Source organism: Haemaphysalis longicornis, unplaced genomic scaffold (genome assembly GCF_048455015.1).
Source record: "Haemaphysalis longicornis isolate Haplotype H1 unplaced genomic scaffold, Haemaphysalis longicornis Haplotype H1 scaffold_5, whole genome shotgun sequence".
NCBI lineage: Eukaryota > Metazoa > Arthropoda > Arachnida > Ixodida > Ixodidae > Haemaphysalis > Haemaphysalis longicornis.
In genome coordinates, this window is record NW_027526385.1 from 44,581,703 (window position 1) to 44,653,024 (window position 71,322).

Genomic DNA, 71,322 nt, shown 5'->3' on the forward strand with positions numbered 1-71,322 from the left:
TTGCGAGAGCATGCGCTCTCCTTCGACAAACGTCCGCGACCGCCTTTGCCCTCACACTGCCACACGTGCTGCTGTCAGCCGGTGTTTGAGGAAACTGATATTGTTACCAAGCACCCGAAGCATTTACGCCAAGATATAGTTGAAACCTGTCACATTAGCAAGAGGGGCGAAAAGTCGTGGGCCACCCTTCAGTGGTGCTTACTGATAAAGGGGTCCAGTTCATGGATAACGACAAATAAGTCATGTTCTCTTTTTTTTTCGTTTTTCTGCTTTTCTTTGTTTTTTTTTATGCTAATTTCACACGTGTGGCGTTGTTTGCCTTCGGTATAAATGTTAATGGCGGGTTTTCAATAACAGCGCCTGTCCTGTCTTTCGCGCTGTGATTAAGCATGAACACCTACCAACTCGCCCAATTTACAACTGCCCTACATAGTTGTAAAGTTTAGGCATCATAGCCTTGATGTAAATAAAACGTTTATCTGCATTCATTCCAGGTATTGCGCCGAAGCCCTGGAACAGGTCTCCTGCCATCCAGCGTTGCTCGAAGAAATCGTCGAACTCGAGTCTGTGGACGCGGCGTCGGCGACCGTCATGATTCGACGTAGGCTCAGAAGCATCGAAAGCGTGCACGATTTCCTGCGCATCACAGGTGTCGTGCGAAAACGAGCGACTTGCTACAGGCGTAAAGACGGCCGTGTACAGCTGTGCGACTTGAATGCGGACTCCTGGCGTGCCATCAGGCGCTACCTCAAGCTAGAAGACGTGAAAGAGTGAACCGTGTCCCGCGTGAAAAATTCATCCCTATGATAGTCTGTGACCACTAACTATGGCTCTGCCGAAGGCTATTGGGGACATTACTTGTTTTTGCGTGTTTATTTTTAGTTTTTATGTACTTTGACACGTCCCATCGCAATGTAGGAAGCGTTTAGTGGGAATTGCTTTGATGTATGTGCCTTTGGTTCCCAGCTGCAGGGTGACTATCCCGAGCGATTCTAAGTGACGTGACCGTTTTAAGCTCGAACAGCACCTCCGAGGAAACTGCGTTGTTGTCTGGTGTGGGTGGCTCGTTTTTTTAGCAATTTTAGCACACGCAATGATATCAGGATGAGTTGTCGGATATTATTGCGTGCTTTAGCTGCTTGTATTTTATGTGGAGGAATTACTGCAGCAGATAATAAAGACTGGAATGGTCAATTTCGAACTCTTTATATAATAAAAAAACTGGTTGACTCCTCTGTCATAGGAATCAGTAAAACACAAAAGGGAAATGCGCAGCGAAATCTGGAGCGAAAGGACTATAATTTGCGGGTCGGCGGCTGTCGTGTGAGTGTGATTGGAGAGCGACGTCCTCCTGGCAGATCGCTTCGGCAAAGGTTAGGCCACTTAGGTCCTGCTTCGTGGCGTGTACGGCAGACGGTTGCATTGCGACGAGCTCAGCTTGTGGAACGTGAGAGGCAGAGTTCGTAGCTTGGACCATGAACGCACGAAAGCATTCAGCTTCCCGCTGGCGTTTCTCTTCGCACCAAATCAGTCACGGCCATGGTATTCGCCTCTCGGCGTCGTTGCCTTTTTTGCGGCGCCATCGCGCTGAACAGCGACGCAGCTTGCGCTACCCGACCGAGGCGCCAACTGTCGGCACTCGTTAGTGTCATGATGCACTACTTCGCTTCCCCTCTCCTGGACGGCACCACCATCCGCGTCAATAAAACGTTTTCTGCGGGTTCTCCTGTGTTCGTTCTAGCATCATTGCCGTGACAGATATGACGTCGGTAAAATGTTGGTGTATCCCGGCATAAAACTTTCGCGTTAAAATGGTATCAGGATGGAAGTTTGAAGCATACGATACCCCTTGCTGTGGGTGGCGTGCAAAACGCCAGAGATTTTCAAACTGCTCGCAGATGTGGTGTGTTTGCATAGCAGGCATATAGTACTCGGTGAGACAGCTACTTCGAGAGGCCGCTTTTTATATTGCGGTACAAACTCATTAATGCGTAACATAGAAGACACCTGTGACCCACCGTGGGGGCTCAGTGGCTAAGGCGTTGTGCTGCTGGGCCCCAAGACGCGGGTTCGATTCCCGGCCGCGGCGGGCGCTTTTCTGATGGAGGTGAAAAGCAAAAACACGTGTGTGTACGAGATTTCGGTGCACGTTAAATATCCCGAGGTGGTCGAAATAAACCCCGAGCCCTGCACTACGGAGCACTTCATCGCCTGTGCAACGTTGGCGCTAGTGGCTCTAGTCGGCGCGTTAGAACTCATGATCAATGACAGTCAACAAGATTGACCCGTGCAGACTGTCGTCTTTAAGAGCGGTTTTACCTGGCTGCGGACAAGGGCCCCAGTCTCAAAATTCATTGATATTACTGGTGTCGTAGCGCACCGTTACCGTTCTTCCGGGTGCTTTTCACCGAATAGGCGCTGCGCAGAGGGTGAGACAAGCGGCGAGGCATCAAAGCCCCTAGAAGACGACAGCCACGTTCGTTTTGGGAAGGGAGAAGTTCGGAAAGGTTGCAGCCTGTCGTGTGAGTGTGATGCGCGTTCACAAATAGCATTTGCGGCTCGTAGAGAAGACGATCTGAACGCCCGCCGGATATTCCTTTTTGCTGCGCGTACCGTGTGCACATGACCACCTCAACTACATCCTAGCTCTGTAATATATGACACCGTCAGCTCTGCGTCCATGAGGATGGGTCGGAGATTATGGGCCTCTAATGAGCCGGAAAGCCTTCGTGGCTCGTTGCCAAACGGGAAATTTAGAACCAGCATGACGTTAGGAGCATCACCTGCAACACTCGCGACCGAAGAAGCTACAACAACCGGATGAGTACCGGCTTCCGTAACAACTGGGGCGGAATTCGGAGTTGTGTCCGTTTCGAAAATGCCCATTGCATGTCCGTTTCAGTCGTAAAATAGTTGCATTTGCGAGGCTTCTGACCAATGGATGCACTTCGTCACTCGTGGTTGTCTTCTTTCAGCCAATCAGGGCTCGCTCGAAACGGAGTTTGAAACGGACATGAAATGAACAAAACTGAGGGTGCCTTCCAATTTGCACTTTAGACGGCTTCGTTGCCGTCTTCGAGGACAGTCCGCCATGTTAAGCTCCGTACCAAATCGAACGAAGCTTCGAAGAGTCATCATCGAAGTCAGCAACGATGCACACTACCTTCCCGTCTGAATTACTAAGCTACGCCAGCGCCACCCTTTTGTGTACTAAAGTTCTGACAAATGAACTTGTCTTTTTATTGAAATATTTAGTATAGTTTACTAGTGGTGAAGATGCTTTTGTTTAGATTTTAAATTACATAATGTTTGCAATAATAATGGTAATATTATTTACGAAACCTGCGGCTTCCTTTACTCAACATGTCTGCTACAAAGTTGTCGTCTGCGTTGATGACTGCTGCGCCGTTCCTATTCTGCTTCCATGCTGCTTCCTTTAGACGTTTAATTTGACTTTTTTTGTAACCTGTCTACCAAGCTCTCCCCGAATTGGAACGCAGCCTGAGAATCCGCCCCTGCGGGAAGACAGTTACCGCAGCGACTGGAGTACAAGCGTTGCAGGGACCTGACAACTGTAGCAGGCGAAACGAGAGGAAACGCACTCTGCAACGGCACTGGAATCCCACGTACTCGCTGCCAAGGTTGCCACGTCTGTCGATTTGTCGCCAAACTGGCGAATTTTTGGGACTTGTGACGACTTAGCTACTTTCTGGCTCCTTTGAGAATTGGTGATTTTATATATTTCTGGGCCCTACCGGCGCCCCACTTTCCACGAAAAACGTCCTATGTCACCTTTCAGTGCTTTTCAGCCGTCGAGACAAACTGAACAAACAGAACAGAACAAACTTTCAGGCAGATGACGGTGATCTGGAAAAGTTTAAAATAGGTACCAACGAATCAGTCACTGAAACACACCACCGTACAGCTCTACTTTCCGGCAAAAATCAAAATTTGTTTCTCTTTTTAATATCCAGCACGTGATGCTGTATGAATAGCGTCAAAGCCTTCAAGAAAGACCGCTTTAAAGTGTATTGCTTCAGTATTTTACAGAAGCTTGACATTTCGTGCAGAGTGGTGGGAAGTGTGTATGACGATGTATAATATGCACGGGAATGTAGAGGCATCGAAAGTGGTAAAACACGGTGTGCAGCGAACAGCCGTTCTGAGTCATTCATATTCCTTGAATTCTTTGCCTAAACCTGCATATTTCAGCCTTTTCGGGGACAGTAGTCAACCACTGTTGCTCTCCCGCACGACAGAAAACGAATAAAATTTGGGAGGTGGATTTTACTCCTCTCTGAATTTCTGCATTTTTCTAGCGAAGGTAATCAAAAAGTACTTATATCATCGCCTTGCTGAAAATGGAGCCTTCTCGCCCATTTTTCAGACATTCACGTTAAGGTGGCGACTTTTTTGGCCGCTGTCGTCAATTTCCCGGCAACTTTTTCTTTTCAGAACCCAGCAACACTGCAGTCGCTGCGCCATGGAGGACAGGGCAGCGCGAATGCGCTACAGATTATTCGAAATGCGAAAGCGCTCGAATGAATTTAGGCGATTCGCCGCCATTTCTCGTTTTCTCTCGATATGGGTTCGAAGGGCGCTGAGAATTCGCCCGTTTGCTGCCATAAATAGCGCATGCCTTGCAACCAAGGATCAAAGAAGAAGCCCCCAATCCCCCCTCATGTGCATTTTCACAGCTACAATATTCTAGTAGGCCTACACTATATCACAGCAGTGCACGCCCAGCCAGGAGCATCCAGTTCTCCCCCGCAGGTATGTTGATCTCCCAAAACGGTTCGTATTGCACGTGCAGCAGTGCCTTACTTTCTTTTGGCACAGCGTTACCCTTTCCTGGCGCGAACTTCTCCGCTCTTTCTCAGATCCCTCCGCTGACCCTCCTCCCGCACCACTGTTTTCCTTTTCTGGCGTATGATCCGGGCTCACGCTCCGCGGCTCGCGCTACTTTGCGCAAATAATCATTGTGGTGATCGGCGATTGAAATTCGATACTCGGAGCGCGTGGCTGCCGGCGCTTGTTGCGCCACAGGTGAGCACTTTCGAAAGCGAGCCGACGCATTGTGGTATACCTCCATGGTGGTATACCATACGGTGATGGTGAGAGCGTTCGCGACGCTTGGTATCTGGCAGACAGGCCTTCAGTGTGTGGCTATGGGCGGCAACATAGGAGCGCTGCATGCCATGGCTTCAAAACTCCGAGCTTGCGAGGTGTGGCGCGCCATGATAACACATCGCGATAAATGCGTACTGAAATTCTTTACTACGCGTGCGGTGCCAGCTCCCACAGCTTCGCGCGGCGCGACACGACTCGCAGGCGCAGAGTTTTGAAGCCATGGCATACAGCGCCCCCTATGGTGCCGCCAAGAACCACACACTGATGGGCTGTCTGCCGGATGCAGTCAGCATGCGTCGCGTACTCTCTCACCCTCACCGTATGGCACAAAAGCTTAGGAGAGGCCCTGACGTCACACCCAGCGCAGCCGGAAACGCCATTTCTGTAAGTCGAATGGCGGACCATTGGCCCTCCATGCCATTGGCGGACTCTTTTTGCCTCTCCCTCTCGGTGCACCTTCTCCGCCTCCTCCGTCCTGTATCGCCTCTCTTGTCGTCTGCATCTGCCAGCGCCGAGCCGGCGGAAATCAGCTGATAGGCAGGTAGGAGGCCGTTTTGCAGCGCGTGACCATGAACCTAAACGCGCGGTTACACTGTTACACGTCTTCAGTGTGGCCGCAGCAGTTTTGCGAAGAGGCTCGCTCTAACAATGCCGCAATGCTCGGTGCCAGGCTGCAAGTCGCGATCGGTACCCAAGGAATTGGGCGTCACTTTCCACCGGTTAGTGCATCATTCCGCTGACAAGTATTGCTGTACATTGGTGTGCATTCATCCTTTGTTTGCAATCGCCGCCGTTTATAGGTTCCCAAGCGATGGAGAACGCCGCAAACAGTGGGCGAACGCCGTGCGGCTACCGGACTGGAAAGTGCCCAAGTTTGCGTTGCAGTTTTACTGGCAATCCCAGAGATGACTAGTCAATTAAACGGCCGTTCTATATATATATAGGTAAGCAGCACTTCATGCAGATTTCAAGCTAAAAAATTGTGGAATGTTTTTACCGTTGTTCGCGTGCCTTCGATAGAATTTTTTGCGAAAGAGGAGGAGGAGGAGGAGGCAAAACGTTTTATTGAGTAAAAAAAAAGGAGAGGGTGGGTGGCGTCAATAAACTTTTTTTCGCCAAGTTTCAACTTGTCTCAGTGTCAATAAATTCAAGGTGATATCAGTTGAAAACCTCCAACACTAACCTCGCAGTATGAAGCGTTGAAAAGCGAAATCCAGAGCGAGACCACAAAAAGATCCAGATTCCAGATCCAGCACTCTTCCAGTCAACAGACGGACACCTACTAAGGTAATAGGACGATGGAATTATATCAACTGGGAATCTACCTTCTAACAGTTGTAAAGGCATTGCCGCGCATTGCCGGCCTAGCAAACTATATATTGCAGCGGCGATAACCAAAAAATTGAGTTGCGAATCGTTCGGTTGCAAGTCACCTACGTACTGCACACCGTGTATCACTTCCCGAAAATCTACCTGACGGGTGTCCGCGCGTACGACGGGACGGCGCGTTCACGATATCTGCACTTCAATAGGCGCGTCGTGATCGCGACCGGAGCAAAAGCTTGACGCGGTACAAGGTGTACTTGCAAGTAGAAATTAAATGACACATTCACATCGGCGCAGCTGTCGCAACTCGCAGCATCCTTTTCGAGTTCCGCAAGACCACAGCGCAGCAAAGCGAAGCAGCAATCTTCGCAATCGGACGACAAGGCAGGCGCTGCGACAAGGCAGGCGCTGCCTTTCCAACCTATCTAGTAACGTTGGCCTTTCCTCCATGACTGGCGAACGGCGGGCGGGCTGTTGCTAGGACGCCGTTGCTAACGCGACTTCCAATGGCCGCCGAAAACACGTGACTTCCTCCACACTTTTGCCAATGCGCGGGGATAGCTGGGGGCCTCTCCTAAGCTTTTTTTCCCTCCATGGGCACAATGCGTGAGCTCGCTTTTCCAAGCGCTCACCGGCTGATCTGTGGCGCAACAAGCGCCGGCAGCCACGTGCCCCGAGTATCGCGTTTCAATCGCCGAGCACTGTATACACAGAATATAGTCAAACAGCTTTTAGGACTATTTCTCCGACAATTGAAAGGCGGTCCTGTGCCGTCGGTGGTGGTGAAAGGCGAAACGCCTTGCATCAAAGCCAACCATATCCACGTGCTCTAATGACGACGATGACGACGATGACGACGATGATGATTCACTTGAAGGAAATGGCCCATACCCACTCGGGGGGATTGGCCAAGGATAAAGTGTTGACTGCGTCTTTCTTGGAGCCTAAAGGTTCACTTTGCGTGCTGCGAAGGAATGCGGATTGGCTTGCGCACCTCAAAAGTCGGAACTGCTTGTGGTTCGACGCCGCCGCCGCAAACGAGAAGATAACATCCATGCGACCCTTGAGAAACAGGCCATCAAACCCTGCACATCACTAAAAATTCTAGGCCTTCCGATACAATCGGATGCGAAGAACGACCAAATGATACAGCGGCTTACAAAAACATCTGAACAGGTGCTACACATGATCAAGAGAGTCACCAACCGACACAGAGGCATGAAAGAGAAAGACACACTTCGTCTCGTCCAGGCTTTCATCCTCTCAAGAATAACTTACTCAGTGCCGTATTCAGTACTCAAGAAGAGAGAAACCGACAAACTTAACACCGCCATCAGGAAAGCAACAAAACAAGCGCTGGGCCTTCCAATGAGCGTGTCTACAGACAGGCTTTTAAGCGTTGGGACACAATACAGTCGACTAGCTAAATGAAGCTCACCTGTACAACCAAAAAGCTTGCCTCGCACAAACCCAAACGGGCCGGAAGGCCCTTGCCCAATTAAAATTGACACATGTGGGGGACGCTGTCTCAACAAAGGAAATGCCGCAGAAATGGCGGAAACACATCATAATTCGCCCAGTGCCGAAGAATATGCACCCTGGTCACCACCAAGGTAGGCGAGAAGCAAGATCCAAAGCTATGAACAAAAATATGGGTCTCTGCCCTCAATGGTCCACACAGATGCAGCCTCATATCCTAAACGACAAGCCAAAGTAGCGGTGGTGACAACGAAGACAGACCTCGTCGTCGGCGCAACCCTACCACGAGCCTCAACGCATGAAGCGGAAGAATTATAGACGTAGCCTCAGCTCTCTCGCAAACGCAGGCAAGTGTCATAATTACTGACTCACAAGAAGTATGCAGGAGTCTCTCGTCGGGATCGGTTGCTCCGATGACATACCGCATACTGTCAAGCAAGCCACCAGACAGGGTAGTCGAAGTGGTGTCGCGCCGGCCCACTCTTCCATGGAGGGCAATGATTACGCCCACCTCAAGGCCCGAGGTTTCGTCAAACATGCAGCGGAGGACTCACCTGAACCTATGCCTCTCATGAGGTACCTCGAAATTACAGAGCACTACAGACTCGGTCGCAGTACACTTCCGTTGTCCCACCCACAACTAACAAGGACACCACGCTCAGACGTGTGCAAACAAACACGTATCTCAACCCAACACTGACGCACCTTATGTTCCCAAATCAACACGAAGCCCAATGCAAACTCTGTACGCAATCAGGAACACTTAGGTACATTATTCTTGAATGCACAAAGAATCCTGATTTACCACCTCCGCCCCCTCCCCATTCCCCCGAGGAGTGGGAGACGCTACTGTCCGGCTCCATCCTTTGCGATCAGCTCCTGCTGGTTGAGAGAGCGGTAGCATCAAGGACGGCACATGGCTACCTGTAACAAGGCTCCACTCCCACAAGGCTCTGCAAATAAAGAAGTCCTCGGGCGCAGCTGGCGAGGGTGCGCGTGCACAGGTGTCGTGCTATATCACGCCAGAATGCAAGCCAATCAGCGTTGCCGCTAGCATCATTCCATATCGCAGGTGTGTGTGCTCACTTTCGTCGGGCAGCTCATCTATCGCGGCATGGATAGGCCGCGCGTGGTTAGATCCGCGCGGTAGCGGGAAGCCCTTGAAGATCGTAAATGGTTACGATAATCGCAGAAGAATGATCTATTATTACGTATACCAAACATTTGCTTTCGGATAAAGCCCAGCGCAATGGAAGGGTTTGGTTTTCCTCAATCGATGGTTTTGCGGTTTAATTTGGGTTATTCCGCTCTGATTTTGGCAGAAGTGCTTTCGTTTTCGTTGGGCTGTCATTGTGTTTCGATTTTGGCTGTTTTGGGTTTCTTTAACTCTTTCGTTACCGCGGGAAATTGACCAATTTTGAAGGGTCTAACAAAACATTTTTTTTTGTGCCCTACATATTGGTTATGTCACACATTGCAGTGACTAAAATGCAGACTATTCCACGAGCTTTCCAACGACACCAGTTTTAATAATGTTTTCCTAAATAATGATTGCAAAAAAAATTATCGAATTCGAAATTTTTGTTTACGTGTCGAAGAAAATAAGGAAAAAGTAAGTTGTGTATAATAAACCACCAGTAGTAGAAAAAATTTAGAATATACATTTTGTAGGTAGACACTTCAAAAACCCGTCCTAGAAAAAAAATTGAGTTGCGCAGTACAATTTGTCAGAAATAAAAGAAAATGTGAGCCCACGTAGTGCCCGTGCCATGTGGTGAAGCCCAACTACTATTCCAAATTTTGCTATTTTGGATGGTTCTCTAGAAGAAATCTGGTGGTTTGACATTATTAAAGGCCCAAATTAGCCTCCACATGATATAAAAACACCTTGTCAATGATTATGACCGGCACAATATTGAAGGCAAGCAAGCGATGTGAAAAAATCCGCTTGGAGTTGAGAACCAAACTCTTTGGTGGATGCTTGTTGACGTTCTGATGATCGCTCATCAGTCAGAACTTTCATTTGCGTTTTATTATCATTTTCTGACTCACTATGGTAGCCCTGCATGCAGGAATAAGGTACGATGCGCTAGAATCATGCCCAGCAAGCTTTCACCAAGCCGCCGTCGGGCTGTGAAGCGAGTTCAGCACTACGAGCCTACTACATTGCAGCGCCACCTAACAATTTCGAAAAGAAACAAATACAAGGCTGTTGGAGACTTTGTCAGAATAAACAGTACTACTAAGAAGCGACACTAGACTTCCGGAAATACCCTCGTATGAAACCGAAACTGGCCGGTGAACAGCTGGCGGTGTTCAAGGCCAATTGGAAGCGTTCTCCTCGTCTGAACTGATACCCGACGACTTGGTGTTATCGTTTGACTTTCAGCGGAAGCTCTTATCGCAGAAGCAAGGCGTAGATAAAGTGGAAGCGCGAGCGGCATGCTTGTTTTGAGGAGCAGTAGCGGGCAACGGAGGCGCCATGGCAAATGAGCTTGTAGTTGGGTAACTGCGTAGTAGCGCTAAATATGAATTTCGCAATGCGAAAACGAAACCGAAACTGCTGGAAACTGGTTGCAAATGTCAGGCACACTTGCTAGACATGCGGGGGACCATCAGAAATAAGCTTTGGGAGAATAAAGCTGCCCTTTGTCCGAACCAAAGATCATTAGTGAATAGCTGGGGCCATTTTCAAGTAATTATCACCTCTCAACGCTGTCGGATTACAAAGCTGACCCCATTATTTGGTATTTGACTTGCCAGGAGCCTTTTGACAAAAAAAATATTATGGTAATGCAGCCTAACCATGACCTGCATCCTTTTTTCTCAAGTGCAGCAGCCACGCCCCCTTCGTCAAAAACACGCGCACCTCAGCTCGCAAAAAACGCCGCCAAAAATCTCAATGTCGCCGGAGCGGGAAAATTTAAACTGATTCTAAAAGGGCAATGCCTAGACAAATCACTGGCTGCATTAGGTGTACGAGAAACGGCTACAACATGTCGAAATAGGCAATATAAATCATCGATCACCGGTGATCGATTTGAATAGGCGTGGTAACGAAAGAGTTAAAGGGGCCGTGAAGACAAGGGGCCGTGTTTTATTCGAAAGATTTCGTGTTTTATAGGTCCCCCAGCGCTTGCCCGGAAGCAAACGATGCCGTATTCACTGAGAAATCAATCAATTTAGGTTAAAACATTGATTCTCCCGCCAAATCACGTGTTTTTGAGACGCCAGCATTGAAGTCATAAGAGCGCTAATTCAAAAGAATTTCCACTGCGTCGTTCGGCTCTGCAGCCTTGCTTGTCGTCAGTTCTCCCAGAGGGCGCTACCATAGTCATCCATGGACCGTTGTCCGCCATTGCTTTGTTTTTGACTGTATTTGCACCAGACCTGTTTTTGCTACTGTAGAAATTAATCGTTTCGTGAAACATGGGGTATGCTAGACAAGCAGGGTCACGTAAGACAACGTCGCTTACGCCAATCGGCCAGTTTCGTGTAAGACAACTCCCAAGCGGTGAACAGCTGTGCAGCTAAAACAAGCATAGTGCGCCAGTACCAACAGCAGTGCGCATTACTCAAACTAAAAAACAGCGCAGGTACGAGGACAGAATAAGCGACAAACTAGAGCGCTGATGAAACAACTGAGGTACGATTTATTACACGACATTAAATACACAAAAAAACCAGAGGCTGCAAGCATGCGCCCGTTCAAGGATAAGATATCACTCCAAGTATGCAATGAAAGCTTACATCAAGGATAAAACAATTAGACTTGGTGTCAAGCTTGCTATCTGGTACAAGTGAGGTTCAACTGGCTAGATATGCCACCTCTCTTTCCAAAATGGCAACTGATGGCGTGCTCAAGCATTGTTCCCCCTGAATGCCAATCAGGGAGGCCTCCAAAATTTCCCGGGAGAGAGCGTGTCGATAACGTTTCAAAACGCGCGTTTCTTGCAACTTTGGCTGGCAATCACTTTTCTCGCATTTCTTGCAATGTATTGCAAGGAGGAGGAGGGAGGAGGAATGCCTTTAATGAATGAAGAGAAGTCAGCCTGGCAGCGAGCTTGGCTTGCTACTCAACATGAACATGATATGTGTGAAAGTGAATGGAAACGAAGGCACAAAAACTCATACAGACACTACAAAAGCAAATAAGCACACACACTGACAAATGCAGGATCACGCACAGGGCGCACAAACAGAAGTGAAGTTAAGGCAAACATTCACAGAGTTTCGTTCAGGCCGGAGTCACGGAGAAATGACACCAAAGCCCGTGTACTCCGTGTTGACGCGGCAGTGGAGTGCCAAGGATCAATGGCGTCACAAAGCTTCAATGGTGCATCAGCACGCAGTCCCAAAGTTGTCTTCCAGGTTAGCCGCGGGGTGACATAACGGCGACACACACACAGTACATGTTCTATGTCCTCACGGACACTGCATACTTGACAGTGAGGGGAGGCAACTCGGCGCGTCTTGTGCAGGTAGTGGCTGGTAAAAGCGACGTTGAGGCGAATGCGGTGAACGACTGCTTCTTCGCGCTTTCCCAGGCCACACGGCGTTCGAAAAGTGCAGGCGGGATCAATTCTGTCTAATGGCTGATAATGTTTTGTTCCGTCCGTCCATATGGAGAGTTGTGGCGGCCGCGCCACGGAGTACGCAAGTGTCGCGGCGTTACGTCGAGAGAAAGGAATCGGGATGATGACACTAGATTGGGTGTGGGCCGCGCAAGCTGTTTCGTCGGCCACCACATTCCCATTCACCCCACAATGTCCAGGTAGCCACTGTAACATTACCTCGTGAAGCATGCTGGCAGCCTGTGTATGCAGGGTGTGTATTTCATGGGCCAGTTGTTCGCGCGGGAATGATGCTAGATTGCTGCCCGTTCCTGTGCGTATGGTGTAGGCATGTTCTCTAGGGCGATCATTCAGGCATCTACCAGTCTGGCCTACGTTAACTTGTCCGCATAAAAGTGGGATTTCGTACACCACTTTGTCCGCACAATTCACAAACTGGGTTTCATGCTTCTTCTCGCATGCGACTCTTGGGCTGTCGTTGCAGTTTACCTGGCGCACAAAGACGCCAGTTTGTTGAGCGCTGAAAAACCCGTCCTTACTCCTGCCTTATCCCCGGTCTTTCTTCAAAAGGTGTAATACCCATGGACGTAGGGTACGACGTTTAAGCGGCCCTTGGATGTTTCTTCTTGTGGCCGGTTTTTTGCGAAGTTAGTGTTTACCCTTTTCAGAACATTTTCGGCGTACCTGCGCAACATAGGGGCTGGGTATCCTGCTTCACTGAGTCTCTTGATTTGGGTGCCTAAGCTCTGCGTCATGGTGGGCGGACAGGATCTTACTACTGAATTCGTTATAGCCGCAACAGCAATGCCACGTTTTACCACTTTTGAGTGGGCCGAGTTGAAGGGCAGTAGGCCTTTTTGCGATCTTGGAGCGCATTCCCAGCATACATGACACAGGTCGAAAGTCATTTCTAGGTCGAGAAACCTCAACTTCCCACCTTCTTGCGTCTCACTAATCAGGGCGAACATCGTCAGAACCGTCGAGAACACGCCCAAGATTTCCGCTTCTTGCCTCGAAAGGTCACGATGTACTTAAAACACCACCAGGAAGTCATCGACGTAGGGAAATACCTTTACGGCGGCCGAATTCTGAAGGGCGGATTGCAAGCGCCCGTCGAAGACCGCCAGTAGCAGGTCACTGAGCACTGGAGCAATGGACGAGCCAATTCTGGAAGGGTTAGCTTTCTACTTGCGCTCCCCATTTGTCGCTCACAACGACAAGCTGTACATTCAAAAGGAGGGGGTGTGCATTGGCTCGTTCATTGCTCCAGTGGTCAGTGACCTGCTACTGGCGGTATTCGACAGGCGCTTGCAATCTGCCCTTCAGAATTCGGCCGCCCTAAAGGTATTTCCCTACGTCGATGACTACTTGGTGGTGTTTTAAGTACATGGTGACCTTTCGAGGCAAGAAGCGGAAATCTTGGGCGTGTTCTCGATCGTTCTGACGATGTTCGACCTGATTAGTGAGACGCAAGAGGGTGGGAAGTTGAGGTTTCTCGACCTAGAAACGACTTTCGACGTGCGTCATGTCTGCTGGGAATACGCTCCAAGATCGCAAAAAGGCCTACTGCCCTTCAACTGGGCCCACTCAAAAGTGGAAAAACGTGGCATTGCTGTTGTGGCTATAACGAATTCAGTAGTAATATCCTGTCCGCACACCATGACGAAGAGATTAGGCACCCAAATAAAGAGACTCAGTGAAGCAGGATACCCGGCCCCTATGTTGCGCAGGTGCGCCGAAAATGTTCTGAAAAGGGTAAACACTAACTTTACAAAAAACCGGCCGCAAGAAGAAACATCCAAGGGCCGCTTAAACGTCATACCCTACGTCCCTGGGTATTACACCTTTAGAAGAAAGACCAGGGATAAGGCAGGAGTAAGGACGGGTTTTTCGGCGCCCAGCAAACTGGCGTCTTTGTGCGCCAAGGTAAATTGCAACAAAAGCCCAAGAGCCGTATGCGAGAAGAAGCATGAAACCCAGTTTGGGAATTGTGCGGACAAAGTGGTGTACAAAATCCCACTTTCATGCGGACGAGTTTACGTAGGCCAGACTGGTAGATGCCTGAATGATCGCCTTAGTGAACACGCGTACACTATGCGCGCAGGAACGGCCAACAATCTTGCAATACATTGCAAGAAATGCGAGAAAAGTGATTGCCACCCAAAGTTGAAAAAAAACGCGCGGTTTGAAACGTTATCGAGACGTTTGCTCCCGGGAAATTCTGGAGACCTCACTGATTGGCATTCGGGGGGAACAATGCGTGAGCACGCCATCAGTTGCCCTTTTGGAAAGAGAGGTGGCATACCTAGCCAGTAGAACCTCACTTGTACCAGATAGCAAGCTTGACACCAAGTCTAATTGTTTTATCCTTGATGTAAGCTTCCATTGCATACTTGGAGTGATATCTTATCCTGGAACGGGCACATGCTTGCAGCCTCTGGTTTTTCTGCGTATTTATGTCGTGTAATAAATCATAGTTCAGTTGTTCGTCAGCGCTCTAGTTTGTCACTTCTTCCGTCCTCGTCCCTGCGCTGTTTTTTAGTTTGAGTAATGTGTACCCAACTAGCCCAACGTCAAGCCTTAGTAAGCAGTGCGCCTCGGTACTTCTATGCTTACATGTATTTTCGTAACTTTCCTTGTTTACCACACCCTTCTTACTGCTGTACAACGAATATGCATCATATTTAAGCGCAAAAATAGTTCGTTCGGCAAGCTTACAAGCCGTTCCTAATAAGCGTTTGCTTTTGCCGGCCTCAGCCAATGGCACAGCTAGGCACATATGACATCATAGGTTCTGTTGCGGGAAATGAGCTACTGGGTCTCATGGCCATTCCAATTTTTTCCTAATTATATAGCTTATTTGAGCGAAGTGTGCGTTAACAGTGGTGTCAGTATGATTATAACGAGGCAATCGTTCGAATGAACCGAACTTGTGTTTTGTCTGCATGGCGCGAACGCCTGTTTCTGGAGGGAAAGGATTTGTTCATTTTTTTATACCTCACAACGACATTTTCGTACCCACGCGTTTGATGGAAGAGAGAGATCTAAGTCTTACGCCTGAGAAATCTCTCTCCCTCCTCATACAGTCCCTGGAGATTAGGAAACGGTTTTACAAGTTCTGCCACGTATAAATGTAGCGTTCAGCAGTCATTGTAACAGACAATCGAGTTTTAGCTCCCTGAATTAAATAATCCTTATTCGCTGTTATTTATCGATATCACCAACTCGCTTTCGCACAAGTGAATAATACACACATGAAGAAAGCGACGTGAATTTCACAGAATTTGTCGTCCGCTTGCAGAAGTAGAAGAAAAAACCAGTTTCGGTTTCGCGCACGCCCTGCATTCTTCCTCCAAGCCTGAGCTCGAGCCAGTCATGCGATTCACGCGCGCCCTCATGGCCGGTAGCGCGTTCGGAGCGTTCGCTGCTGGCTCCGCATCGGTGTGTGACTGTTACGTTCGCGTCGCCTTCTTAGTTAATTTTCCGGTTTAACGTCGTGCTTCTTAAACATCAGTGCCCCCGACACGCAGTGAAGTTTCGTGAAGGCAAGCAGCAGCGCGGACGCTTAGCGGATTCTCATCGCACCAGCCCTCGACATCGCTTCGACATCGGAACCTTCGACCGCGCTTGTCAACAAGGTAAGCTGTGATATCTCTTTGCTGGCGCTGGGCCGTACTTGACTGACAGCTGTCTTCCTGCGGTGAGCGTCTAGCCCGGGGCTGGCCGGAGCTTGCCTGGCAGAGTAACGTTTATTCTCAAGCTGCCGAAACTGCTGTGTTTTCATTCGATTAGCAAACATGATGATTACGGCGACGCTGAAAGACGCAGCTTGTCAAAGTGCTCAGTAGTAGAAATCAGCTTTTTCTTTTGGGTAAGGCACCATACAGAGTAACGTGGACTTGAGAACAGACAGGACCATCTCATAACGAGGAAACGGCGTCTCTTTGCGCGTGATTGTGACGTAAATAGACGGGTCTGTTCAACGCTCGTCGGAGATCTACTCGGCCCGAGATAAAACTGACCGTTTGTAGCGTACTTAGTAATCTCAGAACTTTCCCTGCTGCGTCAGCAGCGAGTGAATTCACATGGACAGCTTGCTACTGTCAGCGAAGAAATACAATGGGGTTAGTGTGCACCCCATGCGATATGTTTAAACGCGTCGCCTCCGAAAGGTATCGGGGAGCGAGCGGCTGACGAGACGCGTTCGCAAGCTCACGTTTGCGGCCGTTCACGAGAGTTACCAGATGCGTCTTGGAGATTTACTGGATCTTCTTTAGCGCGTGTATGAGAGATCCTGCTCGTCATTAGGCGAGCTCTTTTAACTTCCGTTTAACTAAGCCGTAAGGGGAGGGGAAGCGCTAGGAATTTACAGCAGTCTTTCTCGCCTTTATTAACAGCTCAAGCGTGCTTTCCAGGCCGTAGTCGCTGCAGCGAAACTGCATGTGCATTCTTTGACTTCGAGTGAGGCCGTCGCTTGCGGCGGCTGCTTTCCTAGCGTTAGGGACAAACCGAAAAACGCCCGCCTGTCGAGATTTGTGCGCACATTGTTTAAAGATCACCTGGTAGCCTAAATTAATTCGTATGCCTCTACTACGGCATGCCACATTGCCCAGCTGCCGCTTTAGCGCGCGAAATCCCCAAAGTTTGAATTTTGGTCAGTTCATCGGTCTGCCGTTGTGCGATTGCGGTGGGGATGGTTCGCTTGTGTAATAGGTGATGCACTGCCGGACTCACCTGAACTGTTTAGTTTGCTTGAGATTGTCATGATGGCGCACCGTCACTTGCCGTCTTCTTGAATTTTAATTTTGTCTTCGAGGTCCTTGTGAGCTTAAACCAACTACGCCGGTCCCCATCATTCGTTTTTGGAGTTTACGACTGCACTTTTCACGTATAGCCCGGCAAAGTATACATCTAGCATTTCTGGAAAAGTGGGACTCTGTACCAAACCAATTCACGCACTACTGCAACTACTGTGGACATTGGTTTCACGCTGAGGTGAACCTTGCTCGGTGAAAAAGGCCAAAAGTAACGCGAAGAGGCGCGTGTCTGATGGGGCTACGAAGAGGTCCCGAAATACGTGATTACGTGAGCGCCTCTTTTGAATGGTAGTTACACCAAAAACTGTTTGCAGAAGCGATGCAACATTGCCTTTGTATTTCTTTTCTGGCAGGTGTTTTGTTTTCCAAACATCCTCCTCAAACTACCTCGTTTAGGTGGTTTAATGTTTTTAGTGGGTGTAATTTTGCATTTCCCCCTCCTCCGCCGCCCCCCCCCCTCCGATACGCCGCGATGGTTTCATTCCGACGCATCTCAAAAGTGAAAAGCTGCGAAGAAATTATCTGCCATACAACATTGCTTTAAATGGGCACAAAATAGTGTTATCGTGCAAATATCTCAACATGATGGAAATTTCCTGTGGCTTGGTTTTGGTGGCCGTGGGTAATATTGTTAGCAAAGGAGTTCTGAGGACAACCAAAGAGAGGCTGTTACCCTAAAACTTTTTCCCCGTTCAAATGCGTTTTGAAGTCAGTGGTGAGAATACCGAAACTTTACCGTTACGTCTCCCCCGGCCTGCCTCTAAGGAATGTCGACATGCCGACGTTCGCCAGAGACGCTTCCCAGAGTCTTAGCACAGATGTTATTTTGCAGACCCCCACTTGGCATGGATGAAGAGGGTTCCTCGGACGCCCCGCCGCCTTCGGGCAGTGATGTTACTAAAAGTCTCGACGCCCCCGCGACCGCAGACGTTCCCGAAGACTGTTCAGTCCCGAAGCCGTCTTCGGGCAGCGACTTTACCGAAAGCCTGAGCGCCTTGACAGCAGTGGTTCACCAGCGATCGTCAAAACCACCGTTGCATTCGACCTGCGATGTCACTGAACGTCCGGACGCCGCCGTGCCCGAAGATGTGCCTGAAGGGTCTGCAAAGCCTCCGTTGTGTACGACCGGCGGTGCCACTGAGAACCTAGATGCCTCCGGAACGGCTAAGGTGCCTGAAAGCGAGCCACAGTGGCCGCGGAGGATTGCAGGCAGGGTGCACAAGGAGGGCACCATCGGGTGAGGTGGCATTCTTTCCTCTTTCTTTTTGACTGCTGGAAATCGATATTGTGCTAGTAACGGTTTCGTCTATGACACCCGTTTGGGCTGGCAGTCGAACCAGGGCGTGTCGAATTCAGAGGGGATCATGGAATGGCTGAAAATTGCTGTATGTGCTGTGTGAGGATGAGTAGGAAGAACGTTTATTGGAGCCGAGGTTAAAGAAAAGTGGCTGGCGTCTTCTCATTTCAGAAGACCGCGGATTACCGACGCAGCTCGGGCCCGATTGGCGAGGTATTCCTGGTCCTTAATCCGCGAACTGGTCTTCCCGCTCTCACACTGCTATAGGCTGTCCCGTACAGTGCAATCGCCTATGTCCGTAGTAACGGGTTTTGCAACTTCTGGACAATAACTAGTTGGTGAATTCGACAGTTCGACTGCAATGCGTTCGATCCAAAGGTATGAGTGTAGTCAAGGAGTGATGTCGGCCCAAGAATAACATTTCCCATTCCTTTGTACGAGAGCTAGTTGCTGTTTCTTCCCCTCGTCATCTTTTTTCTTTTTTTTTTTTTTGATCCCGCACCTATGCGGCCATTGTAAGAAGATAGGCTTATAAGGTGATTTGGAGCGCCGCAATAACCCCCTGTGCTGACCTAATTGTTTTTCAGGCACACTCAGGGCTTTTCGGGTGAGAGTGATGAAGAGGAGAGAGAAATCAGAATTGACGACCTCGACGTTCCCCGGGTGCCACGGGAGGTCGCCAAGGAACGCCTCGAGCAGCAGCAGCAGCAGCCGCCGCCGCACGCGAGCGCGCTGGAGCCTATCTACCAGACGATGCGACAGGTGGTGTCCCACTTCACGAAGCTTCACGTCGATCGAGAGTGCCGAGGCAGCCAGCTTGTTTGCGTCCTCTGCCGGCAGGCCGAGAGCACTCTCCTCAGCATCCAAGAGGTGGTGAGGAAAGACCCGTCGATGCGGGCATTCGTGCTCGGCAACACCACCTTCATGGGTGTCCTGGTCAAGCTGTGCCGCCTGGACTCGCCGGTGCCCCCGAACATCTGCGGCGTCCTCGGTCCGGACATCAAGCGGTTCGTGGAAGAGCGCGGCTACTGCGACGGCGGCAGCGTCTCGACCCTGGTGAAGGGTCACCCGAGCGACAAGCTCTGGGAACGCTTCCTGGGCGACGCGGCGAAGAAAGTGAAGCGGGTCACGTACTCGGTCGCTGTCCGACCTAGCACAGCAGGCGGAAGCGATGCTTGCGCCGTGCTTGCCGCGTCTGGCGAGCCCGTAGTCGCACTCGCGGATGTCCAGGAGGGGTCCTTCCACTCGTCGTTGGACGTTTCGGGTTGTCTGGACGCGCGACACCTCTGGGTATTCAACGGCGCCAATGCGCAGGCGAACGTGGATGGCCGCCTCCTGGCGGAGGTCCACCGGTCCCTTCAGCAGGGCCCTCGAGAGAACGCGCCCAGTGTGGGGGAAGTAGCGGGCCTGTGGACGTCGGAGGAGCAACTGGAAAGGGTGCTGGTCGTGGAGGTCGCCGAAGAAGTAGCCGTGGTGTGGGGCATGGATCGAGGCAACTTCCTCAGGGTGCGCTGGACAAAGCTCGTCTACCTGCTTACCGACTTCAAGGTCCAGCCTCCGGCAGTCTGCCTAGCTGTGCTCCAGGGCAAGTACTCATTATATCCCTCCGCGCGTTATGTTTAAGAATTGAAGCTCCGGCGACGCTTTTATTGTTAAACTAGGCGTGGGCAAACGAAGGCAAGGGTTGGTCAACTCGACAGGCGGGGTTGGGGGTGGGGGGAGAGAGATGGAAGCTACATCGTAGAGCTGAGTTAACTGCCGGCCTAATGAAAGCAGCAAATGGTGCGCGGTTACTGCATCGAGGGGTATTTAGAAGATGCCAAAATAAGGAATAGAGTAGCGAAAACGGCAAGATGACAAAATAAGGACTAGAGTAGTGAAAACAACATTCGTACTGTCTCACGTCAATTCGTACTGTCTGTTACGTCACCAAAGGAAGCAGCACCGACCATTACGGCTTTCTTGGTATTTCTTATGGCTTAGTAGTTTCACGGCCGCTCGATGGGAACAAGACCTTGTTTCCATCGAGCGGCCGTGGTTGTTTGAAGATGGCCAGAAGTTTTTTCGAGGGTGCCTTTCCTGCGAAGGGTGTTCTTCATTAAAGCCGTACGGGTTGCCTTATGGCTTATAGGCGCAAAAATAAATTAGGTCGACCTGCCTCGCATTTGATATATCGTCACCGATAACCTCTGAACCTCGCTAGCCACGCTACCTCACGCATCCCAGGCCGCTGTTTTGGGAATTCCGCCTATCTGAACGGACATTTATAGTTACCTGCCAGGCTACCTAACACACCCAGAAGGGACTGTTCGGCGAAGTCCGGATCTCTCATCAGTTCGCATTTCCGATTTTTGACCTCCGGGCGATTTGCGCAAATTCGGGTATTCTGTCGTTTGCAGATGTGAAGCCGGTCCCCTTCCTCGGTCTGCTAAGGGAATGCGTGAATACCCTGCAGGTGCTGACCCGCCACAACACCTACGAAGGTAAGTCCGGCCTTCTAACTAAAACGTATTGCTGCTGGGTTTAGACCGATTTGAAAAACTTGACGGAATAATCCGTGTAAGTCTTCGAGTGCGGATGTCGCGCACGAACTTTTAGACGGCGGAGTCAGGCAGGTAGCTTCTTCTTGTGACCTCCCTTTCCCTACGCTGTCTCTTTTCTCGACTCTTCAAAGGAGCCATGAAGACGAAATACAAGTTTGTTTTATTCAAAATATTTCATGCTTTATAGTGTCCCAAGCGCTTGTCCGGATGCAAACGATGTTTTATTCACTGAAAAATTGTTAGATCGAAGTTAAAATTTTGATTTTCCCGCTAAATCGTGAGTTTTCGTGGTCTGCAAGGACATCACAGGAACCGACCGCTCTGCAGCCGATTGAGAAGCCTGGTTTACCGTTAGTGAACCTAGATGGCGCCAATGGCGCCACCATACCGTGGCAAGCTGTTTTGTGCCTCTGGTTCATTTTTGACAATATTTGAACCTGGCTTGAACCTGTTCAGGGAGAAAATCGTTTTCAGGGAAAAATAGTGCTTGCTCGACAAATATGGTCACGCAAGACACTGTTGCTTGCGTCAATCGGCCAGTGTCGTGTGATACTACCACAGAGCTCCGCAGTGCTGTGCAGCTAAACCAAGCATAGTGCGCGCAGTACCAACAGCAGTACGCACCAGTACTTCTATGCTTATGTAAGCTTTCGTAACTTCCACTGTTTGTCCCAACATTCGTACTGCTCAAAAAAGAAAGTGCCCTAATTTAAGCTCTAATAGCTCGTTCGGCAAGCTTTTAAGTTCTGCCTAATTGGCGTTTGCTTTTTCCGGCCTCCGCCAATCGCAGAGTTGTCTGGTATGACTTCATAGGTTTCCGTTGCGCGAAATGAGCTAGTGGGTCGCATGGCCATTGCCTTTTTTTTTCCTTATTTGCTTACACACCTTATTTGAGCGAAGTTTACGTTAAAAGTGGTGTCAGCATGATTCTAACGAGGAAATCTTCTGAATGAACCAAACTTGTGTTTGGTCTTCATGGCTCCTTTAAAGACAGATCTAACGAGAAAACATGTCGGCATGCGATTGTTTGCGTGCGTGCGTGAGCGCGCAAGAGAATCTGAAATCCTCACACGCCGAAACTAGGAGAGCTCGGGACGTTCGTTGGCTGTCGCCATGTGGTTTCGATAATCGGGAAGATACCCTTTTAAGGACGACAGTCTGACTTGGGTATCTAACCGCATAAATTTTGATGTACCCGTCTGTCCGACCGACCGTCGGTGCGTCCGTCTTTTACTCAGATCGACAAGAATATAATACTGGTGAGCCTGCTCTCTAGTAGGTCACTTACCCACTTGAAGTTGGCGGGTAAGTGATTGAATTGTAGAATGGGATACAGATAGTGCAGAGAATACAAGAGGGGGAGGGAATAGCTGGGGACAAAAAACCGTAGAGGAAAGGCGATAAGGAGGGGCACGAGGGTGCAATTGGAGGGGAGGTGACAAGGACGAGGGTAAGTGGAAGCGAAGGGGAATTGGCGTTCGGGATGGGAGAGGAGGGGCTGGTGGGGTAATATGGGTGTAAGGGTAGAGGGAAGGGAGAGTGGGGTACGGAGAAGGAAATGGAGGGGAGGCTTAAAAACTATCGGTAGAGTGTGGGTGTCAAGTATGGGAGGGGAGGATATTAGGCAAAAGTGCGTAGCGCGAAGGGACGTGCAGGGAAGGACTCGGAAGGGAACGAAATGATGGGAGGTCTGATTGGTGTGGGGTAGTGGGGTGCGTAGGAAAGAGGGGGGAGAAAGGTATATTTTTGGGGGTGATGGGGTGCACGGTGGAGTGGGGAACGGGAAACGGAGTGAAGTGGAAGCATAAATGTGGCAGAACTAGTAGAGGGAAGGGACAAGAGGGTGGAAAAAAGTGTGGCGAATGGTGAAGTGGATGCGGACGAGTGAGAATGGCTAAGAAAGAGGGGGAGTGGTGGAGGGCTAAAAACGAGAATGCGGGTTGTAAATGGAGAGAAAGGAGGGAAGCGGGAGAGGTGGAAGGAAAGTGGCGCATGGGGATGTGAATCGTATGCACAGTCGAACACGGATATATCGAACTCCAAGGGGATCGCGAAATAGTTCGATATATCGATAATTCGAAATATAAAATATGCCCATCTGAGGCTCAGCTGGAAACTCCGTGAGCTTTTCAAAGTCGCGACAAGCGGTAGGTTGCCGATTGTGTTCCCCAGAGCGCGGAAATTTGGGACCGCAGCGCGATGACCACCGTTCTTTACCTAACATGAAAAAAAGTTTGAGATTCGCTTGCTTCTTCTTCTGCGTCATAAATTTGACCAGATTGTCTTCATGTTTACGAACGCCGTCCAAATAATAAATTCCGACGTTTTACACTGTGCCACAACAGTGACGAGTCCGAACACTGACGCTAAGTCGGCTGCAGTAGGTGGTTGGGAACGTTGTCAGGGCCGCTTGTGGGGTCCGTAACCAACGAAGCCATACCAACACTAAGAGGGAGGGAAAGAATAAAAAATTACGCCCATCTTCCCGCGAGGGGAACCCTGATGTGATGCGACGCATCGGGGGGTTCAATTGGCGTTTCCATTGGTTGATTCTCTCTGGTCTTAACGTTGCCTGGAGCGTTTGGGGTGACGCTGGTATTGGATTGCGTCAACCCACTCGCTGAAGGGACCGCCGCTTCCATCATGTTTTCATCGGAAGAATCAAGCCAAGCACGCAGTCATCAATCGAAGTCACGCGGAGTCGAACGCGAGCGAGCGCTGACTGAACCGCCGCAGCGCGCTACCCGCTTTATATTGCAGCGCCTGAAGGAGAGGAGACGGCGGAGGAGAGTCGCGCATGCGCGCACTTGCGCGCCAGAGCAGACGGGAGCGGAGCGAAGCGCGCGCACGCAACTGTTGTTAGATAATGAGACGGAGTGAGAGTGTTACGCACAGCTGTCGGAGAGAAGAACGGGGGAGAGTTGCACATGTGCTGTGAGCGTGCGGACAACGCCGACGCCGAGACGCCGGGGGGACATACCCCAGAGCAAGAGATGCGTCGCATCTAAAAAAGGTTGAGTGGAACAGAAGAGAGGTGTAAAGAACCAAGGGAAAATAAAACCTGCTGCCTCAGATTGCGGCATTCCTGCCGTTGTTACGTGATGGTGGCGCGAAATTTGAACGCTTTTCTATATGTCTTGCAGGTTAAAAAAAAAAAAACACCTTTCGGGGCTGGAAGGGAGCCGGGTGAGTTACCACAGGCTGGAGTCCCTTCACGGCCCCTTTAAAGGGTCACTGACACAAAATTTTGAAGGCGAGATAACTTCGGAGATAGATTGGTGGGAACGCACATACATCATCTGCAAAATATCAGCGGCGAATACAGCCTAGAACATATTTAAAATCAGTTTTGAAGTGTGCGAAACGCAACCGAGCAGCCAGCAGAGGACCACGCGCAATTGTAAATAAACAACATCCAAACACGTCACGAGTTTGTGTTTGCCGCTTCCGCACTACCGGCGTTTTGCGCCGGCTCGCGCGGCTCGCCGCTCCAATCGGAGGGCCGGAGGGCGGAGCTTCTGCTCTCGAGAACGAACGACCCGATCGTTGGCGGCGGAGGCGCCGTGATTTCGTCAGCTAATCGGGCAGCTGGCCGCGACCAAAGTTCTACAGCGATTCCAGGCACTCTGTTTCTATTACTGTTTATTACCATTGGATGCGAAAACGCGCCGGAGGCACGAAAAGCTCACTGAGCTAGCCGCACGGTCGCTGTGCAGGCGGCGGCCACGGCCGCGAAGTGGCCCAGGCCGGCGCAGGTAGCTCGAGTGATAGCTTGTTACCGCTGCACGAAATTGTCCCCAAGTCCCGACCATGGTGGCTTACGTGAGAAAGGAGTTAATGATGCGATGGCGGGTTGCATTAAAAATTGTCATCTGCACCGCTTACGAGAGCGGCACTCGAATATCCGCCGCAGTGCTGAGCCGAACACATCTGTAGGCGGACCTGTAGGCAGACCGGCCGGCTGCTCCCAGCGCGCGTCTTGCCACCCACCGTCTCGAGCGTCGCGCGTCGTTCTTTAGCCGCGGTAGCATTTGCACTCGCAGCGCCTGCGTCACATCCACGGTCACTTTTTAATTAAGCGCTTCACGAGATCAGTACGTGGGGGCATTCGCAGAAACTGCCGTCGATGCGGATTCGACAGTGCTACGGCGGCTCTGCTCTGTGATATCCCTCCGACGGTCACGTGGTCAGCTTTGTTCACACAAAATCCACAAACTCCATCGTTTCGCGGCACTCGCTGAAACCGAAACTGCGACTGGCCGCATTGAAAATGCCTCTAATTAAACAACCGTCTCACGCTGAAGCAAATGAGGTTTCTACAGGTTATAAGTAGGTCACTAGCTACTTATCGCAACAAAAAAAAAACAAGATGCAAAATTTTTGTGTCAGTGCCCCTTTAAGCACGGATCATAGCTGTATGTGGTCGTGCGCTGGCGACAAAATGAACCGTTTAGAAAGCACGGTATGCTGCACTAGCCTAAAGTTTACTTCCACGTCCTAAAGTTCAGTAAAAAATGTCAAATGCATCGAATATCTGACATCCGATAGGGGAAGGCGACTTTTACCGCATTTTGTTTCGTCAAATGCGATCATCGATTGATTGACTTATCTATTGTTTTTTTAAAGCGGATTTCCACGCGTTCATGGTTTCCACGATGATGAGTCACGGAGCCATCGAGGTGCTGGTCGCCCACCTCACATGCCAGGACTACCAGACGAGGATGACAAGCATCGTGTGCTTGACCCAGATGTGCCGCAGGCTCAATGGTCGGCAGGCCGTTTTCAAGGCGGGGGGAGTCAAGAAAGTTTTCGGTAAGTCACCTCCCATGAGACACTTCGACGAGAATGTAGCGCGCATGGAAGAGAGAACATTTCATTTCTTATATTCTACCCTTGAATGCGCGAAGGCATTACAGAAGGGTATGGGGGAATCGGGGAACAGGGATTACAAAAGTACAATTGAACTTGGATAGTATTAAAAAAACACAAAAGCACGGCAGCACCAAAGTTCTACACATTGGCTAGAGAAAGAAAAAAAAAGCAAGCCAGCACCGAAGTTAAACAAATTGACTAAAGTAGGAACATCGCAAAAGAAATGTTACGTATTTTTTACTCAGGTAACATTAGGTTCAAGCAGCACACACTGAACAAATGGGAAAAAATGAATCTGGCACAAAATATACTTTCTAAAAGCAGTGGAAATTCAGTGTTCATCTTGAGCGGGAATATTTTGTTCTAGTTTGTCTCTAAAACATTTATTTTCATTGCATGTGGAGATGTCGTCGGGGAACACGTTCCATTGGGTCACAGCGTTAGGAGAAAAAATGGACTGAAAGCTAATGTACTGATGGTAATGGGGGCTCATGTATGCAATGATGTGTTAACACGTACATACTGTTGGGCGAGTCGGTAGTTCATTTGAAAATAGCTAGAACGCAGAAAGGAACAAAGACACGAGGAAAAGATGGGACGAGCGTTCACTTCCAACTGAATTTATTATAATGGAACTTGCAACTTTTATACGAACCGGTCATGTTCAACGAAAGAAACAACAGAAAACATGAAACAATAAAGTGACCCCCAAAACCAAGAAAAAACACACATAAAAAATTACGCCCACCTCCCCTCGCGGGAACCCTGGTGTGATGCGACGCTGAGGGGTGTTCAAGCGCAAGCGGAGAGCAACCGTCGACCGAAAGGCCGCCGGAGAGCAGCACACCGGTTATATGCGCAGCGCGCCCGAAGGAGAGGAGACCGCGGAGAGAGAGAGTACTGCACATGCGCAGCACCGCGCGCAGCGCCGCCCACCGGCGGAGTGAGAGCGCGCTGGGCCGCACACCCGCAGATGTTGAGAGAGTGTGTTCGCTCTCACCTGGGCACGCGCCGGCGCCAGTGCGTCTTCCGCGGCTATGACGCAACACAATCCAACACAATCCACTTTGATCCAATCCAAATCCAATCAACTCCAAGTCAAGCCATGCCAAGCCAATCCAATCCAATCCAATCCAATGCCCCTCGCGAGAGAGTGGAAAGGCTGCGGACAACAACGGACGCACGCAGGAAGGACGGACAACAACGGACGCACGCAGGAAGGACAGGGCCGCCGACAAGAGATGCTCTGAGCGTCGCATCTAAACGGCATTCAAGCACTTCGCACTGTCTACAAATATTGTTTTCCTCATGTCCTTGTTCATCTCTGCGCTTCAGCTATTTTATGAAATGTGTGTTAACGGGTGAATTTGTTCACTATTACCAGGGTACTACAGGGTCATGCTGTCGAAGGCAGCGTCGAACCTGAGGTGGGGGGGGGGGGGGGGCGGTTACGGAGCTATAGTGTGCTACACTGTAGATCCGGGTAATCAGTATGATTCAATGTCAAAACTAAGCGGCGCTTATAAACATGGTACGAGAACTAATGGTACACACGACGTGGCGATGAGTTATTTTGAGCTGTTAAACAACCCACCAATGCTTTAAAGGGACGGACAACCAATTTTCGTCGAGCATATTTAGTCTATGCCAAATGAAAGAGGGCGTCACTTAAAGCACCTTGACCCCAAACGTTTTTGCTGGTAGCGCCCTGAAACATTTCAGATCGGAATTTTTGCGTCTACCAACCGTATGTAGGCCTCCAAAATAAATGCTGGCGACCATGACACTGAGCCGTGCGGTAACATACAACTTCACACTGTACATGAAATAAAAAGAAATAGTTAAAAAATTGTCCCCAGCTAAAAACAGTAGTAATGTGCAGTCTTGTCTGTTCCTTTATGCGGTTTTGAACTGCGCCTTAAAACCGACGGTGGTGGTAACACGCTTTTATTTTATGTACAAGGGAAACCGACGGAGTTGTTTGGATACGTACGGTAGTGTTACATTTAGACACTACAGGGCGCCACCTTTCATCCCTCAAAAGTTTGTCGCCAAATTAAAATTATTTCCACTAAAGTTATTTCCACAAATTTGTTTAGAATTTCTTTGTGTTTATCCCTGTATGTAAACTGCTGGCTTTGACATAAGGTAAGGAACATGCACTCCAAAAATATGGCTTGTCTGTACCTTTAAGGTTTTCCTGGCGCTGAGCAGACGTACGACCGAAACCGGCAAATCTGACGTTAGAAAAGGTGCCAGCCAGGAACAAAGCTCGTCACTTTTTGGACCGCAATTGGGGCCAAATCGGCTGTGTTTTTTTTTAGTATTTTGAGTATTTGATTTTTATTTCGTGGCAAAACCAAGGGGAGGCTGAGGCTAAAGGCGGACGTGGCCTGACAGAGGCCTCAGCCACCCGATTTGCAGTGTACGTAGTAACAGTGCTGTTCACAAATTTAAGCATAATAGCACTATCGTAATAGAAAAAACAGCACAAAGCAGTCATTACTACATTTCCTATGTATTATATAAAGCATAGGTCTAAAATTCACAGAAGGATCATAGTGTACACACAAACGCAGTGATTCGTACGCGTTAACTTTCATTACGTGGATTAAGTGTCCCTACTGTAGTGTTTTTTTTTGGGGGGGGAAGTATGCTGGAACAAGGTCCGCGATTTTGTTGAGCCGTTACCAAGCTTCGACGACACAAAATTTAGAGCGGGAAAGCTTGTGGAACGGCGGTGCAAGTTTTTCATGGTTTCGGCATTTTCAGCGTTATTGACCAGTACAGGGGCCTTCATAAGTAATTCGATCAACAATTTGGGAATATCGCAAACTGTTTGTATTACTGCCTTTATGACAGCCCATTATATAGGTTTACAGGAAGCTTTTTTCTATTAGGCGGGGCTTCTTTATACGCACATCAATGCAGCGTGGTAATTTCCAGAAGAAAAACAAACCTGTAAACAAGCGTGTTCCAATTACTTTTGACGGCACCTGTAGCTTGTGTGGCGAGTTTAGTTGTATTCTGGGTTTTGCAACCTCCGCTATAGCGGACTTGTTATCACACTTCGGTGTTAACAAAGTTTCTTAAAGTGAGGCACCGTCTGCTCTTTTCTCTCTCTCTCTCTCTTGTACTTTCAGATCGCCTGAGGAAGTCCGTCAGCGACCCTCCGGAAAACGATCCCCCGTTGCCGGAGCGTGAGAGACAGAAGCTACTCATACTTTTGCAGACCCTCTTCTTTCGCAACTGGCTGCAGATTTATGAGATGGCGGACACCGACAGTAAGTTTTCCAAGCAATATGCTTGGTGGATAGATTGGACTTTACAGTCGGATAGCTTCGAGCACTTACTTTAGACGCCCTATGTCATTCGAATTTGGCGCCTTCCCTGATATGCGGCGGCAATGACAACGCCGGTAACTTCGTAGCTTAATCGGCCGCATTGTCAAGGAGAATGAGTCTTGGCGAGTAGGTAAAAACTATTGTGGAATCCCTCGAAACATATCAGTGTTCGCTCATTGGGGACCAGTAGCAACTGTTGTATTAAGTTTAAGGCGGTGTCTAGGGTACTGTTCGGCGTTTCTAGGAGCATTCCACTGAGGCGACATCCACCGGCGTTTCGCAAAAAAAAAAAAAAAAAAAAGCCTCATTGGGCACCACTTCGCTCTCTCTGACGTAACATAAACGTAACCTAACATAACTTAGCGAACAAGGAGCTATACTTTAAAATGCCGAAAACTAACCTCAGCCATGAACATTACAATTCAAATTCGAAATGTAAGCAATAGAGGCAAAAGCCCGCTTGCAACCACCGTCCTTGGTATCAGGAAGCTAAGCCTAAACCCCTACACCACAACGACAGAGTCTTCAATATTCTAATGTCGCCGGACGGCACTCAAGCTATGGCTGCAACGCTGGGCTGGAGTGCCGTTGGGTGGCATTCTCGACACTGCGTAAGTTTAACTTATCGTCAACCTGGTTTTTATCCTTTAATCGGGCTTGTTGGGAACTTGCCACGACACGCAAATTTTGCAGTGAATACGTTCTTCTGTGACGTCATGATGTGAACCGATGTTGTCGCTGTAGTGGTCGGTGTCCTGTACAAGATCCTGGAGAGTTCGCCGAGGGACAGCCCCACCAGCTGCCTCGCCCAGCTGTGCCTGCGCTCAGTCCTGGACTCCGGCTACAAGGAACGGAGGTTAGTACGCCGCCAGAAGGGGCTAATGATTAAAGGAGCACAAAGGTGTACAAACATGTGCCTCGGCCTGTAGACTAGTGCTGTGAGCACAAAAAATTTGGCCAGCTAGACCCGGCTGAGGGTGCTCACTACATCGGTGATTGATTGATTGATTGTAGGGTTTAACGCGCCGTGATTGATTGATTGATTGTAGGGTTTAACGGGCCGACGCAACGCAGGCGATGAGGCGCGCCGTAGTGGAGGGCTCCGGTTTAATTTTGTCCACCTAGGAATCTTTAACGTGCGCCGAAATCTGAAACACGGACATTGTTTGCTTTTCGCCTTCATCAGAAAAGCGGCCGCCGCGGCCAGGAATCGAACTCGCGACCTCGTGCTCAGCATCACAACGCCTTAGCCAGTGAGCCACCGCGGCGGGTTAACGTGTCGTTAACTAGATCGGGATGCACGATGTGTGGCGTGCTCTTTAGCCAAGGGTAATCAATGCTCACAGCGACCTGTAGACCCTGTTAGTAAAATAATGCTTTGCGCACGTCACAGGAACGTCAGCAGCCTGATTTCAGCTGTCTGGCAAGACATCCTCCGTTTAGTAATACATTTAGTAGTACAGTATGGTAGTACAGTAGTACTCCACGAACATTTATTGAGCATAAGGCTGAAGTGGGTCAGTGTGGTCAGCGTGTGGTCCTTGGTCAGTGTGGTCCTTGGTCCAGGAGGCCGCGAGTCCACGCTGGTTATCGCTGGCGTGCAGGGATTGTTTTAATCGACCAGATTTAGGGGTAATACCCAAGCAATACGGCCACAAAGGAAAGCTACACACCTTTTTTAGAAACTTCGCAGTTGGAAAAAAAGACTGCGAAGCTTCTGAGAAAGCTGTATAGCTTTCCTTTGTAGCCGTACAGCTGCACTCAGGTGGATGTCAAACCTTCGTTTGTAGGGATTGTTTTCCGGCGATGTTCTGGTCAACGCATTCTCCCGATGCTCCTTTTCTAAACCACGTGGGTAACGCCAGCGGGGGACCTCTTGTGTGTATGATGCGTGGCAACATTTTTTGTTTTTGTGCTCTTTCTTCCTCGTTTCGACACACCTCGTCAACCTATACGGGTGATTTAATGTTCTGAACTTCTTTTTATTGCGTGACAGGACGACAAACGACACGAACGATGGTTGAAGGTGAACTGTCAATTCACTGGTCCGCCATGGCCGCCCAGGCAATGGTTGCGTGGAACCAGCTGCCTTCGTCGTCACTGGAAGAGGACACGCCCGCTACGCGACTCCATTTTCTTTTTTTTTCTCGTCACACAACCGTCCCGTCGAAGGCGACTGTTCCGGTCGAGGGCGCCGTGAAGGAACTGGTGCGAGAAGGATGCGAGTGGAGAGGGGAATAAAGAGTGGAAAGTCCCTCTCGTCACGGATGTGATGATGACTTTGGACTCTGTGAGCACCGGCTTAGGAATAGCGATGCCCGCGATGCAACGGAAATGTTAAAGCCCTTCGGAATCAGAGAACAGGTCAGGGGAGCGGCATCGTCGCATGCTTTCGTCACGGCTGGTCTAGACTGGTCTCGGCTGGTCTTATGCTGGCGACGTGAGGCTGGGGAATGGGCGCGTCCATGGCTGACCAGGGCAGAGGGGAAGGGCAGGGTTGGGGTGGAGACCTCAACCCTTACCAAAGATGTTACCAGTAGAAATGACACGAACCATGGTTGAAGGGGAACAACGCAGTTCTTGGTCGAGCACGACCGCCCGAGCAATGGCTACCCTCCTCCCGCTCCTTCGTCTTCAGGGGGGGAGTTTGCGTCTTGATCTGTCACATTGCTCACTCTTTTCTTCTCGTGATTATGAAGGGACAGTGCAACCAGCGTTATGGACTTGTATTTTGCCTTGTATTTTTGTATTTTGTACTTGCGCTTGTATTTTGCCTGAAACGTGCTGACAGGTTTCCTTCGCGCTAAACGTTGAAGTAGGCTGCTCGCTAATTTGGAAGTGCTCGCAGCGCCAAATAGGGGATCTAGTAAGAAAACGGCCATAATAGCCCCTATCAAGGCTACATGCTTGCTCCTTCCTCATTTTCATCGTTGGTTTGTTTGATTGTATAACGCGCCGACGCAACGCAGACGATGAGGCGCGCCGTAGTGGAGGGCTCCGGATTTTGACCACCCGGGGATCTTTAACGTGCGCTGAAATTTCGTACACACGGGCGTTTTCGCTTTCGCCTCCATCAGAAAAGCGGCCGCCGCGGCCGGGAATTGGACCCGCGTCCTCGTGCTCAGCAGCAAAGCACCTTAGCCACTGAGCTACCGCGGCGGGTATCGTTGGTTTGTGAGCATGGCGTTAAGCACGAGGCACATGGGCGATTGGTGCAGGCGATTCGCATGCGACTGATCGTTACGACTGTCGCCACGACTAGTCGTACGCGTGAATTTGAGACACATAGTCCGATTCGAGCGTGCGATGTGTCGTCGGCGCTGCTCCGCCCACTGTTGTTGCTCCATGTTTTTGCTTTTCGCTCCTGTTTTTGCTCGTCCCTCTTTAGGCACACTCACGCCGATTTAGATATGTGCAAGAGAAACCCGAGCAGGAAAAGCAAACATTTATCAACTTGAACTGTAAATGAATAGTACTATCACGTTATGCATTGTATTTTTATATGTTCAGTACAGCGGTGTAGGAACATTTAGCACCCATGATTCCGCTCGTCCATGCTATAGGTACCGCTGGCAACATACAGTCAAACCCGTTTATAGCGAACTGCAATATGCACCGCGATTAGTTCGATATATTTAATAGTTCGATTTAGCCGAACCCGCCTATAACAAATTATTGTTACAAGTTCGCAATCCGCGGGAGCCCCCCCCCCCCACCCCCCCCCCCCCTCCTTTCTTCTTCCCGACTCCACCATCCCCGCACGCAGAAACGAACACAGTAGAGTAGCCATTAACATACCCAAAATAATCCATTTATTGCAAGTAATAAATCTACTTTCCGCCTGAACTGCCTACTTGGCAAAGAAAGAAGCGGTGGTTTTTGTTTTCACTTTCGTTATGGCGGCTTCAACTAGCATAGCATTTTCTACACGAAACATTGTTTGCACCAGTTCGAGTCCGCGTCCTCCAAAAATCTAAGAAGCATTGCCGGAGCACATCGACTACCGAAAGCGCTTCATTAAAGCGTCGGACGGCTTTCACTCGCGACATCATCGGGAACTTGGGAGAGCTCTTCCCACAGTTCACCGATGCTGCTGTCTTGGTCCGGACTCGCTGACTGCGCGGGTTCCGTCGTGAGTCCCGCGCGTCGGAAACGGAAAGTGTTGGGCGTCACGTCGCTCCGTGCGAGGCGCAATGTCTCAGCCGCAACTCTTGCTCCGTGGTCACGGCCAATCCACATCTCAATCACCGCTCCGAGACCATGCATTTCGGCGGCCATTTTAGGCGCGCCCAGTACGATATATCGGATGTGAACTTCGTTATAAGGAATGTGTTGCCCATGTATTTCCGTAACTGAAATATTTTTGTTCGATATATAGCATAATTCGCTCTATCCGGGTTCGTTATAGCCGGTTTTGACTGTATATCGACCAGGCGGAGAGCGCACGGGTCGGCGGCAGCGGCGGCGGAGAGTTGCACCCCACAAAATACTCGGTATTGCCACTGGCGCCTCCTGCGGACTTTGAAAGAAACTTTATGGTGTGGCACCTTCGGGCTTCAAACAATAAAATTACGCCCATCTTCTCGCGAGGGAACCCTGATGTGATACGACGCATCGGGGGGTTCAATTGGCGTTTCCGTTGGGTTGATTCTCTAAATCGCGTGAAACGTTCAGCGTCACGTGCCCGTCGCTTCGCAGCCTTGTCTTCAGTTGAAGTAACGTTGCCATCAGCGTTTGGATTGACGCTGGTACTCGATTATGTCAAACCACTCGCTGACGGGACTGTTGCTTCCATCGCACTACATCGGAAGAAGCAACGGAGTCGTCGTCGTCAAGCGAAGCACAAGCAAAGTCAAGCGCAGTCAAGCGAACGCACTTGACTGAACTGGCGCAGCGCGCTCACCGCTTTATATACAGCACTTGAAGGAGAGGAGACGAACGGAGCAGAGTTCCGCATGCGCAGCGAGAGCAAATGCGAGAGAGAAGCGTCAGCGAAGCGCGCGCACCTGTTATTATGAGACAGAGCGAGCGCGTTGCACACAGCTGTTGGCGAGAAGAACGGAGGAGAGTTTGCGCATGCGCAGGTGGTGTGCGGACGCCGTGACGACGCTGGAGGGACATACCCGAGAGCAAGAGATGTGTCGCATCTAAAAACAGCGCTCAAGACGGGACAGAAAGGAGGAGGCTACATACACAGCTTCCTTCTTTCTGTCTTGTCTTGAGCGCTGTTTTTGTTTGAAGTATGAATCAACACGCCCAAACAGTTTCATTACCTTCCGGCTGGCATTGGCTGTGGCCGCACGACGATCGCAACGATGGCACGACTGCATCTGGCTTGCCAGTCGCAGGTCGTGAGCCGCCTCCGACCAGCGAACGACGCCAAATCTGGTCCTAACGATCAGTTGCAGCGATCAGTAGCATGCGAGTCGCATGCACCGGTCGTCCATGTGCCTCGCGCTTTATGTGCCAACGTACACTTCTCGTGTCAGCCCATCCACCCGCGATATTCCGTTACCGTGGCGACATAGGCTCCACTCCTCACCTAAACCGACTTAAACGATACTAAAACGATTTAAGGAAGGCTGTTTCTACAGTGCCGTCCGACGTATGTCGACGTCCACCGGCGCTTTGTAAAGCAAAAATCCGCGTCTGGCACTACAGCGCTCTACCTAACGTAGAGCAAGGTACCATATTCTAAACTATCGTAAAATGACGTGAGAGAACAGCAGAAAGCAATCATTTAAAACACCAAAAGCTAATCTAAGCCATGAAAAATATAGTTCAGTGTAAAGGTTAAAAAAGAAGCGATAACTGGCGTCGAACCATCGTTCTTAGGATCACGGAGCTAAGAAGGATCCTCTGCATTACAACGACGGACGCTTTCGGCTGTGCTAGCTTAGTCTTAAAATGTCGTCGGACGGCACTCTAGCCATGTCTACAGCGCTGAGCTAGAGTGCCGTCGGACGGATTTCTAGACACTGGGTTAATTTTAATTATAATTTTCATGGCTTAGGCTAGTTTTCGTCGTTTTAAACGCTTTTTTTTGTTCGTTAGGTTATGCTAGTTTAGTTTACCTTACGTTACGGTAATGTAGAGCGAAGTAGTGCCAGGCACGGCACTTTATCATTGTTACGCCGGTGGACGTCACTTTAGTGGAGCGTATATTGTACCGTCAGACAACACTCTAGAATCATAAGATCTAAGTGAGCGCTGCCAATAAAAATGAAGACGTGGAGTTGCTCAGGGACAAAAATTAAATCTATAAGCTCCAACGGGGACGCAGTCGACATTTCAGCCCTGGCCAATCCCTCAGTGTGGGTACGTGCCAACGCTGCGAGGGCATCATCGTCATGTTAGCGTTAGAAGACGCGACGCTACCCGTTAGGCCAGGCAGGTTGAAATGCAAGCTCTTTCTGCAGTTGATCAAGAAAATTGCGCCAGCTTACTGATGGGCGGCGCTAACTAGGTATAACAGGACGTGCACAGCGTGCACTGACGAAAGGACATTTCGTTCCAGGGCAGATAGATCATCACACTTTCGGTGCGATGCAGGACGTTAAACTTGTTGAGATGCCGCACCCCGCCCGTAAACCCACCTAAAACACCAAACCACGCTTATTTACAAAAAATATAGCCTAGAATTGCGCTTCAAGAACATTTTACAGGAAAAAAATCATGGATCTAAAAAATGTTCCGTTGCGAGGGCCCAAAGCCAGGCCGTCCGCTCCAGCACCAGTCGTTCGCCCCATTGGGCTACTGAGGCCGGACAGGGTGGTGCCTTTAAAGGTTGCTCGAAACAATAGGAGTGTTCGAAATGAACCAGCAGAGGGCGCTCGCGCCTGTGAAGGGTGGTTGTTAACGGGGTGGCCATGAGAGCAAGAGGGCAGGGCTACGCGCATGTTTCCGCTTTCTCGTCTTCGCGTCGACCCCGTCAGGCGCTGTGCCGCATCTCTCCTCATGACTTAGCCCACCGGTCGAGTGGGCAGCGTAGAAAAGTAGGGTGAAGATAAGTGAAGCGACGACGCTGTGATCATGTCCATTCCCTCACTGATGACGATTATGAGCTGGATGAGCAACGGTCCGGAGCACTGTTCCCGCCAATGCGGCTAAAAAACGTTGAATGCCCTTGGAGACGTGCCGTCGTCATCGCCTGCTGTGCTCACGGCACGTAACTGGCTGGGGGCATGGGCATGTCCGTAGAGCGCCGGGGCTGATGTGAGCCAACGTGATCCAAGCACTTTAAGAGAATACCTCACGAGGGATGACTCTGCAACCTGTTTGTGATGGTCCACGAATGTATGCAAAAACAATTGGCTCTATTGGACTGCGAAGCTGTAAACGACACCTACAACGATTACCCATGCGGTGTCACTTGAATTCACTCACGTGGCTAAAAGTGAAACCAACGTCTCTGGCAGCCGTTACCTGGGTTTTGCGGGGCGGCTTCCGCATAACCGAGTGACCGAAAGCTGCAGCGACGGCAGAAAGTGAAGAGGAGCTACTGGCGAAGGGCGAGGAGGAGGAGGGCGGCACGTTCGGCTGTGGCTCTCTCACTGCCTCCCACTCACTCTTGTTTCACGTGTCGCCGCCAGGGCCCTGACACTTTCCCCAGACGCTGTTCCGTTGGGTGATAATCCAAACCACGTGAATGCCGTTATCGCACGTTATGCGATTGGCACTTCCCACGAGGCTTTGAGTGAGCGCAGGTGGTGGACCCGCCACTGGGCTCGTTAAGTACACCGTCTGTCTCCCCGTCTCCTCGTGCGGGCACAACTTAGTCGGCAAGACGACGGGCTGTCGCTCCGTTTCTCTATTCGGCTCGAAGTTCGATTCCTGCCGGTGCCCTAAATTTCTTTCATTTAGCCTGGCGTTTTCTGCTGTCGCGGACACAAAAATTTGCTTGGCTGGTAGAGGTATACTACTTGGCATTAAAAAGCCTAATCAAACGTTGGGGAACGGCCAGGTCCAGCAAGCTTGCGTAAGCATTCAACAGAACCCAGTGCGCCGTGGCGGGGGACGGCAGACTAGAGCCCCGGATTTTCACAGGCAGCCGGCGGAAGACGAAGGCGTCGTCTTCACGGACGGCTCTAAGAAGAAAGGGACGAACCTGACAACCGAAACGGTGACAGCTGTGCAGAAGCTACTGAAGTGCGCACCGGCAGAAATCAAGGACGTTGAAGAGGAACAGGAGCTGGCTATTCCACTGGCCCTCTCCTTCCTTGCCAGACGCAAGTGGTTTACGGATTCGCAGCAAGCGTACAAAAGCGTCCAGTCTGCCTGAGTGCTATAATTCACACTGCGGGGCTAAGGCCCAAATTTTAAAACCTTCCTTACCTTACTAAGGTCGCCTTAGAACTCGCAAGGAGGCCTTAGTTCAATTTTGGAACGTTCCCTACTGAGGCTTCCTTACGAAACGCTCCCTTGATGTCTCCTTACTGTAAGGTCGCTCGCAGGCTACCTTGATGCGACCTTACCCCGCTCTTTCAACTGGACGCACACTTCTCCGCAGCACTTGGCACACGCCTCGTTAGGCCGCGCGGAACGCTGGGAGCTCCGTCCGGCGGTGCTGCGGGAGGAACGCGACGGCTATGGCGTCCGAGTTTATTGCTTCGTACGACAGCTGGGCGGACTTTGCACTGTTTTGCCTGCGGGTGGACGACTTCATGTGCGGCGACGTGTACAGATATCCGTCGCTCACGATGAGGCAGCCGCGAGACCGCCTCAACCCGATGGAGCTGTACAGCGACGACGAGTTTTCATTCCGCTACCGCTAGCATCGGGGCGGATATTTGATCGCCGCTATTTGTGCAACTGCGAATGACAATACCTTACACAACTTTTCACCACAGTACCATCCCCTTTCTCGCATGTGAAAGTTTATTTCAGCTATTATTGCCGTTTGAGAGATCGGTGATCGAGACATCTGCCGTAGCCCATGTGCCGTAGCATGTTTCGATGCTTCCGAGCAGGTACCGCCATCTATCGGCCGCTCGGCGCACCGCGCGCCGCGATGACCGGTCGGACCAGCGAACCTGCGCGGCCGGTCAGCGTAGTGTAAGCATATCTGATCGCCGCCTTTAAATAAGCGCTGATAACGATCCCTAGCACAATTTTTCATCGCACTAACACCTACTTTATCGCACTTGGAACTTCTTTTGACGGTTGACGCTGGTCGGCGACCTCGTCAACGTTTCGCAGCCCACAGTCAGCAATGGGCTCTGGGAAGTTACGCAGGCGGTGTGCTTGCGCCTGTTCCCAAAGTACGTCGGCTACCAAACGCAACAAAGAGGAAACGCTTATGACGCGGAGTTGTTTTACATCACGCGGGCACACGTTGGGCATGCTGTTGTATTCGTCGCAAAGTCGCTTCCACACTTTAGGTTTCGCTTGCAGCGACATGGCGTTGCTCTTGTTGCACTCTACAAAGTTTTTGTATTTTCGTACCAGTTCTTGGAGAAGTTCTTTTTTTTTTCTTCTGTGTAATACATTTTCCCGGGCATGGTTACACTGGCGCTACGCTCGCACAAAACGTTGGCTCGCACGTTTCGACGCTAAATACGATGTTGACAAAAATCAACGTGAGACTGTTGCCAGACTAGATTTGACTTACAAGCAACTGCAGTAACCGACCGGTACAACTTGTTTCAAGAACTGCGCAATAAGCAAACATTAAATATATATGCCCGTATAAATGTAAAACACGACAAATTACATGCCTATCACGGCTAATGAAGGCACATTTTAAGAACAAATTGCGCTTACCCTCGCACCCATGTGCACGAATGTCTTCCTTGACGGGAGTAAGGGCGCCCTTTGGTAAGGAAGGTTGAGGGAGGCTTTAAAAATGAGAATCGGAGCTGCAAGGTCGCCTCACTGTAAGGGAGCATGAAGGGCTCCTTCAGTAAGGTGAGGAAAGGGGGAAGGTAAGGAAGGTTTTAAAATTTGGGCCTAAAACACGAACAACGTCCAAAAGGACAGATAGGACTAGTGTGGATCCCGGGCAATTCTGTGGTGAATGGCAACGGGGGGTTTGTTTACCAGCAAGACCAAGCGTTGCCCTGAAGGGCCATGACCGTAGAGGAGGCGAAAAAAACCTCCGTCGCATGCCCCCGCGCGAGGGACACGAGTAAATGCAGAGCATTGGGGGTGGTCACGTGGCGTAGGTTGTGGTAGTTGTAGTTGTTGTTGTCGTAGGGGTTGGGTAGTTGAGTTGCGAGACGAGAGAGAGAGATAGAGAGAGAGAGAGAGACGAGAGACGTAAGTACGTAACGGCTTCTCGTGCACGAAGTTCGGCGTCGGCAGCGCGCCTTCTCGCCGCTTTGTCTTCTGCCGCCGTCGATGAAGAGGATGGCACGATGTCTTGAACTGGTACTGCAACGCTGACGTTGGCTCGCGTCGCGGTACTGGTTGAAGGTGTTGCTTCCATCGCTTATGAACTTCGACGACGACCAAACTCGAGAGTAAGCAGAACAGAGCGCAGGAGTAGAATGGTGTGAGCCGCGCCGATACCCGCTTTATATTCGTAGCGCGCGCAGTAGAGGGCGAGGAGGTAGCACCTGCTGCTGCAACGCCTCTTTCAGCGCCGGAGCACGCGCATGCGCGCCCGCACCTGTTGTTGAGAGCGAGGAGGAGCGGGGGAGGGGCGCACGTGCTGGCTGGCTGCGGACGCCGATCGCCAACGGACGGGTGACATTGTGAGTTAAAGAAATGCTCTGCATTTAAAACGAACCGATACAGCCATTTTAAAGCGGAAGCTTTTTAGTGGGATCAATGGAGTTCAGTCCAAAAACTAATGTATTTCCCCATAGACCGGTTGGTCGACTGATAACCTCTGATACGGTCTCTGGACACAATGCGCGTGCGTTAAACCGGGCCTCCACTGTGGCTTTCACTGTGAAACCGGGCTTCCAGTCACGCATCGATCATCCGGAAGAAGTACAATAGTATACCTTTATCTCATTAACCACGTATCGGTGTACATTTATATCGTTCGTAGTTGCGTTTACTTGGTGCGGGAACAATAGTCGCGTTGCTTCGTTCCTCGTTCGTGATTTGAGTATCTTAAGGTTTGACAACCAATCGGACGCACCTTCAGCGAATGCTGGACGCACTTTTAGCTTTCGCGCTTCTCTCACCTTTATTCAAGAAATTATAGCACATTTTTAGAACAGAGAGGACGTGCGGTTCCCGGCAGCACAAGCAAACCCCACGAGGGAAGAACAATCACGTACACGCAAATACAGCCGGGGTCCTGTCCGCCCCTACGAGCACCAAACCGAACGTTCCCAAACCAAAAATAAGCATGTACCTAGGTCAAAACTGTTAACAACAACGCGCGAACGCGTGGCTTCCGATACGTGGAGCTCAGCCTGCTGATAGCCACCGGCGTGACCAGCGAGATTAGGGGCCCTATTCTCGACTGCACAAATTGCCGGCATTTCGCCCATGTTTTTTTGCGTAAGCACGACGTAAGCAGTCAGTGACGTGCTGCACCTATAGCTATGACGACGTGCAGTGTAATTTGACGAGTCACTCATAAAGATCGCTACCAAGGTATCAAATATTGTGCAAGAAAGATATAAAAACACTTGGCACGTACTATAAAAATTAAGACGGTAGCTGAGGCTGACAAGAAAAACACATTTCTGGAGGTGAAATTTGGCGCCAACACCACAAGGCGATCGAGTAACGTTGATCCAAAAGCGAGCGAAAGGTGGATGTCGAGCTAAAGAACATCACACAATTTTTTTACCGTATCTATTTATTTCTTTCAATCGCTTTTATTAACATAGCTGGGCTCTCTGCTTCAATGCAAGCTTTGTTGCGTTATCACCTTCCCTGCCGCCACCGCCGCCACGCCATCGTCTGCTGCTATGTTACAAGTTTATGGCGTGATCACAGAAAAAGACGGCCGCGACCATCGCTTCTATGACACATAAGAGCAGCGAAGCGCTACGCCTGATAACCGCGGAGCGCACCGATGTCGCCGATTCACTCATTCGTCAAGCTCGTCTGCAATCAGTGCTGTAATGAACTAAATAGTCACTTTTCATTGTTATTTTTCTCTTGAGTTCGATCATGTGACCCAACAGCTTACTACATGGAGTAAAGATGGCTTACTAGGACAAGTATGGACAAATGCCATGCATTGGGTTCTCTTTGTCATGGAGAGGCTTGTACTGCCCTCTTATGTTGCGGTTACGCCAAACAAATAATTTTTATTTCATTGCCAAACATAAAAGAAAAATACTGCATGTTATTTGTATGTTCCATGATTGCTGGCTTGGAAGCAGTTGAAACTATAATTTGTTTCGATAGGAAACATGCTTTAAACAGCGTGCATGCGAAACTGCGCCTGCTGCAAATTGCCGCACATTTCGCGGCGCCGTAAGCCGGGGCAATATTGTGCCCTATTTTGCTTGTATTTTGCGACAAAAACAGCCGCCATTTTCAAGCTGTTACATAGCATTACGTCACTTTTACGCAGGCTGAAGTTGCCAATGCATGACGTAATCGTTCCCGCCAACTGTTTAAATTACGTCACGCCTTCTCAGCCAATCACAGAGGGGGTGTGTATTACAAGCAGTATTGTTGTTGAATAGCAAAGACAGGCTTACGTTGTCATGTCCGCTGCATTTAGTCTGGTTTTTCATTGCCGGCCAAAAATTATGTGCCTTTAGTAACGACAAATAAGGCAAACTTTAGAACTGGTGTCCGTAGACGACATGAAACGTCAAAATGACGACAGCACACACAACCGCTTTGTCAACGGGAAGCACGTGACCAAAAGTGAAAGCCAATCAGAAAAGACTTCCGGAAAATTGCCTGAATCCGGCAATTTGTGCAGTCGAGAATAGGGCCCTAGGTGCCGGAGTTGCGGCGGTTTGGCATGTGAAAGCAATTGCCGATGCTTCCATGTTTTTGGGGGAAAAGTTCGACGCCGAAAGTCCCTCACCACGACCGCCGATAAAGCCTATATTAAATGTTATCTTACGCGGATAATCAGTACAGTCGTGTTCTTGGTTTTGGTATGGTTCCGGTATAAATAGAAGTGTAATGTGGGTCGGGCACAGCCATTGTAACGTAGGTTGTGCAAAAAAGGAGTAAACATAAGCGTTGACTCAGAAATTGACTCAATAATAATTGCCTTGTTATTGGCGCGGTGAAGTTTTAGCACGCATGCGCAAGCACATAAAGCTGCATCAACTTATGCTTACATTTTGTATGGGCATGCCCGGCCAGCATTCAACTTTTTTTTACATGGGAACCTTACCAAAGGCAAAAACGAAACTGCACTGGTTATCAGCGCCAGATAATGTTTAATACAGGCGTTGGCGGCGGTCGTGCTGAGGAACTTTCCGCGTCGAACCTGTCCCCCAAAACAAGGAAGCATCGTCAATAGCTTCCGCATGCCTAGCTGCCGCAGCGCCGTCCCCTAATCTCGCTGGTCACGCCGGTGGCTATCAGCAGGCTGCGCTGCGCGTAACGAAAGCCACGCGGTCGCGAGTTGTTGTTAGCAGTTTTGACGACTGTACAGTGTGTCATAGCTTAGGCCCTGTCACGCGCACGCTACGAGAGTGCAGGTTTAGCCAGAGACGCATGCCTCCCTCCTCTGCCCCTCATCCCATCATCCCCACACTCACCCACATGAGAGGTGGCAGGTCTTACTGCCCTGCCCCGTCCTGGAGGGTCGGATCTGGCTGGCCATGAAAGGCCAGGTGGCGAAATAAGCACTAGGATTTTCGTGCGGAGGAAACCAATTCCTTCGGTGGCCACGGGTTCGATTCCCGGCCGCGGCGGCCGCTTTTCTGGTGTAGGCTAAAAGCAAAAACGCCCCTGTGTACGAGATTTCGGCGCACGTTAAAGATCCCCAGGTGGACAAAATAAATCTGGATCCCTCCACTACGGCGCACCTTATTTCTTGCGTTGTGTGGGCACTTTAAACCCTACAATCAATCAATCAATCAATCAATCAATCAATCAATCAATCAATCAATCAATCAATCAATCAATCAATCAATCAATCAATCAATCAATCAAACGATCGATTGATCAATCAATCAATCAATCCAATCGAATCAATTCCTTCGGTAATAGAGGACGCACTGAAAGCATCTGGAATGACCTTTATTCTATCTCTACGAGAACTGTTATCTTTCAGGAAAGGTGAAACTTTCTTCAGTCTTTAGTGTCTACTGAAAAGTAAAAGGTACGGTGCGAATCCTTGGAGTAGTATTTTTAGTCACCAAATTTTTACGAGATATGGCACTGCTGAGGTAACGTGCTACTTTTTTCGGAGCTGTGCACATTGTGACGTACTCTTATGAGTCGCGATAACAGCGTGCTGAGCGCATAACACCGTTTCTTTTTTTCTCCTAGGCCCTCTGCGCAGCGCAAGCTGGTTGCCATGACGCCCGAAAAGCTGGGAGCCATGACGGGTGAAAAGTGGGAGAACGTAAGTGCCAATGAATCTACTCCAGGTTCAGCTGCCCTCGAAACCAATGGTGGTGTTATCGCGATTTGCTTTGACGCATACGTGAAACAAACACGAGTGGTCCGATGATTTAAACACGCACCGGTCGGTGATCTTGCGAAATTCCAGCCTCCAGCCGCGGTTTTGGTGCGAATCGATGGTAACCCACTTAGGAGTGCTTCGGTAAACCCGAACTAAGGCATTGCGAGGAGATGAGACCTTAAGCGTGCGGGCTAGTGTGGGAAACATCTGGTATGTGGGGTAATTTCCATAGACTGCTACAGACCAACACATACCCACACGCAAGACGCTTGCATGTCATCTATCATTCTCCCTATGGTCCCCTCTGTATTCACTGCCAAGCCCCAGCCACACTGCAGTATTGTCCGGGAGTGCCACCAAAATCCAGACGTTCCCCCATTCCCAACCCCTCACGCCAGCAGGGGCACTTATGCTGGCCAGCTTTTGTCCCTATACGCAGCTATTGCTGGCGGAAGGGGAGAAGACAGCCAGCCGCACCAGCGAAGTTGTTGTACTGAAGACCTCGACCACAAATATGCGCGCTCCAACTCCCATTAAAGTTTGCCTGTCTGTCTGTCTGTCTGTCTGTCTGTCTGTCTGTCTGTCTGCCTGTCTGTCTGTCTGTCTGTCTGTCTCCACCTCCACGTAATCCGTTTAAACTTCTAGCAAGTGAGAGTAGTAGCGAAATTGCGTTGAGAGCACCCGCCCTCATTTTGATATTTTATGAGGACATTGTGTCATCCCGCTGCACCGGCTGGTGGGAAGGCGCGGAAGACGTGCTAATGTTTCGCGCTTTGTCGATTTATACTCCGCATCATGAGAACATCAGGGTAAGTCATATAGGGCTAATTCTGGAAGCCGAGTTCGAGGAGTGCTCCTGAAAAACACGGTGGTGCGGAGTCCTTTGAAGAGGCTTCGTTCACTGCCCATGCGTTTGGATATGCCGAGGAAGGCGATCAAGCCAGCATTGAAGGAGCATCCAGGCGCCTGTAAAGTGACGAGGTCGTTCCTGATGCACCTCTTTAGAAGACTTGCTCTACGTCGACTCCGGCATCGTCCCTACCGAGGAAGTGACATACGACTCCGTTGTGTAGGACTGGGTGGGGAAACTCGGAAGGAGGCTCATCAAAGACAGCGACCCCGAGGACGGTGGAGACCCAAGCAACCTCGAAGGGGCTGACGCAGTTGACGCCCTGCAGCGTTACGCGATTTCGACGGCTCAGCAAAGTGCTATGGAAGCCCTCTGGGCTTATGACCGCAGTGTGAGGCCATGTCTCGCGGCGCAACAAGCGCAAGAGAAAGTCACCTGTCAATTCCAGAGAAATAAAAAGGGAGCTTTTAGAAGCACACTGGTAATGTTTGGGCTTTCCAGGTATAAAATGTTCGTGCAACAAATTTTAGTTATAACGCAGCAAAGTGTCGTTTTTACGTCTTTGTATTGCCGTTTACATGCTGTGTGAAAAAATGGCAGCATCTCCACTCCGTGGATGATGGCGAGGGTGCGGTGTACGGGGACTCGAAATGAGATCCAAGTTGCGTCCTGAGTGACATCCGATTTGCACCCCGACCGTCATTCGATTTGAGCCGTGAGTTGCACCTTGATTATTCCATAAATGAAGCTGCAACTCACGGCTCAAATCGAATTTCGCTTGATGGTGGTGTGCGCACGAATGGACGCGGACGGACACTGGGAGGTCCTAAGGTACTCCGCACCGTTACAGGCGAGGGAGTAAGCCGTTTGACTCACGGGCACTAACTCTCGGGTCGTAGCCCAATGGGTAAGACGACTGACACTAGCTCTGTCTGGTCTGCCGGACACGGGCTCGAATCCTGCCGGTGCCGGTGCCTGTGTGATTTTTTGCGATTGTAAATGCTATGCGCATGGACGCGGACGGACATTGTGCGGTCTTAAGGTACTCCGCCCCTAAAATCGCTGCAATAGCATGACTGTACCATCGTCACCAGCCTTCGGTGTAGGTCGTATCACCTTGCGGTAGGCGGCTGTGAATATGTGCCACAATCAGGCGGCAGTGTATTTCAATTGATTCCTTTTTTTTAATTTCTTATGTCACTTCTTTTCCCTTTCAGCAAGCCTCCCCAGCCGATACAAGCGCGCCCGTCCAGCAGCACGGGGGTACGTATGTGATTTCTTCAAAATCAGTGTAGCGTATGCGTTCAGCGCTCCAGGGTGCTTGTGGTAGTGCACAGTTTGCACGCCACGCTCTAGTGGTGATACATTTATGTTATTTAAGTTTTGTTTCATTCAATTTTGCGCACTGTCACTAAAAGCGAATAAACCGCAGTCGCTCAGAAGCACCTCCGTTTACCAGCCCAAAAAGAAATTGCCGGGTTTTACTGCCCACTATAATTTTATCCCGCAATGCCGTAAGTGTTGCACTGGTTTGGAAATCTTGACGTCCGTTGCAACGAGGAACGTTTCGCTCCCCGCCGTCTACAGAAGCGCACGCAGTAACTACTCTGATTTAGTGTCATTAGATAAGATAGAGAGTACCGTCACTGAGCCGCACAAATGAGCAACGGCGGCCATTTCGGCGTTTATCAGTGTTGCCAGATTGGCGCTTCTGCGGCCTCACCACTAAATTTGACGAGGTGATTTGTAAACAACACTGCCGAAGACGCAGCAACACGGCATCTTCTAACACAATTATGCAGCTGAAATGCTGCGAAGCGCGTTATCTTTGATTCGCGTTCGGAAGAACGCCCGTCGCGCGCGCAGCCGTAGAGCTGCGAGGACAAGCTGAGACTACCACAATTGACAGACAGAAAATGCATGAACAACAAAATGGCGGTGACCATGAACCAACGCAGTGTAAACAGATGTCACGTGATGCGAACTGAACAATGACCTTGGCGGCGGCACGGAACAATGGAGAAAAGAGTGGCAACACTCTGAAACCTTTTCTGGTGACACTTGTCTGACCCAAGTGCATGCTGACGCTGCAGTTTCGGCCGTTGTCCCGAGCCAGGCGCCGCCTAGCGAGGGAGACGCGGCGCAGCAGCCTTCTTTGGTACCAGGCGGCGGACCTCCAGCGGCGCCCTCCACCGGGCGCTTCTACCTGCGGGGTGCGCTGCTTGCGCTCCGCTGCACCGACACCCGGGAACTTCGGGCCGTGAACAACATGAAGGCGGCGTCGGCGCGCTCCCTGGCCCGGGTGACCTGCTCCTTCCTGAACATGTGGAAGCCCTGCACCGTGTTCTACGGCATCAGCCCCGACGGCCACGTCCGCGGCGTGCCCCTGAGCCTGGAGGAAAGGGACGCCCTGCGGCGCGGCATCGACTTCATGGTGGGCAACCTTCGGCCCCACCCGACCTCGACCAGCGTCCGCGTCGAATTTGTTCCCGCGCTGTGGTCCAAGTTGGAGTCCCGGAAGGAGGTGTTCTGGTACGTGGTCGAGGTGCACGTCCACGGGGTGCCCCGCACGGTGTACACCCTGTCGGACGGCGACTGCTTCCTGCGCAAGGACGGGGAGACGTACCAGGCGCACACGTTCGAGATCCGCTCGTGGGTGGTTCAGCAGGAGGAGGAGTACTACCTGCGCGGACTGGCGTCGCAGGAGAGTGAGGGCGCTGAAGGCGGCGACGGTCCTCCGCCTGGCGCTCCATCGGCGGACGTGTGATCCGAGTTGCACCACGTCGCACAAGTTGATGTCGAGAGGAGCTGGTCTTTGGCATTTCGTTGCACTGATTGCTGAATATTGTCAAGTGTGAAACTGCGACACCTTCAGGCCCTTTTTCGCCCCTTCGTTTTACACTTCACGAAGAGGTCGCAGTTACACACGTGACAATATGTTCCCTCGGTGTGCATGGTTTTTGTTTGTTGCGTATTCCCCTGTTATTTTCTGTCGTGAGTATTGTCTATCGCGAAACGTTTGTGTGCGTCTTAAGTTTTTGGTGGTGGTTCCTCTGTGCGGGTTTTCTAGTGGGATCATTCATGGGTTGTGTTCACATCGTGGCGCTTCCTTCATTTCTTTCTGTACTATTTATGGAATGCGTATTCCTATTTCCTGTCGTGTTCATTGAGCGTTCGAAGGCCACAACTGCAAGTGAATACTCTACCTTGTCCCTTCTCTCGTCTCTTCCCTAGAAAGTCCTCAACATTCGTCCCATCTGTGTACTGTAGCATGAGTGCTGTTTGGTCACTAAATAAAGCCCAGTGTTTTGCCACCGGTTACTCTTTATTACAGCTAATGCCTATTCGGAATGTCCTGCGGCTTCCGCTTTTGTATTAACATAGCCATGTATCGAAGCAGATTTCACTGAAATGCAGTGTCTAGAGTGCCGTCCGACGGCACTCCAGCTCAGCGTTCCAGGCATGGCTGAAGTGCCGTCCGAGAACATTCGAATATTTAAGGCTGGGATGATACTAGCCACAGCGTCTGCCGTTATGGTGTGGAGGTTCCGTCTTAGGTTCCTGCTACTGAAGTCGGTGTTTTGAGTCCGGCTTGCGCTACCTTTGATTTTTTCTGCGTTCTCAAGTTAATTATATTTCGATGTCTTCGATTAGTTTTTGGAGTTTCAAATAATTTTGTCACTTCGTTTCGTTTACGCATGTTAGGTTAGGTTAGGTTACTTAGGTTACAAGTAGTGCCAAACGCGGCATTTTTTCATCGAAATGCCGATGGACGTCACTTTAGTGGAGTGCTTATGGTACCGTCGGACGGCACTCTAGACACAGCCTTTCAAAAATTGAAGCCATTAGGAGATATGCGATTGTTTAAAACATCTGCCGTTCCTTATCGCCGTCGAAACTGCAGACAAACAGTTTTATTTGTCGCTTTCTGCTACTACGAGCTGCTCCCAAGCAGCTAGACCTTCTATTGCGCCAGGAGTTTTGGACGGCACGCGAACTGTGCAGTACTGTTCTGGACTGGGAAATGAGAGATATTAAGAGCTGCTCATATCGCCTGCGGCGGCGGTAAACGACCTCGTTACCAGTCTCGCACATTTCAGTACAACATTGCCTGCTGATGGCAATGGCAGGCGCTGTGCACGGTAGGCGGTACCCACGCCACCACCGTAGGGCCCGATAACTCATCGCCGCGTGCGTGAGCCATCGAAACAGGAAATGTGTGGTGACTCAGCGTTGATTCAGGGGAAGGGGGGGGGGGAGGTAAACGTTGAGTTGTGTGGGACGTTAGAAGCAATTTCAAACACCACGATGTGGGTACGAAACATGCGAAGATAACGTTACCTATGAGGAGACCTCAGTTCAAAACTTGGGACACGGTGGGGCTCGTTACTTCTACTAAGCTGTCTCAGCCTCCAAAGTTGATTGATTGATTGCGGGTTTTAACGCGCCGACGCAACGCAGGCGATGAGGCGCGCCGTAGTGGAGGGCTCCGGATTAATTTTGACCACCTGGGGATCTTTATCGTGTGCCGAAATCTCGTACACACGGGCGTTTTTGCTTTTCGCCTCCATCAGAAAAGCGGCCGCCGCGGCCGGGAATCGAACCCGCGAAGCCTCCAAAGCTATTGCGGTGCGTTTCCTACGCCATTCAGCATGCTTCGGGGTTAAGTAGCTCAATGAAACTTCAAAGGGTTAGTTTTATCCTAGCAGGTAACCGTATACGCCTTTCTCTCGCGCTGTTTTAGTGATGTTGTTGCAATTGCTTACGAGCGGCGGCTTCGTGTTATTTACCGATAATTGCCCGTAACAGCGGCTGAAATAAAACTTACAATCATGTTGGTGTATAACCAGTCAAAGCTCATATACCGTAAACGCGCGATAATTCAAACTCGAAGGTACCCGAAGTTTTTGTTTGGATTATCAAAAGTGTGAATTATCAGTTCTCATCAATATTACCCAGGACAACATTCCAACTTATGTTGTAATGAAACGTTTACATATATTTAATAATACAACATTCACATGCATTAATGAAGTGCTATTCACACTTTGAAAAGCAAATCAAGAATAGGTGACTGCGTTGTCTTTGCGTGAGAGTTCAAAACAAAGTTTTCGATGCCACCAAGGGGGCTGCTAGCTGCAGTGTATGCAGTTAATCGGGTGTTTTTGTGACTATTAGTGATAGTATGAGAATGCAAATGTGTGGCTAGAAGTGGCAAATGCGACGGATATTCTCCGGCAAAGAGAAACAAAACGACGACTCTTTTGTTAGGCAGAGTTGTTGTACTTCTCTAGTTAGTTCACAATTACGGCAGTTAAACTGTAAACGTTACAGAATTGATTGTAGGGTTAACGCGCCGACGCAACGCAGGCGATGAGGCGCGCCGTAGTGGAGGGCTCCGGATTAATTTTGACCACCTGGAGATCTTTAACGTGCGCCGAAATCTCGAATATACCGGCGTTTTCGCTTTTCGCCTCCATCAGAAAAGCGGCAACCGCGGCCGGGAATAGAACGCGCGTCCTCGTTCTCACCAGCACAACGCCTTATCCACTGAGCCACCGCGGCGGGTAATGTTACAGAATTCCCGTCTGCTGTCAGTACACGGGTGCCTACGGAGGGAGCATGATTATAGAAAACGGCTGCAACTTTTGTTGAATCGAAACTATCCCGAGACAAGTTAATGAGAATTGGCCAATGAGGCGGCTATAACAGTACACAAAGTTTCATCTACATTTTTTTAAATTCTGAGCTCCCTGTTAAGTTGCAAATATTGTGCAATCCCCGTTTACTGTCAATATAAGGGCGTCTACGGGAAGAAAACGGACAGCACCATGTTTCCCCCTAGAAAGAAACTGGAGTCCTTCCAAGTTTCATTCAAGTAATCAATTATCCAAGTATCCTCACCAGCAAATTAGAAACGTGTTCTGTTTCGTCCATTCCTTGGACTGCGCCCAGCTTCGTGGGTCATCCTTCTTCGCAGACTGGAAGGACACCGAATTTTTTTTCTTGCGTTCCCCTCACTGAAGTAAGAGCTTGACAACATATGTGTAAGAGAGAGAAAGAGACAAGAGTAAATGTTCTTACTACAAAAAGCAGTGTGTGTGTGTGGGGGGGGGGTCATATGTCAAATTTAACCACAGCGCAAAGCCACGCGCGAACTACGGCAGTCGCGCAGATTGAAAGTGGTGGAGTTCCGCCGAAGTTCAACTTGTCCGACCACGCCGGCAATCAAAGCCTTGCATAAAGCATTACAAGAGCCTTAAAGCAGTGATGATAGCAAAACATAGTTTCTTTCCCGTGCGGCAACAAAATCCCGTGCTGGGCTTCAACGTTTCACCAGAAACGTTCCGACACGCTCTTCAATCGTCTGGTGGCAGCACGTGTTTCGTTTAACATCTAGCAAATAAAAAATGAATTCTTGCTATAATTACATTAGTAGACATGGTGCTGTTAGGCGTGCCAAGCACTCATTGCCTAAAATTGTTTTTTACGGTTTCTTTCCGTTTTTTTTTTCAGCAGGCCGCCGGTGTAAAAAAAATTGCTGCGTATCTACTCCTCTGGTTGCAAATGTCGACGAAAGACGATAGTCTTTCGTTGACATTTACCGAGTGAATGGCTCCCTTCGCTTTCCCGCTCACCTCTCATGCTGTTCCTCTTCCGTCGCGCCCCTCCTGATATAAACACGCTAAAGGTTTGCTCAAGTGAATTTAAATTCACCGCGTTCCACTGCTCGACGCCGGGAGCCTCGATGCCTGCACTGCCTTACGGCAGAGATGCGCGTGAATCGAGGCGCCCTACTTCGACGTTTATAGAACACGTTACCGTACTCAACGTATGATCCAAGTAGAACGTGGAACCTATCTACTGGAACCTTTCATAAGTGTTGCCACTTGATTTCTTGCAATGCCGCCAGAAGCTATAGTGGAGCGGGCGACAGCGGGTGACGGAGTGTTTTTTTTTGTCTGCAGTGGATGTAGTACTTCATTTCGCCAAAAGGAAGCATCCATACATTTTTTAGAACACTGTAAATATCACTTATGTATTGATTTTCTGCCTTGTATTTGCGTAATGTCTTGTTCTTGTTCAACAATGTTGTCAAGTATAAGCATTTATACAGGACGGAGGCGTCTTTATTTGACTTGTGGGCATATAAGACTATTGCGCAGATTTTGTTTCACTTAGGCCGGGCGGCTGAATCAGGTCACAGACAGACAGACATACGGACAGGCCAAAATTTTTGCGTTTAAGTAGCCCGAGAAAGGCTATCGCCTTTAACAATTTAAACGCCGTCGGAGACTGAAAAGATTGGCAACGCGAATTGCGCGCCGAAATGCGCAGCAGTCGAGCGAGCGATAAGTGATGCTGCGTCATTAAATTCTCTTTGTCATCCTCCAGCAACAAGCCGTCTGTTTTGCCTGCTGATATTTGATTCGATGGTTGACGTGACACATCTTTTTTTGTTGTTGTTGTCGTTACAAGAATTCTACATCGGACACCTGAAAAGGGATGACGAGGGGGTGCTGGTCATTCCGTAGCTGCGTACGTTTGGTGGCGCCAGGTAGCACATGTGCCGATAAGAAGCGCAACGTCACCGCCACGGAGCAAGATAAATATCTTGCTCCGTGGTCACCGCCCTCGGAGGCATTTCTTTCTGGGTCCGCGCCAGGTGGTGACGGCTGTAATGATTTCTTGCTGCCGGCGGAGGCGTTGGTTGCTCAGAAGGATGTGTGTTTCTTAGCAGGGTACAGCGTTGTATCTGTGCGTGTGTTGTGCCTTTGGGAAAACCGGACTGTGGTCCCGGCCGTGGTTCGGAAAACCTGACGGCCATCTCGGCGCACTTGGAACCATCGAGAGCAACACTGGCGTCGCGTCCTCGGCGACTCGTGAAAATGGCGAGTTCTGTGGGAAAGCCGCAGGGGGAGTGTGTGCAGGATGAGAAGCTGGGCTAAGGTATAACTTTGGTCTGTTTGAAATCGTCCTCTTGAACGGAGCGGCATTAGCTCGTGAGCCCACCGCTTCTCGTGGGGCATTGTCGTCATGAAAGCCTCGCGATGGGCGGTTAGGCTTCAGCTGTCGCGGCAGCGGCGCAGTGGTCGCGTGAACTCTGCGCTGCTGCCCGTAGGCCCTTTAGTTTCGGGGACGGCAACGTTATGGCCCATGTGGGACCTATGCGTTGCGGCCTCGTTAGGGATAGCTCGCAAGCCCTCGCGGGGTTTCCGCGACGCTCAATGTTTCTTTCCGAACGCCGTGAGTACTGGGCAACCATGATGTAACATTCTAAAGTTTTTTTTTTTTTTTCACGGTAAACCATTCGTAAACGTCATGACGTGTACTCTACGCTTACGGCGTTCTGAATTCTCGCCAAACTCGTCTAGCGCCGCAGAAGCACGGATCCCTGCTCGACGGTTCGTCGCTTTCGACGCTGTCTGGAGCGAAGGCAAAGGTGAGTGCTCGCTTTCTTTGTCCTCGGTTCTTTCAGCTGGCCTGCCAGCAGTCTACCGAGCGTTTCCCTCCTTGCTTACTGTCTCATTTCTGTTCACGTTCACGCAAACACTCACTATAGGCAAGGTCAGGCAGGTACACGTCTCACATCTGTGCTGTCTTCAGCTCGCCGCTGTTTGTAATAGGTTTTCTAGCCAAATAAAGCTCTTTCGCTTTTTCCGTCGGCTACTGTGCGACTGAATTGTCTTCCAGCTTCCCTCGTGTTCCCGCGTGGCGTGGTCCCTGGAACCCGTTCTCGGTGAGTTGACTAGTTTGCTGCTTCGGGAGTTGTTTCTTACATCCTTCTTTTTTCGTTCGCAGGTATACCTGGCCGTGCGGCGCATTGGGCATCCTCTTCCTGGGCTTCGTTCCCTGTTCTCGTGGTCCCGTGTAGGAGCTCATTTGGCCGTGCCCTGCACCCAAGCCTGTGGCTCCAGCGGATGCTTCCTGCAGTGTTCACATCTTCGTACCTGGACTGGTGTTGCCTATAGTTGCAGAAATTAAACTGTTCACTGCACAACACTCAGTGTCGCTGTCTTGAGTCCTGTGCTCGCCGACCTAGTCGGCTTCAGCGTAGTGACGTTTCAGCGCTCATATTCAAACTGTAAAGCCTCCTCATGCCATCGTGGGTGCCGTGTAACGGCGTAATTTGGTCCAACACTTGCCGCTACGGTGGCATGCTTTCGCAGGGAAAAAGTCGAGGCGTTGACGAGGTTTTAAAGTTAACTGATTTAATTTACTGGTAACATTGATGACATTTAGCACATACAAACTTGAAACAATTACACTTATTGCATAGATGAGAAAGACAGTCAAATCATTAAGAGCACTTAGCGGGACATGGCTGACTGGATCTCGGTCTCCCGGCGGGAGGGCACGACGACGGGCGGCAGAGTTTCTGAAGTGAGTCCTGGTGCAGGTCGCCCGCCGCCCTCAATAGCCGGAGGAGCCGCGTTATATTCGCTTCAAGCGGTCCGGTGGGGGACGTATTGGGGGAAAAAGTGCATCCTGGAGCGTGCGGACCTAATGGAATAAGGCTTTCTGCAGCCAATCCGCGTGACGCTTCTCAGCTCCAATCAGCCACATTTTTGAAAGAAAAAAGGAACCAATCACAGAAGACACAAAGTTCAAACTCGAAGGTGCCCGTTTCCGGCAAAAGAAGTACTGGTGAGAATAAAGTAGTGCATACAAACTTGAAAGGGGAAAAGACAGGCGGTTGTTTGAACTAGACCGAGGGTTCGGAGCACAGATCGACCCGCGTAGACGCAACGGGGGGTCGGAGACGCCACTGCGGCGCGGTAACCTGAGACGGGTCGATAGCTCGCTCCCCTCAACAGTCGCGCACTCCGGTCGGTCCGAGCGCAAACACACGCGCCGGAGCCGTTTCTCAGAAAAAAGGGGGCCAGGGCATCGCCGCGCCCGAACCGTTCTCACACAAAGCACTTGGAAGCAAGAGCCTTGGCTGCGGGCACAGAACTCAAAACAACGGAAAAACATCAACAGACGTCCGCTTCGCGACAGCCGGAAGGTTACGTATGCTGTCACTAGGAAACTTATTTCCAGCAGCACCATAACTTGGCACTCCACCCATCCGCTCAATCCCTAAATAAGTATTCGGCACAGAACGCGGTGCGAGTACAGGTGCCCCGAAAGTACACATGCGAGCGGTGGCGAAGCTTGTAAAATGTGCACGTCAGCGCGCGCTGTCGAATGCGCAGCACAGCGAGGGTGCGTCAGCTCACCCGGCTGGCCGGCAGGAAATAAGCCGCGTTTTGCTATCATTACGGCTGGTCAGGGGCTCTTCTAACGCTTTATGCTTGGCTGTTTTCCCGTAGTGGTCTAAAAAGCAAATCTTCAGCGGAATGCAACCAGTCTCAATCGGCGTGACTGCCGTGGTTCGGGCGTGGCTTCGCGCAGTGGTTAGATTTTACATATGCTGTCAAGTTCTTGAAGCAAAACTGAAAGGTCGGCTTGTTGGTAAAGCATATCTTACGAAAAAAGTACGCCAACCTCCCCTGGCGGGAACCCTGGTGTGATGAAACGCATCTCATGGGGGGTTACATTGCGTTTTTCATCGTATTGATTACGCTTATAGCAGGGATTCTCACGCGAAGGGGAGGTGGGCGGACGACCGTCGACTGAGACCGCCGGAGCGCGGCATGCCGCATTATATTCACAGCGCCCGAAGGAGAGGAGAGCGCGGAGAGAGAGAGTACTGCACATGCGCAGCGCGCGCAGCGCCGCCCACCGGCTCCTAGCAACGGAGTCAGAGCGCGCTGGGGTAACCCGCAGGTGTTTGGGAGGGAGTGTTCGCTATCGGAGAGAGGGGAGGAGGAGAGGCGCAGCTGTGCGGATAACGCCGGACAGACGCAGGAAGGACAGAGGGGCGAGCATGAGATGCGTTGCATCTAAAACAGCTCGCAAACGGTGGGACAGCAGAAAAGGTGCACAACACAAGCGCTTGTGTTGTGCACATTCCTTTCTGTTGTTCCGTCCGTTTGCGAGCTGTTTTTCGTATAAGATAAGCTCTTGCTATGCTGAAGGGAACGCAAGAAAAAAAAATTCCGTATCCACCCACTCTGTAAAGAAGAATGACCGGTAAAGCTGGGCGCAGTTTGAGTGTCGCACTCCAAGGAGCGGGCAAAACAGAACACATTTGTAATTTGTGTTTCAGGATACTACCAAATTAATTATCCGAATGAAATTTTGGGGTAGATACAGTTTTATTCTGGGGGATAACTGCGGTGCTACCCGTTTCTCTCCCGCAGAAGCCGACGTATTGACAGCAGACGAGAATTCCACAATATTTACGACTGCACTGTGAACAACGTAATAACAAAAAGTCGATGAAACTCGGCGTAATGTGGAAGCTTTTCTTAGCGGATAATCTTAATTGTAACTTGTTTCGGGATCATTTTGATAAAACAAAAGCCGTTTGCGTAGCCATACGTCTTCTGTGAACGGTCATGTATTGACGGCAGACGGGAATTCCATCATGTTTACAACTTCACTGTTAAATAATTACGAGAAAATAAAATTTCGCTGAATAATAGTAATTTTAGCGGCCAATTTCAGTATGATTCCGGTTTTCACTTTCGTTTTTTTTCTTTTTCGGATGCTGCCTCCGGAAGAGGACGGTGCGTGGGAACTCTTTGGAGCAGTCAGGGCTTCTTTTTCCCGTACCAAGTCAACCAGCGTCCAATCCTGCAGTGCCCTCCTGCACGAGACTCCAGGAATCCTTACTCCCGCCCCACCAAGACGTCACACCAAAGCAGACCTTACTCATACTTTTGCTTCAGATTTTGGTATTAAAGCACTTTCCTGGACTACACTCCCCTCTTCCATTGCGCCTGAGATCGCTGGCTACGCCGGCTTGAGAACGGTGCGCATGCATGCACACAAAGAACCTATCTCCCGCACTATGAAATCGGGATGTTATATCGCCTCTACACAATGCTTGTTTGAAACTGACGGCAATACTTTGCCTCGCTTTATGAAGCGTTTCTCATCCTTGACAAATGTTCTAGTGCGCATCACGAGTTCCGTGCGGAACATGCTTACGAGTACAAATTAATAAATTTTATAAAATGTAACTAATCCCTTCGCGGCTCCTCCCCGCATGAATTCGGTTACAGGACACACGGGTTTCACACCCAGTGCACCTTCACAGCACAACACTGTCATCGCCGGTGTTAATGCCGCCGGAAGGGACGAAATCACTTGTAACGTCACTTTCAAGGTACCGCATTTGCACGACTCTAACGCGAACCTTGTTTTGTTAAAAGTAGTTTCAAAATTTGGGTGCGCTTTACAATCGGTCTCAAGGCAAAGTCTCCTTTAAATGTTCCGCGCTTCGGGTTTAATGCGAACAGGACCTGGACAAGCGAGTTTATAAACCACAAGACATTTTTGCTGCCACAGTTGCGTGCGTCAAATAAAATGTCTTCTGACAGGCTCGTGATGCCATGTCCTTTAGATTGGCGCGATAGAATCGGCATCAAATGCTTTTTGTAAATTTTCATGATTTCAGCACTACGCCCACAGTCTAGGAGACTGTGGTCGTAGTGCTGTGGGCGTAGTGAGCCTAGGAGATTGTGGGCGTAGTGGTTTCACGTCCACCGTAACCAGTGTTCTGTCACATTTTCGACAGTGTCTCCCCCCTCTTGTTCTGACACATGAAACTCCAAGTGAGTGGTCCATAAAATTTCTCGACCTTGGGCTTTCGTTCGGTCCTAATCACGTCTGTTGGGAGTATGATCCCCGTAGCCAAAAACCGTTTCTGCTTTTTCAGTCATCGCTCTCGAAGCTGACTAAACGTGGGATCGCTAGGCATTGTTTTACCAATGCGGTGATTAAATCCTGCTCCCACGTCATGGAAGATAGTTTCAAAAATAGACAATACGTATAAAGTCTGCCCGGTACCCTCCATTTCTTCTGGTGTCGGTCGCCGATAAGATGCATAAACAGCTTAGGAACACGCCAGACGTAGAACCCAGGGAGAAAGAAAGAGAAAAGTTCAAGTGCGCTGTCGTGCCGTACCTACATGGTATTTCTCACAATCTCAAGAAAATAGGAAAGCGCGTCAACGTTCACGTTGTCTTCTCTGCTCCCAACAAATTGTCGAGACTAATGAACAGAGTCAATGGAAAAGAAAAAAAAAGCAAGTGCGCAACGTAGCATCGCGACCGGTTCGTGAATTGTTCAGAAGGCACATTTCATTCCATTCCTCTACCGTGTGGCAGGCAGTATGTCGGACAGTCAGGTCGTTGCTTAAACGATGGGCTTAGAGAACATATGAATAATGTAGATAAGACGATTAAAGGACATCTTGGCATACACTGTAGAGATTGTTAGTGTAGGCCACTTTTCGATAAGACTAGGATTGTAGCCCGACAGGAGGATCAGTTGACACGAGAAATCGTCGAGGCCTCCCAGATAGTTTCCTTGAGAGACAACTGCGTTAGCACAGCTTCTTTAGCATTGAAAAAGAAAGTACTGCAATTCTTATCCAATCATTAGATTTTACCGTGCAAAAGTGCCTTTGTAACGCCATCGTTTTAAATGTCATCCTTCAATTTTGTTTTTTGTATTTGCTTGTGCTCCTCCCCCTTTCCTCTTTTCTTTCATTAGCTGTGTACCTTCCCGTATAAAATCGGACATCCCAGTGAAAATAAAACGAGTTGATTGTAGCGCCGTGTCCCGTTCACTTCGCTCGTCCTTGTTCATTTCGCGCTTACTTGCACGACCAATGACCAACTCGCCCAAGACACCTCTCCTAATAATTGAAACGAAATCCTGGAGAACATTGGCCCGTTTGGACTGTCGTGTGGTGTCGGAGGAAGTGCTGCTGGGACCTTGGCCAGACGCGAAGCGTTCCTACAGTGCATTTAAAGCTGTGCTGACATTTCTGCGCAGCAGCGGCCTCTCAGAGATATTGTAGTTGAGGCCCGTCCGGCTGAACTTTAACACATACACCGTATCGGTATAGGCATCTTCTATACATAGCCCTTCATTTATTTCTCCGCCATCTTCATCTCTCTCGTTCTCTATCCACACTCTTTCCTCCACTTTCCCTTCCCACACACAGAATAGCTGGCCAGATATACTACCGTCAGGCCGACCTTTCTGTGTTTATTTCATTTCAATAAAATTCCTCTCTCTCTCCTGGAGCCTCTTTGAGTTTCAATATATTCACATATCAGGACACACTGCACACGTCCGGTTGCCGCCTTCCACCCACATCGTCCCCCCATACCCACATGTGCCCCAACTTCTTTGTAATCTAGAGGATAAGCCTCCAACAGTTGCATTGTCTCTTAAAGCTTGATGGAAAAGTGAAAGAAAGTTAGAACGTTTGTTGGTAAAATACAAAGAAGAAATCTGGAACAAAATAAGTCAGTCCAGCACAGAAGTACGGTAGAGGGCTCAGGCTTTTTGACTACAAAGGCGGGTTGTGTGTACTACGGTGTTACTGCAAATATCACGGTGGAATACGTACCACCCAGTGTAGAATGGAAACCACAACCATAAGCAGCCTCAACCTAAAACTGAGCGCTTATTGTTGGATAAATGCATGCTACGTATGGCGGGTTTGATACCTCCACATGAGAAAGACCTCTGTTGAACCGCCGAATTAGAAGGTTCCAATGGAAGTGATATACCTTCGTCTACAATACTGAATCGATGTGGCAAAGCGGTCATTGTGAACCACAGCCATCATCATCACCAGCCTACCTACGCCCACTGAAGGCCGAAGGCGTCTCCCATTAATCTCCAATTATCCCGGTCCTGTGCTAACTGCGACCAATTTATTCCCGCAAACTTCTTGATCTCATCTGCCCATCTAACGTCCTGCCGCCCCCTGCCACGCTTGCCTTCTCTAGGGATCCACTCTGTCACCCCTAATGACCAACGGTTATCTTGCCTTCGCATTGCACGCCCTGCCCATGTACATTTCTTCTTCATTTCTACTGATATGTCCTTAACACGCATTTGTTCCCTGACCCACTGCGCTCTTTTCTTATCTTCTCTCTTTTAACACCTATCATCTTCCGTTCTAGTGAACCAGAGTGAATTTCGCAATGGTTATTATCACTGTGAATTTCGCAATGGCTATCATCACTGTTAATTACAGTCATGATAACCATTTCCAAATTCCACAGTGAAAATAACCATTGCGGAATTCCACAGGGATGATAACCATTGCAAAATTCTTATTTCGGGAAAAAGTCGATGGATGTTGTTTTTACGCTAAATGAGGATTCAATCAAAATATCCTCCCGTTTTGCTGGAAAGAGGAAGCAGGGAATCATCCCTTCTTCTTCTAAATGGGCGCCGTTAGCCTAAACGTGCCTTTCTGAGATTGGCAATCTTACATTTACCTTATATACTTCCAATGGTGCAGCTGAGTCCTTTCATTATCATCGTTGTGACGCTTCTACCTTTGTGTGGTTTTCTCCTCTAGCTCGCTTCTCAAAGCCTACATTTACGTTGACATATTTACGGCGTCACACTAACAGTGGCTGTCTTACTGAACGTGAGTCGCGTTACCGGCGAGGCTGCGTTACACAGGGGACGACTCTGCTGTACGTCTTGTGCCGAGTACGACTCAAGCGAGCGCTGGTGTCGCCATTGAGCGAACAGCGCACAGTCGCATTCGATACGGCTACACTACCCTCCCCCATTGCATTCTTATCATGCCACCCTGCAGCGTGAGGTCACGACAGAGGAATTCCGCGTACATCAATCAAAAGAAACACTTGATTTACCTCTAGCACGAGCAGTGGTGGCGCAGTTTGCCAGTGTGATAGGTAGCGCACGTTTTCCAAGACAAAACGCGTAAACTGCGCGACAAACAGACAACCACAGAGAGAAGAACACGAGGACCAGGGCTTATTTGCATTTTAATTATGTGCGAGCACCAGGAACGATCAAACGCAATATGGCTTTAAACGAGCATGGCACAGGACACGGCCTAGGAGAAGTAACTTTTATTACAAGCAAATTGACTACTACTCGAAGCAGCGGCGACCACCTGTGCTTGTACTGTCACGTCCTTATTCAGCACCATCAAACAACAGCGTCATGGCATACGTTAAATTATCTACATGATGCCCTAGTGTCGGTTGTGTATAACAATTTTCTATTTCTTGAAACATCACTTCTCTACAACGCTCAGAATTCGTCTTAAGGGTAGTTCGCCAAGCACTTGTGATCGCCTCTCTGCATTCGTTACATAATCGAAAAGCACCATCGCAAAAAGATAATGAAAAGATTGCAGCTTCCCGCAGGAGTACAGAACAGGGACCTTGGAGGCAGCTTCGACGTGTCATTATTCCACACAGTATACGTTAGATCTCGTCGTCCAACCTCCTTTCTTCAAGAGTTCGGTCCCGGCCAGTGCTCCCACTACCTACAGATTATGGGGCTCGTCCTCATTTTTCTTTGCTGTGGGCGACGGTGAGTGCGGCTGGGAAGCTGGTGCCACGTTGTCTAGCATCGCAGTTGGTGGCTGATTATCGCCCCCAACTGTATTTCGGGGGATGGAAGATGGACGTGGGAATTGAGTTCCCGACATGCAGGGCGTATGCTGTCCGGAGATGATGTCGGAGGCAGCACACCCTGGCGAATGCTTGTTCGGCCCGAATCTGCGAATATGGGAAATGACAAGGGGTGTTTATTGTGATTACGTTAAAATACGGGGCAAGAAGTCTAATCAGTCCACCAGCAGTTGTTTTCCCACTAACCAGAGATTCTCGTTATCTATGGCTCTGACAGACACCTAAAAATTAAATGAAGATCCATTAGTCAATCATTACACGAATAGCATCGAAGCCTTAACAACCGCGTCTGCGTCTAGAATTTGATGGTCGGCTGCAGGCACAGCCGTGTTTTCGGTTCATAAGCCCACAAATCAACGTTTTCGCGCGCCATGTGAGAGCCCAATCCGTTCTTCGTGCCAAGGGCGTTGCGCTGTTACGTAGTTTGACTGGTCGCGTTTGCGCGCTCCGACGCAGCATGGAAATGTTTGTCTCTCATTGCATTGTTCTTATGTTTGGGCACACAGTGGCAAGCGATCACATTCCACCTTTTGCCGCGTACACGGTCCTGCAGTGTATCCACACTGCATTTCCGATCAACGCTGAAAAATGGTGTCGAGACGCGCAAACACATAGCGCCGAGCCTCTACATCTACTAGGGTGGGGGCGCTGCGAGCGGTCGCCGAGTGCGCACATGTTTCACCTCGGCTCCGTGAAATATTGCTATTTAATGCGGAAGAAATTCGCCCATTCTTCTAAAAGTGTACGTACCTTTTCAGTTCGATCACCGGCACCGTCCGGTGAAAGAATTTTGGGAATCTTCCCTATTTTCGGTGTTTTACGCCAGTCTGAAGTTTCAACGTGGCCGAGCGGCAGCTAGCCCTAACGGACCGGCGGTTAGGCCCAGCGTCGGCCTCGGCAGTCGCGATGGACACCACCCTCCTCGCCGGAACGCCGGGCGCTGCGTCGGTCATCGACGGTGAGGCCCCTCGGGCGTCGGTGAACATGGAAGTGTCTACGGACGATGGTGAACAAGGTGCACGCGGGACGCTGACCGCGGGCGACGACGAATCGACGGTGCAGTGCGCCGGGTGGACCGTGGTCACTCGCCGGGGTCGTCCGAAGGAGCGAACACCGGTCTCGGCAGCCGACAAGCAGCAGGTCAAGCCAAATGCCGGTAAGCAAGCTAAAGGGTCTAACCTTACCAGGGCCCAGTTTGCCCAAAAAGTTAATCGTACCTTCGCAAGAACGGCAAGAATGCCGCGCATGCCGGCGGAAACCGAGAAAATTATCATTAGGCCTCGCGGGGGCCTCGCCATAAGAGAAGTGGAGCCGCTGGAGTTTAACAGGGCTCTAGCCACGGCAGCCAAGATAGACCTGAGCGCCTTCAGGCAGGATATCACGTATCCCAATCCGGGGCAGAACATCCTGGTCGTGAGCACGCCGTGCCTAGTCAGGGCACAGGCGTATTCCAACTTCAGGGAACTTAACATGCGTGGAAAGAAGTACGAGGTGTTTGCATATCGTGCGGCGCCGGACAACACCGTCAAGGGCATAATTTATAACATATCGCCCACATATACCCAAGCGGACATCAAGGAATGTGTGATCCACGGAGGCAATCCGACAGCAATTGAGGCGCACCGAATCGGAGAATCCAGAGCGGTCGTCGTTCTCTTTGAAGGTCAGCGGATACCAAGACACGTCAACTTTGCCGGTTACATGACAAGATGCCGCCTGTACCGACAGCACAGAGAAGTGTGCTACACCTGCGGCCAAGTTGGACACAGAAAGGACGTCTGTCCGCGACCGGAGATTAAAGTGTGTTTCGCCTGCGGGACGGCAAACCCGGAGCCGGATCATGAAGCCGCTTGTAAGCCCCGTTGCAAGCTTTGTGGAGGGCCACATGCTTCAGGCACGGGCAGCTGCCCCAATAAATTCAAGACCCCGTTTGTCGTCAGGCAGCGGGAGCGCGAGCACAAACTAGCGCAGCAAAAAGCGGAGACAGCAAAATCGAAAGGTCGACTTTTCTTTCCCGGAGGAGGAGAATTTCCAAGGCTCGGCGATAAACAGAAGCAAGAGCAGCAGCTCGGCCGCTCACGAAAGGCCAGCCGCAGTCAGAGCAGAAGAAAGAGCAGGGAGAGGGAGCGCAGCCATTCACGTGGCCGCAGCACCTGGGCGCAGATGGCCGCGGGGAAAGGACGGCGAATCACTCCGGAAAACGGTGCAGATAAGATGGCGAACGGCGGGAACGGGAAGGCTCCCCCCGCGTCGTCGAACACGGACAACGAGGAGATCGCAGAACTCCGCGGGATGGTGAAGCAACTCATCGAAACGGTGAAGAAACAGGGAGAGATGCTCGAGCGATACAGGCTAGCGTCGACACAGCAGACGACCACGGCGCCAAAGGAGGGTACGGGCTGGCAACTCGGGAACGTTCCACGACCGGCCAGCCTTACACCGCCATGGGTTGGAACAACGGAGCCCCTACAACCGTTGAGCAAGAAGATGCGTAAACGTGCCGTCGAAACTCCCGCGGCGGTGGAAGACGACTCCGGCATGGTGGACGATGCCGCTAGTGTGACGAGCAACGCCGATGACGAACGCCGCCCCGAAGACGACGGCATCAACTACGGGACGCGGATCCACAAGCAAGGAAAACGGATTGATAAAGTCTCCAATCAAGTCCGATCGTTGTGCGAGAGGATGAACGGCATGGAGCAGGGACTCACTAAGTTACAGCAAGAATTTGCTGAATTCAAGCAATTCATCAAGGACCAACTCGCGCAGGTCACGCGAGTAGTCACTGAACTGAGCACCAAACATGGCCAGACAGTATAAACAGCTCAAGGTCTGGCATTGGAATGCCAACGGCTACCGCTGCCGACGAGCCGTACTGCAACAAGTCGTTCAAGCCATGACGGACCCGCCAGACGTTATATTAATTCAGGAAACTCATACGGAGGACGTACCCAAGCTCCTCGGCTACCGGGCGCACGCGTCGCCGCCCAGCAGCAGAGCCGCGGGCAAGGGAGCGGCGCAGGGAGTGTGTATATTTGTTAAAAAGGGTATAAATTTCATCCCCGTGGATCTATCGTTCAACCAGAATTCGGCATTAGAAGCTTGTGCGGTGGAATTGTCCCTGGGAAAAAGCAAACGAATTCCAGTAATCATTGTTAACACGTACAGTAATCCTCAACACAGAGGACAGAGGTTCAAAGCCTACTTCCAGAATATCTCGAGGCGCGCAGCGCAAACCCGTTGCATCGTGGCCGGAGATTTCAATGCACCTCACAAGGAACTCGGCTACCCGCGTACTACGGCTAAAGGGGACAACCTTTTGGACGAAGCCGCCGCAGCGGGTTTCCAACTCCTCACAGACCCATGCTATCCGTCGCGCTTAGGAACGTCCACTGCACGGGACACAACGCCGGACCTCGCCTTTATACACCTCCCCGTCGAGGAGGAAGTGAGGTGGAGGAACACCGGAGACAACTTAGGAAGCGACCATTTCATTATAGAAGTAACGCTACGAGTTCGAGGAATAACGGGACAACGATCACGCAACAAACACCAGTTAATAGATTGGAATGCCTTTCGCAATAAGGGAACGCGGAATGAAGAGATAACAGACGTCGAAGACTGGACGAAAGACATAGTAACCATGGTCAAGGAAGCCAGTACTGAAATAGAAACGGACACGGAGGTCTCGACCGTCGATACAAAGCTGGCTCATCTTATCGAGGCACGGCAATCCATCCAGAGGCGGTGGAGAAGGAACAGAACGAATAGAAACCTGCGCAGACGGGTTGCACGACTTGGAAAAGAAATAGAGTCGTACAGCCGGAAGCTTTGCAGACAGCAGTGGGACGCAATATGCAGAGAAGCCGATGGGCGGCTACACACCAGCCGCACCTGGCAACTCTTTCGGCATCTTAGAGATGAGACGAAGAGTAAATCGTACCAGCACCACAGAATGGCACAAATCCTGCAGACGGCCGTCAAACAGAAGGGGGAGCGAGAGGTCTGCAACTACCTCAATGACAAGTACCTCCCAGAGACGCAGGCTCAAGATCATCCGGAGTATGCGGGGGAGGACAACTCGGCGCTAGACGCGGACATTGAGGAGCACGAGGTCAGATGTGCCCTGGCGGCGCTCAATTGCAAGTCGGCGGCCGGCCCTGACGGGGTGCACAACAAGGCCCTCCGAAACCTCGGAGATTACGAGGTAACGAAGCTCACTGCATACTACAATAAGTGCTGGCGAGCCGGTCAGATCCCGAGGCAATGGAAGCAGGCCCGGACGGTGTTGATACCCAAACCGGGCAAGCCTCCTAACTTGGAAAACCTCAGGCCTATCTCCCTTACCTCGTGCGTGGGAAAAGTTCTTGAACATGTGTTGAACAATAGATGGCAGCGCCATCTCGAGACGACCAATACCTATCCGGACTCCATGATTGGGTTCCGCAACGGACTGTGCACTCAGGATGCCATGTTACTAATCCAGAAAGACATATTGGACGATCCCAGTAGAGTCGACTGTCGCGCTATACTGGGACTGGACGTGAAGAGCGCGTTCGATAACGTGTCACACGCCGCCGTCTTGAAGCAAGTCGAACGACTCAACCTGGGAAGAAGGACATACAACTACATTCGCGACTTCCTTACGGGCAGGACGGCGCAGCTTCAGGCTGGTCATCTACAACTTCCGGAAAGGAAGCTAGGTAGCAAGGGGACCCCGCAAGGGGCGGTAATCTCACCTCTACTCTTTAATCTGGTGATGATACCGGTTGCGGAAAGCCTCGCGAAACTCCCGCAGGTGCACCACACGATATATGCGGATGATGTTACCCTATGGACGGCAGGCGGACCTCTTGGGCACGTTTAAGACAGACTGCAAGAAGCGGTAAAGGTCATAGAACGCCAGCTGGACGGCACTGGGTTACAATGCGCGCCGCAGAAGTCTGAGCTTCTGGTGTTGCCCCCGCCGGGGCACTGGAGGAAGGATATAGAGAGACAAGCCGCCGAGATAACCATCAAGACGAGAGACGGGGGAATCATTCCGCACGTCAAACAGCTAAGAATACTCGGGATGCACGTAGATCGAGGACCCGGCAATCCCACAGCGACTAGCCGCCTGGTGAGCAAAATCGGTATTGCCACGCGACTGGAAAAGCAGGTGACCACGAGCAGGACGGGTATGAGAGAGAAAAACCTGCTCAAGTTGGCCCACTCTTTCATCGTCAGTCACGTCACCTACGTGGGAGCATTTCATCGCTGGCTCCAACATGAGACCGCACGCATCAACGCGGCCATACGCAAAGCATACAAAGCAATCATGGGACTCTTCCCAGGAACCAGCAATGCAGCCTTCGCCGAGTTGGGCGTCTGCAATACACTTGAGGAAATTGGGGAGGCGCAACGAATATCCCAGATCAACCGCCTTGGCACGACCAAAACCGGCAGAGCCGTGTTGCACAGAGCCCGCATCGCGCAGCTGGAGGCGGAGGCCTTGCAGGACGGACTACAACACGTGGGCGAGGTGGCTCGGAGGGTCACAGTCTACCCGTTACCCCGAAACATGCATCCGGAGGAAAACAAGGAACGCAGACGGGCCAGGGCCAGAGCTTTGGCACTGGCGCACGAAACGGACGCAGAGGCGTATTACGTCGATGCGGCAAGATACTCAACGCCGGGTGGAGCATACACACTGGCGGTCATCCGCGCTAGCGATGGAGAATGCGTTACTGCGGCAAGTGTCCGAACGCAAGAGGCCATCCGCGCGGAGGAGGCGGCAATTGCGCTTGCGATCGGCTGCAGCAAGCACAACACGGTCACTATCTTGAGCGACTCGATGAGTGCCGTGGCTAACTTCGGTAAGGGTTATGTCGGTCAGACGGCGCGAGCCCTACTACCTGGAGGAAGTAGGTCATCAGCCACCGCTGTCGCTGGCCCGAAAATCTACATCAGATGGTTTCCAGCACACATGGGCGCCACAGTAGGCGGCAGGCCTAACCGGAACGAAGAGGCAGACTCGACTGCACGCGAGCTCACGCACCGTGCAGCCGGCACTCCGCCGTCTCGACAACTTCCGGCGACAGATCCCTGCCCAATCACTAATTATAGTGACTTGCTCGTATGGTACAGAGAGCAGCGTCGAAGCATGGCTCGGCCGCATCACCGTCTCTCCAGAGAAGAAGAAGTCCACCTTCGTAGGCTTCAGACAGGCACAGTGCTTACTCCCGCGCTGGCGAGACATGTGCGGCCCGGACATTACGCGTCGGCAACGTGCAGTGTGTGTTGTGCAGTGCTGGCAGATCTGCCACATGTGTTGTGGGGGTGTAATGAACACGAACGTCGAGGGTACCCACAGACTCTACCCGAGAGGATAAACTCTGGGTTGGTGTCCACGAACCTTCTCGAACAACGAACGGTGGTCCAGCTGCTGGTGACAGCCCTGAGCAGACAGCGGCGGGCCGAGACGGGCGCCGAACGTCCTAGTGATGGCCGGGTCGTCCCTCGTGCCCCGCCCGGTCACGCTCCGGGGGCTAGATAGTGCTCCAGCTCTTGCCTTCACGACCAGGGCGGAACCCTGTGCGGTGATCCCCCTGGAGCAGGGCTACTGTAAATAAAGTCCTTTTCTCTCTCTCTCTCTCTCTACTAGGGTACCCCTAGCAACCAAGCCGCCAGAGAATAAAACGAGAGGGGCGATGTCAAGCCCTGCCGCCGCCTCTCCCGTTCGCTGTTCTTCTGTCGCTCTGGATCCACGGATCGGCGGCGAACATTTTTGCCGAGATGCTCCTGTAATAAAATGGTTTCATTGTTACGTAGCCTCTCTTTGAAAAATATTTGTGACAAGTGTGTGGCGCCCCCCATCCCTGATATTCGTTGGCCGCTAAGTTCAGTGGCCCCACCAGGCTCGGTGGGCAACCTTGTGTGTGGCCGGGCGATAAACACCGCCGAGCACGGCTGCTCGGGGGTCAGTCACCGTCACCCCCAGCACGCTGCATGTCGTCTCTCGGCAGGAGGGTACCCCTACCCTCCAAGGTTCACGAACGCGGGTCTAGATCGTGACACTGGCGACGAGGGAAGAAGCCCGCGGAGCGGCCGAAGCCACCGTGAACGCCACCACTGAGAACGCCGAGACACCGCCCCCTCAAGCCAGCCGCCATTACGCCATGCCGCTGTACGGGAGGCTCGAGCCGTTCGAGGGTGAAGGGTCCGCCTGGCCGGTCTACGAGGAGCAAGTCGGCGTGTTTTTCCGGGCTAACGACACACCCGAGGCGAAACAGCGCGACATCTTCCTGGCCAGCTGCGGGACCCGCGTCTTCGCTCTCCTGCTCGACCTGCTCAAGCCGGCCACGCCGCACGAAAAGTCGCTGGGTGAGCTGCTCGCGACGCTACGCTCGCACTACAGCCCGGCTCCGTCGACGTTAATGGAGCGTTTTCGCTTCAATAACCAGAGCCGCCGAGACGGAGAGACGCTCGGGCAGTTCGTCGCAGCGCTGCGAGGGTTGGCGAGCGGCTGCGCCTTCGGGGAGCAGCTCGACTCGCTGCTCCGGGACCGTTTCGTCTGCGGCATCAACGACCCAGCCATGCAGACGCGACTCCTGGAGCTTCCCGACCCCTCGCTGGACGACGCCGTGAAGGCAGCGCTGGCGATGGAGGCTGCGGCCAAGGACGCGGGCGAGCTAGCACGTGCGGCCGGCTCACCGTCGGCGGAGGCGGCGGTGAACAAGATGGCGGCACGGCATGGCAGGTGCGTTCGCTGCGGTGGTGACCACCCCCCCTCCCAGTGCCAGTACGCGCAAGCGGAGTGCTTTGCGCGCGGAAGAACTGGGCACATTGCTCGGGCGTGCCGAGGGGGGACGACGGCGGACGGACGGAAGCAGCAGCCGGCGTCGAGCACATGTTCCGCGCCAGCCCACGGCCGAGGGAGTCGGCGCAAGGGTAGGCGGCGGGGGCGTGCGGCAGCAGCTTCGGGTGCAACGGCTAGGCTTCACGCCGTGGCCGAAGACCCGCAGATTTTCGACATGTGGCACGCGGCCACAGTGCAGCCGCCGGTGCCACCATACTGGCTGACCGTCGAAGTCTGCGGGCGCCCCATCCCCATGGAGCTGGACACAGGGGCCAGTGTGTCGGTCATGGCCGGGAAAGCATTCAGGCGCACCTTCCCTGGCGTGGCCGTCGAGGCGTCGCGCGTCATGCTGCGCAGCTACTCCGGACAGCTCGCCCAAGTCGAGGGTCAAGCCCAGGTCAGCGTCCGCCTTGGCGACAGGGAGGCCACCCTGCCCCTGTACCTGACCAAGGGGCCGTCACCGACGCTGCTGGGCCGGAACTGGATCCAGGCGTTGGGCGTGAGGCTGCCGGAGTACCAGGAAGCAGTGCATGCAGTGGCAGACGTCCCCGGCCTCCTGACCAAGTTCGAGGCCCTGTTCCAGCCTGAGGTGGGGACATTCACCGGCACGGCGGCAAGCATTCAGGTGCCAGAGGGAGCACTGCCCCGTCCACCCCGACTGAATGGACGGCGTCATCGAGCAGCTGCTGCACCGGCGAGAGGCTGGCACCAACGGCGGCGGGGTGCTGGGCACCAACGGCCGCCTGCTGCACCTGGTGGTGCTAGGTGCCAGGGCCAGCGCCCAACAGGTGGCGCAGGCTATGCGTCAGGCGCACCCACAGGGCTTCCGGCTCGACAAGGCCCAGTACGCGCTGGATTTCAGGATCGACGGCGACGTGGGCCTGCCGCACAACTCGTTCCGCACGGAGCCCCTGCCCCACGGCTGCCTGTGCGTGTACACCAGCCAGCCGTGGCTGGAGTACATCCGCGAGAGCCTCGAGAAGACCCTGCTGGCCAACCTGGAACAGGAGGACCGGCTGCCCTTCCACGGCAGCCGGTCCATGCCCCACCGGCTCCACGGCACCAGCTACCATGCTCCACGGCAGCCGGTCCATGCCCCAACCATGCCCCTGGTCATGGTGTTTGCGGGCCAGGGGGACTTCAGGCGCGAGGAGGGCATCAACCGGGCCAAGAGCCTGCAGTGCCCCTTCGTTGACGACGGCGGCGGCCTGGACCCTGTGCGACTGGAGCAGGCGCTGTGCGCGCTGGTGGAGAGCATCGAGCGGCGGGCGGGCCGGCTTCACATCTACCAGGCGCTGCCCGCGGTCGCGGGGCCCCGGCCGGACCTGCGGCTGATGCTGTGCGGGGACCCGTACGCGCCCGAGCAGGTGCTGGCGCAGCTGGGCTGCTTGACCACGGGCCCGCTGCACTGCCTCAGCCTGGACTCCTTCAAGGGGAGCCAGCTTCACCGACCGCTGCCAGCACAGCACCAGGGGCTGGTGCTATTCGCGCCACTGTGGCGCCACGTGCAAGTCTTTCGACAGCGGGAGAGAGAGAGAGAAATCACTTTATTGAGCCTTAACCGGGTTCACGGGAGCGGTGTGGCCGTCGGTTTGAGGCCGGCGGCGACGTTGTCAGCGCGGGTGACCAGAAGTATCTGGACCTCTGGGTCCGAGCTGCCCAGCGCTCCCTCCCACTGCTCGTCACTAACTATGGAGGGAAAGGGATCTTGAGGGCAGGCCCACATAGAGTGGACCAGTGTGGCTGGGTCCCCACAGAGTGGACAGTTTGGCGAGGGGAATTGCGAGGGGTGAATGCGATGCAGTAGTGCTCGGCAGGCCAAAGAGTTTGTCTGCAGGAGTCGCCATAAGCGCTCCTGATGGTTGGTTAGCTCAGGGTGGGCAGGAGGGTACCGACGGCGGGAGAGGCGGTAATGCGTTGTTATATAGGAAGGCTGACAGCTGGTGCCAGTGTGACACAGGCGGCACCTAATGCTGCCACAACGGCCTCGACACCTGTGCTCCGGCGGAGTGAGAGACTGCGGAGACCTCCGGACAGGTACTCGCCGGGGGGACAGGTGTTTTGCGTTTGTGTAGGACAAACAAACTTGGGGGTGAGGGGTGTGACAAGTGTGTGGCGCCCCCCATCCCTGATATTCGTTGGCCGCTAAGTTCAGTGGCCCCACCAGGCTCGGTGGGCAACCTTGTGTGTGGCCGGG

General features: G+C 51.2%; 2 protein-coding genes across 3 annotated transcripts in view; both read left to right on the forward strand.

The window, feature by feature from the left end:
* Positions 1-1,210, forward strand: part of LOC144138152 (uncharacterized) — a 12,702-nt gene extending 11,492 nt beyond the window's left edge. The window contains exon 3 of the mRNA XM_077670290.1: positions 495-1,210. Within this exon, the coding sequence (XP_077526416.1) occupies positions 495-774 (280 nt within the window). The 3' untranslated portion in view covers positions 775-1,210. The remainder of the gene's footprint in view (positions 1-494) is intronic.
* Positions 1,211-15,892: 14,682 nt separating this feature from the next.
* LOC144138153 (uncharacterized) lies at positions 15,893-48,053 on the forward strand. 2 transcript variants are annotated; one of them, XM_077670291.1, is made up of 10 exons: positions 15,893-16,147; positions 18,159-18,563; positions 19,211-20,208; positions 21,023-21,106; positions 25,793-25,978; positions 29,182-29,322; positions 30,127-30,238; positions 43,762-43,837; positions 45,965-46,010; positions 46,841-48,053. In XM_077670291.1, exons 2-10 carry the CDS (start codon positions 18,172-18,174, stop codon positions 47,512-47,514), a joined length of 2,709 nt encoding a protein of 902 aa, XP_077526417.1. In that variant the 5' UTR covers positions 15,893-16,147; positions 18,159-18,171; the 3' UTR covers positions 47,515-48,053. The 2 variants fall into 2 exon arrangements, with proteins under 2 accessions (XP_077526417.1, XP_077526418.1); XM_077670292.1 differs by lacking the exon at positions 29,182-29,322.
* The last annotated feature ends 23,269 nt before the right edge of the window (positions 48,054-71,322 follow it).

Coding starts and splice junctions, on each gene's coding strand:
- LOC144138153 (XM_077670291.1), top strand. CDS start 18,172: ATGGATGAAGAGGGTTCCTCGGACGCCCCGCCGCCTTCGGGCAGTGAT. Junction 21,107..25,792: donor CCGCCACAACACCTACGAAG/GTAAGTCCGGCC, acceptor GTTTTTTTAAAG/CGGATTTCCACGCGTTCATG. Junction 25,979..29,181: donor GGGAGTCAAGAAAGTTTTCG/GTAAGTCACCTC, acceptor TTGTACTTTCAG/ATCGCCTGAGGAAGTCCGTC.